We start from the raw sequence: 70,695 nt of genomic DNA, 5'->3' as shown, positions 1-70,695 counted from the left end.
GCCACTCAGGTCAGATTGAGCCACTGGGGCCACGTGCCTCCATGCAATGGAGGAGTCAGCTCCCCTACATGTATGCCTTCAAGGTAGGTTCATCCTGTGGTTTGGGGTGGGAGCCAGCTGTCTTGCTATAGTGGGCATCATGTAGGCCAGCTTTCTCAAGGCAATGAAAGGCGGGACGTGCTCAGTATAGTTTTGATTTCATGATCCCCAAGGCCTCCTGAGGTGCCACCACCACAGACAACATAGACTCCAGCTGCAGCTAGACTATGGAACCATACATGTCCTTTGGCAGCAGCTTAGGCCTAGAGGACATTCTGGCTCTGGGTAGAAGGAATGATCTTCTCAGGTGGGAAGGTCACCAGACACCAAGTCCTCAAGGTTGAGGCCCCAACCCTGGGCCACTATCTGATTAGTGGCAGTGCAGGACCCAGACTTCAGGTCTGACCTCAGCCGCAGTAGGATCATGGACTCCAACATGGTCCTTAGCAGCAGCTGGGATATCACCACTGCTCCCAGGGGCAGTATGGCCCTGAAATAAGACCTTCTATGGAAGCATTGGACATCAGCACAGACCTTGGTTGTAGTGAGGACATGGACCCTGCAGCTCAGGCCCAGACTTCGCCATGTCATTGAGTAGCAGAGCAGGCCACTCAGATATGGATGCATCCTGTTCCTTGGACACCAACCAGACTCAGGTTGCTGGTTTGACACCAAGCTTCATGGCACTTTTTTTTTTTGAGACAGGGTTTCCCTGTGGCTTTGGAGTCTGTCCTAGAACTAGCTCTTATAGACCAGGCTGGTCTCAAACTCACAGATCCACCTGCCTCTGCATCCCAAGTGCTGGGATTAAAGGCGTGTGCCACCAATGCCCAGCGCTTCATGGCACTTGATAGCAACCTGAGCCATGTATGTCAATCCAGACCCTGGCCATTAAAGAATCATGGACCCAGACATGGCCCTTGGCAGCAGCCTGAGCCTAGATATGGGTAGCACAGGCCACCCATATTTGTATGACCCCTGCTATGGCGTGGCTCCTGACTCCACCCAAGCCACAGGTTTCCACCCAGATTCTGGGCTTCTGTATGCTCCCCTAGTGGTAATCTGTGCTATAGAGTTCAATGAAAGCCCTAGCTGCAGCTGGGCCATGGACCCCAACATGGCCTTAGGCAATAGCTCAGCCTGATCAACATCCTTGTTCCGAGTGGTGGCTCCAGACACTCAGATCGGGATGGCTCTGACATCAGCATGGCCCCTGAACACCAACAAGGCTACAGACCCCAGGCTTCATGTGGCCTTTGATGGCAGTGGGGCCATGGACATCAAATGCAGACCTTAGATGTGGTAGGATCACAGGCACAGACATGCTTCTCTGCAGCAACCTAGGCCTGGCTGTCACCGTGGCTTCAGGTGACTGCAAAGGCCACTCAAATCAGTACAGCCCCAGTGGTAACAGGGCTCCTGAACCCAATCTTGGCCCCAGGTGGCAGTCAGGCAATCGAAGGCAACAGGAGCCATGTATATAAACACAGACCTTGGCTACTATAGGACCAGAGATTCACATATGGTCATTGGTAGCCGCCTAGATCAGGGCAGTGCCATGGTCCTTGGGGGGGGGGGAGCAGAACCCCACCCCCACCCCAATCTACACCTTCACCATGAACCCAGGTGGCAAGCTGGCCTCCACCATCTACTTTTCTTCATGTGTCTTTCCACAGTGTAGAAACCATTCGGCTTCTCCAATTCTCTGCCCCTTATTTACTTAAAATGAGGCCCACATTAAGAAGATGACTCCCGACTTCTGTCACTACTCAGAATCAGGTGCTCGTGAGCTAGCTGCTCATAGAAAGCTGACCCAGTTGGCCTCGGCAGACATTTTTTTTTGCAGATTCTTGGTTTTTCTCAAGAACTCTTGACACCAGTCACCTATACATACTCTATTGGTAGAAAAGTAAATTCTTTGGAATTAGGGTTATCAATAGCACTGAAGGACTTAAAAATTAACAAAGAAATAAAATAAGAAGACTTAGAAAAACCTCCCACACTAAGATCAGGGGGACCTGACTTAGAGATCTAACCAAGGTCACAATGACCTGAGTCCCTGGAATTTCCTAGCTGGCAGCAATAACTCCCTTACCAGGCCACAAGACAACCTAACTAAATACCAAGAATTCCCAGAGGGCCACCCTGCCCTGGGGTCATGAAGATAAGAACAGACTATCCCACTGAGTCAGGAGACCATCCAGCTGCAAAGATAAGAGACCTCCAAAGAACCTGTGACTCTGTTCACCATCCTAACCCCTAAAAGCCTATGGTTTTCTCCTATAAAAGAAGCCTGCTTTTGAGGAACAGGGCTTCCTTTGTCTGTTGGACTGGGAGGCCCGTTTGCACAAACGTCCCACAATAAACTTACCTCTTGTTTTTACATCAGCTGGACTGGACATTGAGTTTTTTTTTTGGGGGGGGGGAACCATCCGATTTGTGGAGACTCCTCGATCCGAGGGTCTTTCAGCACCAGGATGGGCAAGTCACACCAAGATTACACCATTTTCCATTGTTTGGATCTTAAATCACCATTTGGACTTTGCTTGGGCTGTTTGTGGTACAATTTGATAGAATTCTTAGAATCTTGGTATTCTCAGCTCTATCTCAAAGGAATAACAGACATTTAAGACATTACCGGGGTCTTTTGTCCATTTATAGAACTACATAATCGGTAGGTCAGTCCTCTAAACCTAACTCACCCTCTGGGCAGCATAGAACTATGCACCTAATCACCCCTTATTGAAAGAATTGTGTTCTAGTGCAATACTGTATGGCCTAGAATGCATTAGATTCTAACAACAGACAGCTATCCAGTGCTTAAGTTTCTATATAATCTCATTGGAATTGTTTCATTGAAGTTTGTAAATGGAATGAAATTTCTTTTTGACAAGCAGGTATGCATTTACATAAGAATTCCAGATAGAAGAGACCAATGGGAAAGAGAGCAGAGATACTATCCCCACATAGAAAAATTAGGAAAGGGCCTGGTGGTACAGAAAAATTAGGAAAGGGCTTGTGATGTAGGTGCCAGCCTCCTACTTGAGAGGCTAAGGCAGGAAAGATCACAGGTTCGAGGACCATCTTGGCTGCAAGAGAAAACTCACATTCAGCCTGGGAAAAACCCTGAGTGACCTTGTCTCAGAAGAAAAATGTAAAACATGTCCTGGACTATTCTTCAGTGGTAGAACAGCTAGCTAGCATGCACAAGGCTTTAGATAAAATCCTCTGTATTGAAAAACATTTACAAATATAAGGGACCACGGCACAGCCAGGTCCTATGGACAATAAACAAGCTGCCAGATCTGCCTGTCAATGTCAAAGCAAGGCAGACGACAGCTGCTTTTACAAACTTAGTTTGACTCAGGTGTGTCACTCCTCAGGGTGAGGTCATATCCTCTAGGATGGTATTAAAACCAGAGGACTCAACTAGGAAGTTCAGCCAGCAGAGTATGGCTGGACATAGATTTTTGTTGTTGTTAAAAGACTCTAAACCCACCACCTTAAGACCTACAGAAAGCCACCAATTTGTCTATTTTCTTACAACTCAGTGCGCCACCTGGCGGGTGCTCTAGGTTCAGAGTTTTAGCAAACATAAGTGGAGGCGTATGTCTTCACTAGGCAAACTCTATAGGTATTGTTACTAGACTGAGGGCCACAGACTGTGCCCCCAATGAGTCAGTTTTAGCCACCCATGCTCAGCAAGCCATTTAAAAGAGCTACATTAATAGTGAGAAGTAGAAAACAAGTTTTATTCAGTGTGGCCTCAATTAGAGGGACAAAGACTCAGTGACCCCCATGAGAACATTTTGTGAGGTCACACACCCTGAAGGAAGGTTACAGCAGAGGCCAGGGTTACACACATCTAAGCAGTCCTGGTCAAGGTGTGCTCCCACCCATATACATTCACTGTCCCTTCTTGGAAGGTGGTCTGACATGTAAATCTTTCTGAGAAAAGTTTTCCCATTGGTTGGCCCAGGCTTTAGGCTTTTCCTTCTCCCAGAATTAGATTTGGAGGGAATTCTAATTTCTTGAAATCCATTATTTCAGTAGTCTGTCACCATGAGGGACAAAAGTATCTTTTTTTATAGTACCTTTATCCCTTCCAGGCCAGTTACAGAATTACCATTCCTCCTGAGGGACTCTATTAGGACCTAAATGAAAACCAAGTGATAAAAGGAAGGAATGATTTAATTGAGTTACAAATATTACATCATAGAAAATTAAGGAAATCCATATCTAAGAAAAGGCACAGAAATAAAACTAAAAGCAAACTAGAAATCCTCAGAATTCCTAGACTATCAGCTACATTACGAAGTATGTAAGTGTTAATTCAGATACTATGAATACAGAGGCTTTTTATAGAACAATGCCCTGACATTTGTAGATACTTCAAAAGCTTGAGAGGAAATAATGGGAATGAATCCATCCTGGACACTTGCCAAATGACACCAGAAAAAAAAATGAGAACGATGAGACAATTTTCATGACTACATAAAGACAGAACATGAGAAAAAGGAAAAATGAGTCCAGAATATGAGAAAAGGGCATCCCCAGGTAGGCACCAATGTGTACATTTCATGGATAATGATTATCAGAAGCATGAATGCTCAGAACTGGAAAGAGATGGGGGTAAGAATGGGAGTTAGGTGGGGAATGAGGGGACCAAAGGATGGCTAAAGATCTTTTAGATCCAATTTAAGTTCCCCAAGTATATTGGTCAAGATTCTCTGGAGTCATAGTCATACATATACTCACATATGTACACACACATATGTACACAAACAATATATATTATATATATATATATATATATATATATATATATATATATATATATATGAATGATTTATTGGGATGACTTACAGGCTGTAATTCAACCAATCCAACAATGGATAACTGAACAGAAAGTCCTAGAACCTGGTTGTTGCTCAGTTCCACAGGCTAGGTATCTCAGCTGGCCTTCTCTATATCCTGGAATTGTAAAGAAGTAGGCTCCAATGTATGTGAAGGAATGAATGAGCTAGACAGGCAAGGGCAAACAGGCAAGGTAAAAGCTTCCTCCTTCTGTGCCCTTACATATACTTCCAGAAGGTATGGCCCATATTAAAGGTATGTCTTTCCTGTCTCAACATTTTGACTAAAGGTATGAGTCTTTCTGCATCAAGATCTGAATTAAAGGCCTGTGTCTTCGAGCCTTAAGAACTAAGACAAAGATGTGTGTGTGTCCTCTTACCTCCAAAGGTCTGGGTTAGAAATGGATTTATCCACTTCAAACCAAGCAGAAAATATCAAAGGTGTGTGCTCTATTTCTGGATCGTAGTTCATTCCAGATATAGTCAAGGTGACAACCACGAATAGCCATCATCAGAGGAGCCCCAGGAATGGGTGGCAATGGGAAACTAACTTCCTGATGGAGTCTAGGATACATCCTCAATACAAAAGTGGTTCAGATGAATGAATCAAAAAGCTCTGTCCATTGCAGGAGTAACAGGGAAATCAAACTTCTTGGATATGGACCAATCTGATCCCATAGAATCACCTTATACTCAAGCTTTGCATATATACATACATACATACACATATAATATATATATATATATATATATATATATATATCACAAGTATAGCTTTGTTCAGGGCTTGTGAACTCCAATGTGAGGTGATCTTCCTATGGCACCAAGCCTTAGGCCTTTCTGGCATTTACTTGGAGGTTATGGTGGATTGTGACTTAAATTTTAAAGACTCTTTTTCAGGCCACTAACAAAGCTCAGTTACTCTTGATTGATGGAAGTGAGAAACTCCATTTTCCAATATTGTTGGACTGTATTACTGCAGTATTAAAAAAATCTCTGGTGAGATATTAGCCAGAGGCTAGAGGAGTCCATAATTTGAGAGTGTCACCATAGTATGTTGATAATGTTTATTATAGCAGACCTCAATTAACAGGAAATGTGTATTTAACACCATTTTGGTGCTAACACCATTAGTTACCTAAAGTGCTACTTCATAAGGCCCAAATCTGTAAATGATTTGTCTAATGTTTTGATTAAAGCAAGGAAAATAGAGGTTAACATTTCCATCAGTTGCTTTTCTATTACTGTGATTCCACACACACAATCAAGGCAACTCACACGAAGGGTTTATTTTGGGCTGAAGATTCTGAAGGTTGGGAGTCCATGATGGCAGGGCAGAAGCACACAATAAGAATAGTTGTGAATTCAAAATGGTGCCAAATTCTTTTGCAAATTCAAAGCCCATCCCCAGCAAGGCCAGACCTTCCTAATCTTTCCCAAATGGGCTACTAACTTGGGATCAAATGTTGAAATGCCTCCTGCAAGAGAGTCAGAGGGACAAACAGGGTGCTGTCCACCTGAAGGGTAAGGCTCAAATCAGCCCTGAATGGTCCAGGCAGCAGATATGAGATGCACAACTGAAGGGAGAATGGGAAATAGGGAGAGAAGTCAAGGAGAGAGTGGGCAGGAGGAGCAGCCATTCAGAGAAGCCAAGGGTGGGGATGGGGTGAGTGAGGGTAGGAATAGGTTTCAGCTCTGAAGGTAAAAAGCCACCATAAACCAACCCAGGAATGCAAGAGGCTGCTGAAAGCTGAACAAGCCCGGGGAACAATGCTCTCTGGGCAAAAACAAGCCACGCCACTGTGTGGTTCCTATGGAAACCATGGCGGCTTCCACACATCATGCCATAAAGTAAATTGCAAACATTTGTTTTCTCTCTGCATCAGAGAAGGGACAAAACACAGGGCCTGTCCACATTTCTTTTCCAGGTTCTATTCCAGGTGACACAGAGCATGTCAGGCCATTGCTCTTTCAGTTCATGAGCACAGGAGAGTGCTCATAATTTTCTTTGCTGGGGACTCTGATCAGGAATAGAGGCAAGGAAACCAAAATAGTATAGTATCTTCGTGACACCATTGTAGAGTGCTGACGATCACTTATTTAATATAACTTTGCAACATCTTTTTGTATGTTAAATATTTTATAAACCCAAATACCTTCCTCACTTGATTCTCTTCCCAGTGAAGATATGACTCCAATTATGTCCTAATTATTTGAGGCAACAGGAAGGAAAACGTTTGACAATGTCACCCTTCCTTGTTAAACTCAAGCCATGACAAAAGTAACAAGGAGCATTCTCTCAAAGCTGTCCCTGGATAAAACTACTGGGGGTTCACAACCCTATACCTAGTCTTGATGAGAGCAGCCCAAGGAGCAGACTGTTTCTGCATCCCACAGTAGGTTTGACCAATAGCAGCTACTTCCACACTACTAAGCAGTGTTGGCTAAAGCTCTGAACTTGAGCATGGCAGGCCCACCATGTCCACACCATGGTGACAGAAGTGACTTCACAATCCTGTTTGGACAGACAATGAACCTTTCTTGATTAAAGGTGAGGAAGCCAACACAAGCATGGTCAACACTCACCACACATTCAAAGATAAGACTGAGTGAACATCGATGACATTAAACAAGAGAAGTTTCTAGAACTACGGGTTCTATTTCTAGCTCTCTACCTCATGAGTGAACTTCAAAATCTGTTCTACTCATCACACCCAGATGTCTCTGTTCCCATGAGGACAACCTGCTCCTGACAAGTACCATGACTCAAGACATTTCAATGTGTTCAATAGGCCAGGGAAGGAAAGAGACTCAAAGCCAAAGGGCCTATGCAGATACAGACTGCATAGTCATCACCCAGGGCCTCCAGGAGTTTCATAACAAGAACACAAAACCCACCAACACCTGCTGGCAGAGGATCCCAAGGCTGTTCTGTCAGCAATGCCTCAGACAACACAAGTGATGGTGAGACCATGTGGGGAGCAGCAGCACTGTTTTTAAACATTAAATTCTCCCTCAGTTCAGTACTCAGTATTTCTAAAGAGTAGAAATCCCACTTTCTGTGCCAGGCCCTCAAAGGTGGTGGTCAAGGCCACACCAGGGGATATCTCCAGTTTTCAGCTATGAAAATCAAACACTGCTATTGCAGTGAGACATGTCCTTTCCCTGTGTTGCTAGAAGGAAATCTCTAGAAAGGTAGGGCAATGTGGAGGCTGACGGATTCAATGACATCTCCTGGACTCCTCTGTTATAGGCACAGCTGTGGAAGACAGCATACATAACCACTGTCCATCCCATTCAGATACCTCCCTCTGAAACAAAGTCACTGTCTTAGAGATTCTCTAAAGTCAGGCACAGGGCAGGTCCCAGCCTGTAGAAATGTAGAAAGCAGATTATCTTCAGTAGGGGAGGGGATGAAATAGTAGGAAAGTCCTGGACCCTGTTTCCTATGGGACACATCCTGAGACATCTTTCTATACTGTTCTGAGGTTCCAATGAGACCACTCTGTATACAGGCTTAACTGGCCACCTCAAGGCCTGGACTATCCTTCTCATCCTATCCTTCCACAACCAGTTCCCTACTCTGGGGTTCCTGAGTTTGATTCTCAGAAAACCATCCGCACAAACACAGATCTGATTTTTTTTTTGAGTTTAAGAAAGAACACTCATGTTTTACTTAATATGTCAAATGTTAATATTTAAATACTTTATTCATTAGGATAAAAAGGCAGAGGCTGGCAGATATGAGTTCAAGGCCAGCCTTGTCTACAGAGTTTAAGGCCAGCAAGGACTACAAAGAAAACTTGTCTCAAATAATATATATGTATACATACACATGCATACATGGGTATGTATGTATGGGTATATGAGCATACATATATACATACATATACATACCCATGTATAAGTCCCTAACATGAGTATTTTTTTCTTTAGAGTTCCTAACAAGTTGTGTGTATAATTAAATTCCCCAAATTCCAGGCCTATGTTTTGATAAACTTAGCCACTTTAAACAACGTGTATAGGATATGCAGATTAATAATGACTGCAGAATCTTATTACAGGCCAGTTACCATTTCCAACCTTTGTAATAAGGCCACATTCAGACTCATACCAGAATAAAAATAGGTAAAATTTTCTATTTTTTTTTACTGATGAGAAATGTTGACAAAGCAGTTAGACCAGCACATCACGTCTATTTCAGGAACAGTGGTAGCTAGAATGATGGCTCGGTGAAGAAAGACATTTGCCACCAAGCTTGATCAAAATTTGATCCCTTGGACCCCCATGGTAGAAAATAAGAGCTTCTGGCAGTGGAATCAGTATTTATCCCTAGTGCACAAATGAGCTTTGGAAGCCCATTCCCAATGGAGGGATACTCTCAGCCTAGCTACATGGGGGAGGGTCTAGGCCCTGCCCCCAAATGATATGACAACTTTGATGATCCCCCATGGGAGGCCTCACCCTCCCTGGGGACTGGATGGGGGAGGGGTGGGATGGGGATTGGTGGCGGGCATGGGAGGACAGAAGGGAGAGGGAACTGGAATTGGTATGTAAAATAAGTTTTTAATTTAAAAAAATTTCATTTTATAAAAGACAATAGAAGACTCCTGCAAGCTTCCCTCAAGCTCCACATTTGCACTGTGGTTACCCTTCTCCTCCCCCCCCCCACATAAAAGGAGAAAGTAATAGCTTCCCACTAGAGCCTATGACCTCAGTCACAAGCTTTTGGCTGGGCTTAGAGTCCCAGATGCAAACTCCCTCCCCTGGAGCAGCCTGAAATCCAATAGAAAGAAGTTGCTTGTACTCCTATTATTTATGCCACCATTGCAAGTGGTTGGCACACATTGGCTTGGCACTATAACTTGTGGGGTCCACACTGAGACTGTTAACAATTCTTCCCCTGAAGCCTATAGTACACCTTTCTAGAACTATGAAAGCTATCCAGTAGGAAGAAGCTTCCAATTTAGTCCCAGATTGATTTCCCATGTCTTCTAGCAAAAGTTACGTGTCTTCAGCATTAATGTCTTACCATCTAGTTCTGCTTGGCAGCCAAAAGCCATGGCAATAGGCCTTGTGGTTTACTGGGTCTTCAGGCATCCCCTACACACACTGATTTCCACTTAATAACTTATGAATCTGGGATCATTTTCTTCCTGTTTAGGCTTTGTTACCCTTGTTTTACAATTAGCACAGGCTGCTGAACGATTTTCTCACTACGTCTTACAGCTGTGCCTGGTCCTTGTCCCCTGTGTTAGTGATATCTCATCCTCACTTAGGTGTACTTGTATGTCATCTAGATGCTTTCCTATGTCTGTTAAAACACTCAAGCTAGCATTAGATCAATGAAACAGTCTTTTTGCAGATGGGCAGGATTCTAGGCCTTCCATCATGCTAAGGAAGTGCCAGGTATTTTGAGGAATATCCCTAATGGGATACTGAAAGAAAATCAAAGTCCAAGACAGAATGAAAGATAGTCCCACTGTGTCAAATTTTACCTTGAAAAACTGTTGTATACAGTGGAAGGTCCTGCATTAATTAACTCTACACAATCCAGTCAATTGCCAGGAGCCCTCTCATCTCATCATGCAAGCACTGCCACAGGAGTGTCAACTTCTCCCTAACCTCCAGGGCTGGCTCACATTGCTCTGAATTGACTAGTCTAAGGCTAACAGAGCGTGTAGGGTGGCTGTACTCTTCACATCAGATATGTTCTATGTGAAAGTGCAGTTAGATCCTACAGGTGATGTAAAAGTGTCTCACCATGGAAAGAATCCTGAGCTGTCCAGAGCTTGTACAGCAGTTAAGATATGGCCAGAGTCTTGTTTTCCTAAATCCCATCAAATTAACATTTACGATAGAGCATTCCAGAATCCTACCATTGAAAATCCGAAAGCACTTGAGAATCATGAATATTTCTATACCATGAAAACAACTTTTTCACTTCACTTTTGAGAAAGCTGTATTATAATCTTTCATAATAAAATAAACTTGACAGTCTTTAAAAAAAAAAAAAGAAGAAAGAAAATGCCTATCTCCAAACAGTCAAGTCCTGCTGTATCAGTGGCCTTGGCATATGAAAATACACTCTGCAGTGAGTGGGAAGTTTCTGTCCTTGGGCCAGAGCAAAGAAAGTAGGTAGCCTTGTGCTCACTCTTTATTCCAGCAGTAACAAATTCATACATACTTGGGTGCTCAGACCCATTTACTATGTAATCCATAAACTGTAAGTTAAAATGGAATCAAGAACAAGCCAGAGTGGGCTTAGTAGCCAGTCTAAGCTCCCTACCACTTGGCCTTATGCAACAGAAAAGCTGGGGCTGGCAGGCAAAGAAGATAAATATGAACAGAAATCTGGGAGAAAAAATAAAGGATCTGGAAGAAGGAGGACTTCAGGGACCATACATCCAGCTACACACCCAGACATGGAGTAAGAAGGAAAAGGGTATACAGAAACAGAGAAGGCTGAAGCCCCAATGCCAAAGATAGATAAGATAATTTAAGTTATCGAGAGAGCCCTAGACACAGCTTCTAGAGCAATCCAGGAGGCAAGACCAGGTCCTCTTCCAGATCATCTCTGCCGCTGTTAAGAAACCTCACTAGAATGATTGCAGAAAAACAAACCTGGAAACAAGATAGAGGAGTACAACCTGTTTGGAGGTCCAGACAAATTAGAGACCCTCAGAGTCACCACTGAGAGGTGGCCTGTATGAAGGAGCACTTGCAGACTCCCAATTCAGAGAGAAGATTCTCAACAGAAATTGAAGGCATGTCCCAGTAGCCAGAGGAGCACAGTGACACCTGCACTGCAAGGCAGTTCTGGGAGGAAGGCACCAAGCCTTCAGCTGCACCGGACCCCTGGGTCTCTGGATTGTGCCTATGGCTTTAGCATTAGCCAGTCTTCAACCAACAAGACCTTGTGGCCCACCAGGAAGGCTCTCCGTGTCTCCCAGTCCAACATGGATAGCTTGCCAGAAACCTTCCTATGCCTCAAGATTTCCACATGGGAAGCCCTCGATTTGGACATGGGATACTATCAATTCTTGTTGCCAGGTCCAGAGAAAGTACCCAGTTGCCAAGGCAGCTGGTGCATTTCCTTGTTTCATGGGATTCCAGGCCCCTGATTCCTCAGGGTCTCCAGCTGTGGCCATGGACACTTTCAGCCACTGTCCAAGAGGGAGGACAAGCTGCTGCCAACTCAACTAGGGCCGAGGTGAGGAACGAACAGGCAGGCTCTCCATAAGGACTGGCCTCTGGCTTTAATCAAAGGGGCAGCCCACCACTTACTCTGTATGGGTTCACAGCAGTAACCAATGTATTAGCTTGCACAGAGACAAGAAATAAGGCTGGGGATGCCATTCAACCTCTCAGTCTGAACCACATTTACTTTTAAATGTAGCATTATGGTGGGGGTGAAGGCTAGCACAGGGCAGGTTTCATAAGAAAAAGGAATGGCCAAAGGCCAATTTCACCTGTCAGCCACAGATTCAAGGCTGCTACTTGCCCATGGCTAGCCTTGTTAGCACTTCAGATGATTTAACTCTGGTATAGTCAGTGGCAAGCTCAAAGAACAGTTCTTCATTCTCCAGCATGGCCATTTGTAGATAAAGTTGGCTGACACAATCTTGCTGAATGAGATTCTTGCAAGCCAAGAAGGACCAGGGCTTGGTTTTAATAGGACACACATACCCTAGTAAAGATCCTAGGCTCAGAAGCTTCACCTGCTCCTCTGAAGACTTTGAACATTTAAATACAATACACAGCATCCCAGGAAAGATCAGACCAGATATCCACTTCAGTGGAAAGAGCACAGGAATGACTAATAACCATGGAATCTACCTGTTACCTGCTTCCTCAACTAGCAAGCCAGAAGTTTCTATCAACTCTGCCTTCATGCAGCACAATTTTAGATCCCCGTTCTAATCTACTACTACTCCAGAATTCAGCACAGGGTTGATTCAAGCATTAAACTACACTGTGTTATGATGAAGAATACTTGTGGGAGTGACCCACTCACGTGACAGATGCTTTCTGCCCTCAGAAATTTCAGGATCAGGGGGCTGGAGAGATGGCTCAGTGGTTAAGAGCACTGACTGCTCTTCCAGAGGTCCTGAGTTCAATTCAGGACCCAGCAACCACATGGTGGCTCACAACCACCCTGAATGAGATCAGGTGCCCTCTGCTGGCATGCAGGCAGAAGACTGTATACATAATAAATAAATAAAATCTGAAAGAAAGAAAGAAAGATTTCAGGATCAGCACCTCTAACCCTGAAGAGTACCAGAGCTCAAACTATTTCTGCTCAGGGACACTTCTAGTCCCTTATGTCCCAGAACCAACAGACACAAAATAGATTCTCTTCTCCTCAATCACAAATCTGGCACCGCTGAACCACAGTTGGGGCAGGGAAGCGGGCTTGGTATACAAGTGACCACTTTGGACACTTTCCGGATTCTAGTGGTAATGGGCAGGAGAATCACACAAGTCCAACCTCAGGAGCATGGTTACCAGGGGAAGAGACTTTTTAGGGTGAGTGTCTAATGTGTACTACCTGTAAATTCACCCACATTAAAAACTCCAAGTGTAGGATGGAGACGGAGGGAGGTCATCCTCATAAGACAGTGGATATTGCAGACAAAGGAGAGACTGGGAGCCCACAGATTTGACTCCATTCCATCTTGACTTATGGTCAGAGAGTTCAAACTTATTCTTGATCCTCAAGGCCAGATAACAGGATGTTTGTTCTAAGGCATGGCTAACTAGATGTTTTACTCCTCAAAACCAAATGGCAGGATGTTTAACAAAGCGGGTGCTTACTGGATGCTTTGAGAATTAACAAAGTAATTACACTTGTTTGTTCCTCATAAGGAAGTCTTTTGCCCTTTCATTTTGCTTTGGAAATAAAAAGTGCTGTGTAAAATAAAATTTGAGGCATCTGCATATTTACTGAGCCCTCCCGACACTATCTTCTGTCACTTGTCTTATGTGGCTAGAGAATGAATGCCTCCTATCCTCAAATTATATTTTATGAAAATTTATTCTCAGGCACATTTGAACATGTTGGCTGGTTTTCAACCAGAGACCAACCAGTTAAAATGCCTATCTCTTTAAGGACCCTAACTCATAGCTCTCTCAGAAGAAAGTCTGAACTACAAAGAACTATTTTTCAAACATGTGAAGAAATAGATCTCATGTAGGTGAATGAATTGTAATTGACTAAACTATGGTTTTCTTTATCCTTGCAGCAGCAGAAGAGAAAACAGGCATTAAATACATCTAAGTATTTAAGAGCTAAATAGGACAAATGAATCTTTCATCATATGTAAACAATGAAACTCTTCAAAATACAAAGATGTATACTTCAACATGAACTTTAAAATTGAAATTGTTTCTCAATTTCATAAGCATACCTACAAACCAAAGGGAATCCTTCTTTCCAATGACTTCTGATGTGATAGGAGTTCACAAGTGTAAAAGTTCAATATTTAAACAAGCAACCCCATGGCCAAGTAAGACACCACAGCTGTTATGGGTATGGCCCTATAATTTCCCTACATGCTAGATATGAAATTAAACTAGCAATAAATATGCTTCCACAATTATTCTGTGAGTGATAGAAGTGAGGATGTTAGCGAAAAGTCACTATCGTTAGTTCAAGAAGATTAAGAGGAGGGCAAGCAGACAGGTATTTCTAATAAGAAAGGTAATTTTTGACAAACATAGGAAGCATTTTTTCCTCTATATGGGAATGACATGGAACATTTACTTCAAACAGTGGACAATGGCAGAACTCAATATTGTAAGTCCACCGTAACGCTTAAAAATAATAAAAACAAAAATCGTCCCTGCAGCTCGGTGTAGGATTTGAATGCAGCTTACACAAGGTCAACCAAAACCTCGGAGTTGCTGCTGCTCTGTCCAACACTTCAGTCCTACTCAGGTCAAATCCAAATACTGGTGGTCCCAAGAGATTCACTGAAATAGATCATTTTGAAATTAAACACTAAAGAAAGACAAATCAAGATGTTTCAGTAACCATATGTCCAACTCAATCAATTTAAATGGGTTTTATTTGCTTCCCACTAACAAATCTTTATTTCCATTCATGAGAGCAGTAAGCTGACCGTATTCAGCTTCCTTGCCCAGTAATTCAAAGGAAAAACCCAAAAAGATTAGTAAAGAAAAATGTAGGAATTAAAATTTTTAAAATTTTTAAAAATGTTTAAGGTTGAAAAATGTTTTAAGTTTGTAATTCCTAATAGGAAAACATTATCTGAATGAAGACCCTAATGGCAAACCACTGCAAAATGCTTCAGCCGCATTTGATGCAGAAAGGAAGGGATTGGATTATCTTCGAAGCACCCCAGCTCTCCGGATGAGGTCAGAGGTACACTGGTTTGTATTATTGCAACATCCAGTAAGTGAGCTAAACTGCTCTTCATTCAGCATTGTTATGACATTATGCTTGACCTCCAAACTTGGCTGACAATTTACTGATGAGATTCATAACCTTTGGGTTGCTCTGATATTTTGACATATTTGCTGGGTTCTGGGCCACATCCTGGAAAGCCACCATGACTTCTGGATCCTGCATGGCCGCAAGAACCTCAAGGTCACTGAAGATTTCATTGAGTCCAGGCATTCCTGCCATTCCAGGCATGCCTCCTCTCATGCCAGGCATTCCCCCAGGAAAACCACCTGGAAAAGAGCCATACTGAGCTCCAGACTGTCTTCTGGCTTCTTCCCTTTGGGCTCTCTCATGCTCCTCTCGAGCCTTCTTCACCCTTTCTATTCTTCTTTTATCTCTCGCTCTTCACGTTTGCACTCATACTTTCTCCAATGTTCAGCAATTTTTTTTGTGCCCGAGGTTGAACTTCTTTCAGCATTGCACTGGCATCCTCATCATAATCCAGTTTACAGGCAAGGGCAAGATCATGAGCTGCTTCTTCCCAGTGACCCAGGAGTCTGTGTGCTTTCCCTCGACACTTGTATGGCTGAGCTGAATCAGGGTTTATTTCAATGGCTCTGTCACAGCCTTGAATGGCAGCATTTGGCTTCTGTAATTTGACGAAGACACTGGCTCTCTTGGCATACAGAATAGCCAATCGAGGGTTTAGCTTGATGGCGTCAGTGAACAAGTCAATGGCTTTCTGCAGGTCACCATCATTTAGGGCTTCAATGGCAGCCCCCTTTTCATTTGCTTGATCCATCATCTCCTCAATTTTCTCTGCATTTTCATCTCCCGTTTCTTGAGGTGCACCAGTGTCTGGCTCAATTACACCGTCATTGTCAATTTCTACATCACTCTCCTCACTTGATGGTTCATCCAGAAGATGGTTTATGTTTTCCTCTGTCTTATTATCTCTTTTCTTCCTTGACCTTGTCTTCTGATGTAACTTTATGAGTAGCAGGTGATGTAACTTTATCCCCCATGCTCTCCACCCACTCCCTCAGGAAATGCATTTCCTCGGTGTACAGGATGTTCGGGTCCTGCTTACACATCTTCACGAAAGCCCGAAGCTCGCTCACTTTGCGGGGATCCATGGGGGGGGGGGCGGTGAAAGCCTGAGGCCAGGCCCGGCGCGGCTCAACGTGATGGAGAAGGGGGCGGCTGTTCTGACGCAAGGCAGAACAGACTAGAACCTCCCGCCGCTGGCTCGCCCCCAACGGCCTTGTGACCCCAGTCCTTCGCTCGCTCATTCCTACTCCCTCTGTCTCTGGACTTGGAGCATCGCCTAGAACCTTCTAGAAGTGTAGCTGTCCGTGATAGTGCCTGCTCCTAGACCCAAACATTCTTATTCGTATTCTTTCCTCTGACCTAGTTCCTCGGATAGATGAAGGACCTTGCGTGTGTGCTTTCAAGCGGGAGGCAGGGAGGCATTCGGAATAGGATAATCTTCGAAGGTGGAAGTTAAACAGAACCAGAAGATGCTTTTTTCTTCATTGTATAATCTTAGCTTCTTTGTCAAAAAATCAGGTGTTCCTAGGTGTGTGGATTAATAACAGGATCTTCAGTTTGATTCCATTGGTCTACCTCTGTTTTTATGCTAATACCAAGCTGTTTTCATTATTATAGCTGTATAGTAGAACTTGATGTCAGGAATGGTTATTCTCCCAGAAGTTCCTTTATTGAACAGGGTTTTTTTTTTTTTTTTTTTTTTTTTTTGGCTATCCTGTGTTTTGTTTTTCCATATAAAATTGAGTATTGTTCTTTCAAGGTCTAAAGAATTGTGCAGATATTTTGATGGAGAATGCATTGAACCTGTCTATTGCTTTTGGTAAGATTGCCACTTTTACTATGCTGATCCTACCTTTCCAAGAGCATAGTGTATCTTTTCATTTTCTGATATTTTTTCAATTTTACATATCAATTCCAGTTCCCTCTCCTTCCCATCCTCCCATGTTCCCCCTCTGACCTCCCCCCCATTCCATCTCCCATCCACTCCCCAGGGAGAGTAAGGCCTTCCATTAGGGATCAAAATCTGTCAAGTCATTTGGGGCAGGGCCTAGGCCCTCCCCTGTGTATCTAGGCTAAGAGTATCCCTCCATGGGAAATGGGCTCCTGAAGTCCATTCGTGCACTAGGGATACATCCTGGTTCCACTGCCAGAGGACCCATAGACTGCCCAGTGCTTCTGGATGACACTCACATTCAGGGGGGCCTGGTTTGCTCCTATGTTGGTTCCCCAGCTGTCAGACTGGAGTCCCTGAGTTTCCACTTGCTCAGGTCAACTGTTCTGTGGGTTTTCCCAATGTATCTTGACCCCTTTTTGTCACTCCTCCCTCTCTACAACTGGATTCCAGAGAGTTTGGCTCAGTGCTTGGCTGTGGATCTCTGCTACTTCCATTAGCTACTGGATGAAGGCTCTAGGATAGCATTTAAGGTAGTCATCAATCTCATAGGGGAAGAGTAAGGCTACTTAAGGTAGCCTTCTCCATTATTGCTTAGGTTCCTAGTTGGGGTCATCCTTGTGGATCTCCGTACAATTCCCTAGTGCCAAATTTCTCTTTAAACCTATAGTGGTTCCCTCTATTAATGTGGGTTTTTTGTCTTGCTTTCCTCTATTCCTCTCCCCACTCAATCTTCCTGATACCTCATGTTCTCCCCCTCCTCCCCGGCAAGCACAAGCTCCACCTATACTAATTAGAGGAAGAGACATGTAGACAAGGTTAGACAAAACTAAATGAACAGATAAACTTAAAAAGACCTATAAACCCTAAGGAAAGAAACAGTTATCAATAGTTTCCCAACCAAAAGCCCAGGCCCATTTTGTTTCAGTGTAGAATTCTATCAGATGTTCATATGGAAAAACAAACCCAGGATAGACAGACAAACCTGTACAATAAGATTATCTGGGGGCATCACCATCCCTGACTTCAAGCTCTACTATATAGAGCTATAGTAATGAAAAAACAGCTTGGTATTTGGCATAAAAACAGGTGGACCAATGGAGTAGAATAGAAGACCCTGATATCAAATCTACACAACCTATGAACACAATTTTTGACAAAGCTAAAAATATAGAATGGTAAAAAGCATATTCAACAAATGGTGCCAGTATAAATGGCTATCGACATGTAGAAGAATGCAAACAGATATATATCACCATGCATAAAACTCAAGTACCAAAACTCAATGGGCCAAAGACCTCAGTATACATTTATCTACACTGAACCTCATAGAAGACAAAGTGGAAATACCCTTGAATGCATAGGCACACACAGAGGCAGAGACCAGATAGCAAGATCATGTCAGACACATCTCCTCTGGTGATGACCTCACCACCTTCTCATCTCTGAGACCTTGAAGCAATGAGCACCAGGAGGGTGGTTTTTTTTGTTTTGTTTTGTTTTGTTTTTTTTCCAGAATGGCTGTTCTAACTGCCTAGAAGTTCACTGAGGTTTATAGACTTTGGGTCTTGTTAACTTTAAGGCTTATTTTATTTGCAAGCTTTTCACAATAAAGTTTTAACAAAACAAATGTCACCTCAGTTCCTCCAAGATGCCATTTGTCATCTTATTCTGCATACATATCAGGATCACAAGGCAGACTTGCAAATTGTGGGAAGTTTGTCTGCCTGGTTCCATAGACATTAGTCCCAAATAAACACTCAGAGGCTTATAAACTGTTGTTTGGTGATGGCTAAGGCTTCTTTATTGGCTAGCTCTCAATTATTAGCCCATTTCTATTAATCTGTGTATGTACACATGGTCTTGGCTTACTGGAGAATGCCCGGGGCATCCTATCTTCCCGGTAGCTACATGGCATCTCCCTCACGACTCACTCTGTCTTCCTCTTCCCAGAATTGTCTTAGTCTGGCAGCCCCACCTATACTTCCGGCCTGTCCATTATCTGAAACAGCTTTATTCAACCAATAAGAAAAAGATTCATACCAAACAGAAGGACATCCCCATCAGCAAATGGGAAGCTTATCTCAAGGACACATTTAAATTCAATTCACAAGGAGATTGTTTCTCTAGCTATAAAGGTGCTCCCAGATCTAACATCTTATGAAGCATCTCATATCCTATGAAAAACACAGACCTCTGGCACAACTGGAACTTGTTGAACTACAAAAGAAATAATCTCACATTCCAACCCAGTCCATGATAGGGCACAAATGCACACCATCCACAGAACACTCCTAGAAACTGACCAGCAGCAGTGTCATCCTCAAATGTCAAATTTCCAGCATGATAACTAAATGGTTAACTATCATGAGGAATTATGTTAAAAACAAGATCTAGCAGCTGACTCAAGCACATAGATAGTAAGGGTGAGACCCTATATGCTGCAACCTACACTGTGGCTGTGAGGGTGCCTTACATACTCAGAAAGCTCATACTGCCCAAAGCCAGACACTTGCCTGACAGAGCAGAGAAATATCTACACAATGCTGTCCCTGAAAGGCCAGAATAAAGAAGACCCCCTCAGACAAAATAAGGCCTAGGATATAGGGTGGCTAGCTGGTTCAGCAATTCTGTTCCAGGAAAAGGCTAACCATAAAAAGATTAGAATCTTACAAACAATCTTAAGGAATAGGGAGTTTCCCCTTGTGATTTCCCTCGGGACCCTTCACTGGTATTCTTGGTATTTTGGGTTGGGGTTTCTTTCCTCACTGGTATTCTTGGTATTTTGTGTTGTGGTTTCTTCCTTTAAAAACCCCTATTCCCAGCCTTTCGGGGTCGAAACTCCTCTTCCTCTTCATGGGATACGAGTCTCGGCCCCAGCACGCTGGCTCCTGTCAATAAACCTCGAGCAATTGCAACAAGGACAGTCTCTCCTGAGTTCTTGGGGGGTCGCATCATCCCGAGACTTGAGTGAGGATCTTCCCTTTCGGGGAGGCCTTACATCCCAATATTAGTAAGAGCACTCCACTCTAATGACCGATAGAAGCCTACTAAAGAGCCCTCACTATGAAAAACACTACTAACCACTCAAGCATCTCACTCTTTTGGTTCCCCAGTGTAGGCTGATCTGACCAACTACCTTGAAGAGAAAATATTCTTCACTATGTTTGGTCTTTCCCCCATCCAATCAGGATTCAGTTCCCTCTGAATATCGAGCCACCAGCTTGGGGTGCATACATAACTTGAAAGATCTAAAGATCCATTGTCCTGTCAGCTGGCAGAACTGACTGTTAGTGATTCAGAAAAATAGCAATTTCTGAGAAGGCTGTCCTTTGGGGACTATGCAAATAAAGTCCCTGAGAAAACCACTGAGGGAGCAGGAGAACCTGCAAAATCTTTCTGACAGTGCTCACCTGCAGTCAGAAAAGGAGTAGATTGCTCAACCCTCACTACCATCTACAATCTCACAAGGCCATTTGAGCAGATATCTAGGACTCTGAAGCAAATGAAGGTAGAAGTCAGAGGTTACAGTTTGTCACCTTGGATGAGAGATTAGCACTAAGGTGGCTGAAGGTTTTGTTTTCAGTCAATTCTAGCAACACTTCTCCAGGAGTGTCACACAAAGTTTTCAAAATTGGGATTTGTTTACATAATTTTCATAATTAAAGTGATCCCTTTAGACAGTCAAATTCCCAGGCAGGCTCATCCACTATAGACACCATGGGGTTTGTATACTCACACATATCACTCAGTTACTACTACAACAAGGATGTTTCAGTGAAGCAAGCACTGAAAGGCAACTTACATCAACTTGGTTACATGCAAATTTTGTTCCTTTGATGTCTAGTCCATAAGTAAGTTCCAAAAATGTAAAATAGTAACAGAACCAAGAAGTTGTCAGATTTCAATGGAGGTGATGTCAAGAATGAGACTGTGACAATGGAACCTTTCTAACTGTCATTTTGCCAGTTTCTATATGCAGTCCTGTCAAAATACTCTCAAAATACTATCAAAGGATGGGTGGGAGATACTTGCACAGTATCATGGCAGCCTCTAGAAGAACCAGTCAGACGAGGTTTCCAGGTAGAGCCATGCATTACCAAACTTTCTAACAGCAGTCCAATTCTGAAATGGTGTTTGGAAATACACATGGAACATCTAAAAAGATCCACTGCAGACAACTTTAATACATTTCTAAAGTGACAAGGAACCTGACATAGGGAGAACTTCCCACTAAATGCCTGTGGAGAGAGTGGAATGCTAGACTGATTTCCAGGACTTCAAGCTCCATAGTCCCAACCAAGTGCTCCCCCATTGCAAAGCTCAGTAGTGACTCTACCTTCGTCAATTCCTGGCCAGCACTGGGCAAAGACCCTCCTAGGAGTCAGTTGAAAGCTGGGCTTTAGGAGAGGCCAGGGTATGGCATTTAATAAGACTGGCAAGCTAATTCTTTCACAGGACCTACGAAGAGCAGCAATGATTCTAACCTCTGAGAGGGGGGACACTCTCTGCTACTTCCAACATAGCTTGTGTCCTGAAATTCTAAATTCAGGCTACCATTTCACAGATGGACATACTGCAAGCAGAACTTTACTTGTCAATGCCTATTAAGGTTATAAAAACCCTTACTGGTGGCAAACAGACAGCCTACACACTCAGGGTACAAAAGTAACCCCCACATCTAGTAAGTCTAGAAAGCACTTCCAGGACAGCATCTTCTCCTGCTGAAGCAGTCTATGTTCCTGTCCTGACAGTCACAAATGGATTCAAAGAGGTCCTTCAGCAGAAGAGTTTCCTGAAGCCTCTAGAGAACCCAGGCTCAGATAGGTTGCTCTGAGATTCTAGTTCTGAAACTCAACCTGCAATCACCACCACCCCAGTTGTGAAAGTACTTGATATTCCAAATGACCCAGGTCCAGAGATCCCAGAAATCAACAGATGTGTCTATGTCGTGGCCTTCAAAATGAAGGCTAAATTCTACCCGGAAAATTAAGACCCTGGCTGAAATCCTAAGACAACCAAAGCAGACATGTGTGCCAGTCCAAGGAGATTCCTACCCATATTCAGCATCCAAACACTGGACTGAAGGGAAGGAATTTTCCCACGGTTCCTTCTTTTTGCCTCAAAAAGTGAGATTTATTCGAAGAGAGAGAAAATAAAACAAAAACAAAAACAAGATGTCCATCCCTTGGCTCCCTTCCCTCCCCCCTCCAGCTGTTCCTCAGCCCCCAAGGACTGAACCCTGGCTAGGGCCAGGTAGCAGGACAGCCCCTCAAATGAGGTCAGCAACATTGAGGGGCATCTCTTCAATGGAGGTGTTGTAGAATGTCTCGAAGAGTCCTCTTTTCTTCTGTCACCATATTGATAGCCACACCTTTACAGCCAAAGTGACCACCATGACCAATTCTGTGGATGTAGTTTTCCCTGTTGGTGGGAAGGTTGTAATTGATGACTAAGGAGACTTGCTGCACATCAATGCCTCTGGCCAACAGGTCAGTGGTAATTAATACTCTACTAGAACCATGATCTAGTAGAACTCCCTCATGATCACATCTGGTTCCTTTTGGTCCGTATCTCCATGCATAGCAGAAACAATGAGATCCCAAAAGGCATGCATCTTCTCAGTGAGCCAATCCACCTTCCTTCTGGTATTGATAAAGATTACTGCTTGGGTGATAGTCAGGGTTTCATACAAGTCACACAATGTGTCAAGCTTCCACTCCTCTCTTTCCACATTGATGTAGAATTGACGGATACCCTCCAGGGTCAACTCTTCTTTCTTGACAAGAATCCAAATGGGGTCTCTCATGAACTTCGTGGTCACCTCAAGGACATCTGAGGGCATTGTAGCAGACAACAAAACTACCTATGTGTTACTATTGAGCTTTTGGAATATATCATATATCTGGTCCTTGAACCCACGGCTTAACATTTCATCTGCTTCATCCAGTACAAACATCTTGATGTATTTGGGAGACAGGTATCTCTGGTTAAGCATATCAAACACCCAGCCAGGGGTGCCCAGAATGATATGGGGAGCTTCCATCTGCAATTTCTGTACCTCAGCACGCACATTGGTGCCTCCAATAAAGGCATGACAAGAGGCACCCATGTAGTCTCCTAATGCCATGACCACCTTTTGAATCTGCTGAGCCAACTCATGAGTGGGTGCCAGAACCAAAGCCTGAGTGGGCTTAAGATATAACTCAATCTGCTGCAGAATTGATATGGCAAATGTAGCTGTTTTCCCAGTCCCAGACTGGGCTTGAACAATCACATCATAACCCTTGATACAAGGAAGAATGGCTCGCTGCTGGATGGCAGAGGACTTCCAAAAACCATAGGCATAAATACCACAGAGGAGGGATTCTGAGAGATTCATGTCAAAGCTATCCACAATCTCATTTCAGTTACTCTCGATGACGCCTTCAGGCTCCATCCTGTCGGGGCCATTGTCTCTGGATATTTAGGGTGTCACTTCTGTTAATAAAGATCAAGGGGCTGTGCCCTCACACATGAGGCTGAGATGCAATCTTTGCCGCCAGACCCACATGTTCTGGTCCTGACCAATCAAAGCATGTGCACCTCCTCCCAGGCTCCAAGGCCATGCAGGGAGGGAATCTATATGTGGGAGAGTGACCCTGAAGAACAGGAAGCATTTCCAAAGCAGCATGATCTAATGGAGAAAAGGCTTTGCTTACCCTCTTTGGGAGAGCCAAGAAACAAAGTAGAAGGTCACAGTGATGGTAATACACCGTGATAGAATATACAGACCATCTTTGGGTTCTTGGAACCACATAGACTCCTATAACAGAGCCTGGTACATGATGTCTGAGTGCTACCTTAACAATGGGAGAAAATGGGAAGGCAAAGAACCCATCAAATGCATGCTAACCTGGGCTATGTTCATATTGATAAAATGCTTCCATAAGATGGGTCTATAGGAAAACCTGTGGAACATTTAGTTACTGACTAATGGGAAAGGACTCAAGCCATTGGGGATGGTGCCATCCCTGGTCTAGTGGGTCCTAGGCTCTAAGAAACCAGGCTGATCAAACCATGGGGAACAAGGCAGTAAAAGGAACACCTCTGCCTGGCAGCTCCTGCCTCCAGGTGCTCGTCCTATTTGAACGCCTGTCCCAACTTCCTTCAGTGACAGACTATGAATATGGATGCATGAGGTTAAAAAATCCTTTCCTCTCCAACTTGCTTTTTATCATGGTCTATCATAGCATTAGTAACCCAAATTAAAAGGGGGGCATGAAATGAGTTGAAGGAGGAGTGATAGAACATTAAAAAAATCATTTCTACCTAACAAAAACATGAATAATAGGCAATAGAATTAAACCTTGGGATGTAAGAAGGCTCAGTCCTTGAGTAATGTCTAGCTGAGAAGTGGGAAGACACCTGGTGAACTAAATCCACTTGCCACAACACTGACCCTTTTCAGTGGAACTCTACCTATTCTTAGGACAACTTCCTCAGATGGATGCTAGTCTTGACCCTTGAAAACCCTTGGATCTGAAGTGCAAAGGTAGAAGTCCTTAGGAAGACCTTCATACCAAGGGACAAGGCTTCTATCAAAGTTAAATCAGCCCCTGGGGAAACATGCTGTGACCAATCAAATATTGACTCATTGTGATGCTAATAGAGTAGAAGCCCCCAATGGATCATTAGATAGTATAGAGCTTGCAGACTCTAGTGTAGTACTTTCTGATTAATTACATACAGATAGGTACTGTCACACAATAAAGCTACTGCGAGGCTGTTAGTATAAGCAACACGACCATGGGGGAGAAGGTATCCCTCTAAAATAATTCTAGATGCTTCTGGAAGGGATGCCTCATCCTAATTAAGTACAGAAGAGATTCTATCCTCTGCCCTATATCTGCCCCACGCTCAAGTTAGTCATGAGCCATATAAGCACAGAATTTGCTGAATTTGTCAGCTGGAGTTTGAAAATGAAGGAAATTTCCAGAGCCCTGTTTCATAAAATCATAACTGCCAGTGGTCTCCGCTTCCCTGAATTCAAGGACAAGATTTGGTCATCTCATCTCTTCACCAAGGTGTATATGCTTAGTGATGGGAATCCCATCCTGAACATGCCCCATCCTACAGCCCAATGCAGTGGCTTATGAGAAGAATGTATTCTGGAGTTCAGGTAAGATGAAGCAGACCACTAGCTAGAAAATAGCCCTAAGCTGTTCCATCAAAATTCTATGGTTAAAGGCCCCACCTGAACAGTTTATTTTCACCTAAAGCCTTGTGTTAGATTCCTCCAGCCCAAGATTGCCTTTAAACATCAAAACAGCTAGGAAGACTAAATTAAGGCTTAACATCTTTGAGATGGATAATGGTGTGGACTATCCAAGGTCATGGTGCTCTAGAGATTTGAGGACATTGTCCTCAAATGAATTCATCTAGGCCTTCAATGGAGTGAAGAAACATTCCAAGGGTAAGTCAGGTACTGAGACACCACATACCACAGGAAGCACCCTGAAGTCTAAAGTCTCTAGATACCCCCACATCCATTGTCATTAAAAGCTGAGGACTTTGGGTACCAGCTCCCTGAAGGTAGGATGCCATGTGTATTAATTATTCTGTAAACCTGCCGGTTTTGTACAAACTAAATTATCCCCTGGGATATGACACCTCCAAACCTCAAGGCTTATGGTCCCACTGTGAAAAGTATTTTGCAACTACCATGCCTATCTGGGCACCATCTGACAAATGAGAGGCCCCAGCTTTTGTCCAGAAAAAGGCCCTGGTTATAGGATTTAAGGTTTAAACTATGGCCAATGATAGCCAAAAGTACAGAGAGCTAAACCTAAGGATCAAGAGGACAGAAGTAGTGACTTAAACTTTCTCAAAAACTATTTGACAAAAAATTGCGCCCCCCCACTCAGTTTTGCTTAGTACTTAAAAACCAAGGGAACAATTTTTCATGGTGTCACCAACATCTAATTCAGCCATAAGACTTTATCCAATAATTTACCCTTTTAAAACAGGGTAAGGGTCTTCCCAATTCCTTTTCCTTCTCTAATCTTGCAACAAAACTCATTGAATTTCCTGATCCCAAAAGTTGACCTCTCATTATACACTCTCAAACTTTGATTACCACACCAAGTGCTAAACTTCATGGACACATGTGCTCCATTTAAAATGTCCTCAGATTCATTCCAGCAAAGTAAAAGCAGTGATTCCTAACTTTGGAAGACATTCTTCCCTAGCTAGGTCAATCCAGAACCATAGGGAAACAAGCAGAACAGACTGCTTCTTCCCTTAGTTCTTAATTTGGTTCCTATTAACATGATATAATGATCAAAAAGCAACACAGGGAGGAGAGTCTTACATTGTTGTCTTACATTTCTGGGTCACCATCCATTGAGGGGAGCAAAGGCAGGAACCTAGAAACAGAAACTGAAGCAGAAGCCATGAAGGAATGCCACTTCCTGGCTTGCTCAGCCTGCTATCTTATTTAACCCTATCTGCCTAGGGATGCCCGCCACACACAGGAAGATACCACATCATTTATCAAGAAAATGTTGCCAAGGGTTCTTCCAAGACACCAGGCTACATGCTTGTTTTTTTTTTCTTCTTCTTCTTTTTTTTTTTTTTTTAGCCTAGCAGACACCAGTGGTTGTGTGTGCTGTATTGTGAGAGACACTGCAGTGACCTGTGTGGTGCATGGGTGAGCTGGGAAGCCAGAACATGGAAAAGAATTGCTTTGGACATGACTCCCATACTTTCCTAATCCTTGCCTCCTCCTGCGGGACATAATGATGTAGAATGATGTGCATGTTGACTTCACTCAGGACGAGTGGGATTTGCTGGATCCTTCCCAGGAGAGGCTTTACAAAGATATGATGAAGACCAACCGGAAGCTCACTGCTATAGGCTACAAATGGGGAAATGACAATATTAACTTTGTCAAAGTTATAACATATCAAAGCAGACTAACCGGTCAGACAAGACTTTGGTCTTAGCAAATCCAGGTAAGTGCATCCACTACAAGGAACAAATGCTGCTTTAAGGACTAAATGCCATCCAAGTAGTTTACAATGCCACAGATGAATGCTACAAATAGAAACTATTAAACCAAGCACAAGGACAGTGTTTTAGTGTCTATGAATCAAGGAAAATTCTTTATGGCCCGAGTCAAAAAGAGTAAAGAACAAATGCCATCTACTCGTGGTGATCTAGACAAGCTCCCAAATGGTTTTCTTAAAAATCTAGTGAAATTTATGTCTATTTTTTTCCATAAATATGGACAATGATCTATGGTTCTGGGTAATCTCATCACCATGGATGCCTATCTGTACATAGCTGACATTTAGGTCCTTCCCACTGAAGTCATGATAGTCAGGCCAGCCCACCTTACTAATAACCTTCCAGATGCCCAGTGTTTCCAAATCAGCATCTATGGAAACTCCTTAGATACTATTTTTCCATATGTCTCCATAAATATCTACATTTCCCAACTTACTTTTTAAAACAATGAATCCCTGAATTTCCTTTGGCTGAGATGATATGCATTCTCCTTTAAAAAGTGTTTACTGAAGGTCCATGAACAATCAGCCTTGCAAAAGGAAGACAGTCTTAGCTGCAGGCAGCATCATTTCCCTAGGAATAGGCCTCCAGCTTGGGGTCCTAGGCTTGTCAAAATTGAAAATGGCTAAGCACTAAGCAAGCACAAGTGCATTACTATGCTTGAGAATATATATATATATATATATATATATATATATATATATATATATATATATATATGACTAGCTCCATCAACCAAGCTCCTGCTTCTGTTATTTCCATGCTGATGGACTGTACCCCTCAAATGTGACAGACATCTCCCCCATTAAGTTGCTTTGGCTGGATAATTTTATCATAGCAATAGGAAATTAAAGAGGTTGCTTCCTCTCATTATCTTCAGTGACTTAAGGTTAGTTAATTCAAACCTGTCCTTGCCTTTCAAGGTTAAAGGCCTAAGACCGAAGTTATAAGGTATGGCTACAGCAGGATGTCGGTTCTAAGGAGTAGATTCTTACCTAGATAACTAAATACTTGATCTAAGGTTACTAAACGCCTTAAGGCCAGATAAGAAGCTTGATCCAAGGTATAGTTATGTTTTAATCCTCAAGGCCAGATAGCAAGAGCTTTGACCTAAGGTGTGGTTACTAGATATTTGGCAAATTAAGTAATTACCAAGTAATATCATGTAATTCAATCTTGTTTGTAATTCAAATATAAGGAACAAAAAGATGTAATTTTTTTATATATCATGAAAAAGTCTTTTGCCTCCCCCCCCCCTTTTGGTTGGAGTATATAATTGAAATATTTTAGTTTGCTGAGAGAAAAAGTTTTAAAAGATTTTAGTTCACAGAGAGAAAAAGTTTCCCACAGGCCTGGCCCATTACAAGGAAGTTGGCCCCAACCCCGGGCACATCCTATGGTTTAGACGGGGGCAGTTGCCAAGACAATCCTCTTTGGGTCACACCTGGCTGGCCAACAGATAATCAAGGACTTTCCAGAGTACGTTCTATGGTTTTTCATTTGTAGAAAAGCAGGTCACACCTGGGTAACCACTCTAACATGAGATTATACTTTGTAATCAATCACTTTATGCCCCTTGCCTGATCTCTGCGGTTTTTTCCTATATAAGGAGCCTGTAACCCTTGCTGGTGTGTGTGCAGCTTCCCCAATATTGCTGATACCCGAATGCGCATTCGTTCAATAAACCCTCTTGCTTTTGCAGCTCTTGGTCCGATTTCTGAGTCTTGGGGGCTCCTCGGGATCCTGAGGCCCTTAGGGGTCTGGGGGTCTTTCATAATAACCTTGAGCAATAAACACAGTGAATACTGACAGCCTCCCTATATGTCCCCCTTTTGACTATCTTCTGTCTCTAGCATATTTCTTTCCTCAATACACACTCCTTTTCTCAGGTATATCCAGGCAAGTTGGCTAAACCCAACAAAATACCCAAAGCTTCCATCCAGGCTCTGTGGCTTCTGTCAGAGTCCTGTCTACCCCAGTTTTCTGCCTTGTGTCTTTTCTTCTTTCTCTTGCTCCCCCACTCAGGACCATCCATGCAGTTGTACTGGGTGTGGCAAAAATGCCCATCTCAAAGCAAGAAGTACTCATCTTGTGATGAAGAAATCAGGCAAGGGGCTATATTAACAACAACAGTTCCCTTTCAGACACTACAGTTTAAAGAAAGTTATTTTTTGGTGAGTTTGATAACTTCAGACTTATTCATGATGTTCTTTTGCTCTGTAGCACATTCCAACTTACTCAGATTTCCTTAAGATTGAGAGATGCAGGGGAAATTTGCAATTGAAGATGTTCTTAAACCCCCACTCACTCAGATATTTCTGCATCCTTCTAGTTAGATTCTCAATGTAGATTGTGAGTATTGAAAAATCTCTACTCTGTATTCAATCCTCCCATTCCAGATACCACCCCTCAGAAAGCTTCCCAAGGGACATCTCCTCCCCAGAGCTGACTAAAACCATGCCAACTGGGTATTTAAGATCTGATCATTTAGACCGGCCACATACTCTCCCTTCCTGCATTCTTGAGTCACCCAGGAATGCTCTCCTCATTGCTTTGCTCTATTAACTATGGATTTGTTAATTCAGTTTGATTTGGCTTATCAGCAGATGAACCTAATATTTATCAATTGAGGTATTCTTCCCACAAGAGCAGTAACAATTCATTCTTTTCCAATAATGGCTTAAACATGGTTTTAAATCATCAAATCATGTAACAAGCCAGAGACGAGGATTCCAACAGAACCATCACAGTCTGGTTAGGAATAAATTTTAAGTCTACAGTCAAGGCTTCAATACTTGAAGTACTCAACATAATTCCAAGTCTCATACACTTAATCCTTCAGCCTCACTCTTGTCAGGTCTGCTTTTCTAAGGGTCGTTGTCAGAGATGCCCTGATCAAACTCAGGAAAAACCTGGTAGACTCAATAGTGATAGTTCTGTTCCACCTATACATACCTTCCAAAGTATAAGAGGTCACTGCAGTAACCTGGGGGACCAGCAGGTAGAGGTACTAGGGCCAAGTTATCCATGGGCTGGGCTAGCCTTCCTCATCTGTCTTGTGGAAGCATTTGAGTCTTCAGCCTCTCTTCAGTGTCATCATTCTACATCTGTACTGGGACCCTCAATCCAAGGATGGCTTCTTCTATGGTAAGGAAGGTCATTCTTTAGAAATCAGGAATTGTACAGTGCATGTATCAATTTGGGAGGGATTTGGAGGGCACACCATCAATGTGTCCTATTCTAGACAGTAACTAGAAAGGCTCTAGGCTTCAGAAATATACACACAGTGATAATGGAACCACCACTATTGAGTCCTGAAATAGGTGGGGTTACACATTCTCATGCCACAGGGACCATCCTTATGCTGGAGTCCAGTCCTGCACACCTAGCTGGCAACAACAAAGGGACCTTGACTAGGTGTGTCCTGCCTTACAGACAAACAAAAGAACATGGCTTCCCTTCCAGGTGGGTCAGTTGGACTAACCAAGGACACTAAGGAGACCAGTACAAACTTAAGTTCTATTTTGTTGTAGAGACATTCTGGCACTCCCATGCCTGGAGATTGTGAAGCATTCTTAGGTTCCAGATACTACAAAGAAAGGAAATATTTGACTTCAGCCTAGTAATGCTGGCTCTACCCAGACCCTGGTCTAACAGAGCTATACCTCAGGCATGACTTTGACCAGACAAGGGCACAAGCCATCAAGTATTGATAGAGGAGTGCTTGAAGCCACCTCTTTCAGGATTCATGTCTCCATGCAGGGAGAGGAAGGCCTCTTTCCTGAGCACATGCCTTTAAAAGAAGTCATCAGGCTTCTGAAAGAACTGCAATCAGCAACACCACAAGAGAATACAAGAACACGCTTGCAGATCCCACTTGACATGCATTTGACAACAGACCAGAAGGATGGCTACACCAACCCCTTGAACCTTAGCAGAGTAAATGGTGGCATTAGGAATCCTGGAAATGAAAGAACCTCCCATTTTGTTATCCAAAACGCCTACTCCCTTCCATAAAGGACTGAACCTTTGGACTATCTTCAAACCTCAAGACACATACTTGACTGCCATAGTGTAATTTTTTTAGGATTCTTAGAATGGCTTCCAGCTCAGTATCATATAAGACCCAGTCACCAATAATGACACTGTAATACACAACATGGAGTTTATTCCATGGATTCCTCCTGTACAATGGGAAGACATTTCTGACTTCCAATTGCTGAGCTCAACATTCCAGTTGACAATGGCTCTGATGCCAGGCAGGTGCTGCAAACCCTCTGAGAGATGTTCATCCAAATGGTTGCAGCCAGAAAAGCAGAGCAAGGATTTCTCAGCTGGTCTTGGAGCATTCTCTCAAAACTAGGCCAAGTTAAAACTAGGCAAACTATGTCAAGTTTGCCTTGACATAGAAGTGGGATAGCAAGTGACAACCAAGGAGAGATTCATGGAGGATTTGATAGAAGAGTGCTTGAAGCCTCCTATCATGGTCCATGTCTCCAGGCAGAGAGAAGATGAGCCCTTTCCTGAGCACATATCCTTAAAAGAAGTCATTAGGCTTCTGAAACAACTGCAATCAGCAACACTACCAAGAGAATGCAAGGACACACTGGCAGGTCCCACACACATGTATTTGGCAACAGACAGTGAGGATGGCAACAGCAATCCTTTGAACCTTAGCAAAGTAAGTGGTGGTTATTAGAAGTCCTGGAAATGAGACAGCCTCCCTTTTCATTATCCCAAAAGGATAAGTGTCCTGAGTCTGAGGGAGGTGATTCTCATGGAATCCACTCAGCATGAGAGGCGAGCTTATTAAGTCACCTCCAGGTACCACTAAGTGTCCCAGAGGGCATCTTCTTCTGAAGTCGTCCCCAAGGAGAAGGGACAACCAGAGATTATCTTCAGGCTAGAGCAGACTGAAGACTGCCAGAATCTGAGGCCAACTCCACGTATGTGAGGGTCACCATAAGAGATTCTACAGAGAGCATACAAATGTGAGGAAAGTCACAGATCTCCTCTAGTCTTTTAGCCCACCAGAGAAGACACAAGGAGAGGTCTTTTTTCTGTAACCAGTGTTCTAAGAGCTTTATAATCAGGCCTGAAAGTACATTTGGTCATACACCAGGGAAAGAAGCCTTTCCCATGTAGTACATGTGGAAGGTTTTCTGCCATGAAACAATGCAGGCTCATGCTAGGTTTCACGCAGGGGAGAAGCCCTACACCTGCTCCCTGTGTTACCCTTCCCAGTCCTCCACATCACACTGGAACTGGAGTAATTGCAGAACGAGACTGAGCTGTGTGTCCTTCCTAAATACAATACAGCTTAGGCTTCAGTGTGCCATCTCCACATGAAGAAACATGTACTTTCTAAAGAGCAAGCAGCCAGTGAATATGTGATATAGGACTTCTTTATTCTTCCCTCAATCTCTTGTCACCTTCCATTGCCATGTTGGGGTAAAGAAGAGGAGTTATTTTTCTGTGTGTTCACTAACATTTTTCCAAGGACTAAAAGTAGCTTATTTGCTCTTTTGGGTTTTTTTCCTACCTTTGGTAGGTTAAACAAAAGAACACATGTTAGTGGAATACTGGTGTTGGAATGGGACGGAATTAGAAATGAGATAAGGGGCAACACTCTCACAGAACTTAGGTGTACACAGAATTCTCAATCAAGTAATCTAATTTTAAAATTTTTTTGAAAAAGGGAACTTCAATTGAGAAAAATTCCCCTACCAGTTTAGCCTGTGAGCAAGCCTGTGGTCATTTTCTCAACTGAAACTGGATGGCCCAGCTCACTGTGGGTGGTGCCACCTCAGGCTGGTGGTCCTGGGTTGTACAAGAAAGCAGACTGAGCAAGCTGTGGGGTGCAGAAGGCTTTAAAGAACTTTCCCAATGGTTTCTGCTTCAGTTCTTGCATCCATGTTCCTGCCCTCAGACATTTCAGTTACTCCTCCCATGCCTCATTAAGATCGGTAGATATGGATCCCAGCTGCATGCCATTTCATGGTCCTAGAATTCTTGAAGTGAAGACAAGAGTGAAAGGCTAAAGTGGTGGAGAAGCAGCATATGACTAGGCCAGCTGAGCCAACAACTCTATGACAAGCCATCAATAGACCTCATCTGGATGGTCTCCAGATTAGAATACTCTTGACTAAAACAAGAAAATTGACAAGCTTCTTGCAGCACAGCCGAGTCCAACAGCTCTGATAGGCTTAGGGATACTGTTCCCCTACAGAAAAAAAAAAAATTTTTTTTTCAATTTATACGGGGAGACTTGTCAAGTGCCAAGAGGATGGTGCTCCAAGCCAAGCAGATCCTGCGGGAGAGATGCTCCAAGCCATGCAGAGCCTGTGGGAGAGATGACTGAACAGATTTTTTTTTTGTTTCAGAAACATATTGTAGCATGTCTCTTGATTTGGGCTTCTGATCAAGAAGAATTTTTTCAGGCCACTCATGTTTCGAATTCTTTGGTTATGGTTACCCTTGATGACCAGTATTACTGCTATTCACCTGCAGACCTACAATTCATTTCCCCTTGGGTGGAGAATAGTCCACTCATGGGGAAGCAGATCAGAGAATACCTGCTAGCAGCAGACAGAGCTCAGATGAAAGGTAACTATACTTACACTGTCTTCCCCAAGACAATCTATGGGGCCAGGCATCTATGGGACAGAGTTCATGCCTCATTTTAGGAAAAAGGAGTAAGGAGCCTGATGGAGTATCCAAGTTTATCAGAATCCCTTCTCCATGGAAGTTAAGGTAGCCCTATAGAGATGTGCTTTTGGAAGGAATAGGCCCTCTGGTTCCTGTTCATTTAGATGCGAACTAAGGAGAAAGCCAACAGTGGAGGCTTTAGGAACAGCCACCCAGGGGACAAGGTCAGAAAGCTATCAGGCTTGAACTAGGACGGTGTTCTGGAAGCTTCAGGGCCTTAACTATTATCCTCAACAGCCCCTGGGAAGAGGGCTGGGCCAGTTCCATAGGAAAGATTTAAAGGTGTACCCACCCCCACCCCACCCCACCAAACATGCTAATGCCCTATGCATAGTTTTCCCAATCAGGATCAGGATGAAAGCACAGTGCTAATTAGACATTCAAGGTATGCTAAGGTCCATACAAGCACACTTCTATAGAAGCAGTCTTCATGCAACCAGTAATGGGTTTTGCTAGGACCTGAAATTCAATAACATAACCCATACAGAGTAACAAAGGCCAAGTCTTCCTACCTTGATCTCAGCCAGACCATACAAACCAGTCCCCAAAACCAAGTATTACACAAGCAGATATGTGATCACACATCTAGAAGTCAGGAGGGCTGGCTTACACAGTCTAAATTGGAAGAAATTAGTAGCACTCGAGCTAAAATGTTCTGCTAATCTAGCACCAAAGCTGGCTGAATACATAAATCTGAATTTTACAAGATCAGTTCCTATAACTGGGCTTCTCTAGATCTGCTGTTGCTTTGTACATAAAGACAACACTAATTGAATACTAGATGCAGACCACTAATGGCTTCTTAACTTGGACAGCTAAAACCTGAACTGCTGCTGCCTCTAATGTATAAAGACAGTGTAAAGTCAGGTGTTGAGGCACACTCCTTTAATCCAAGGAAAACTCAGGTAGAGGCCCGAAGGTCTCAGAATTTGAAGCCAGCATATCTACAAAGCAAGTTCCAGGACAGTCAGGGTTGTTATACAGAGAAACCCTGTTCCAGGAAGAAAAAAGCATACTCAGTGTCCAGAGTATGGTCTTAAAATCGTGGCCTGAATAAGGCCTGAAAATAAACAAACAAACAAAAAAAACCATTGTTCTGGAAAATACTCTGGGTAGGCAAACAGAACAGGCTTGTACCATGGCCTCAGGGTACTTCACCTGGTGTAGCAGCAGGCAGATGAAAGTTGAATCTCCTAGCAACATTACTCCATCAAAAGCGGTGGGGGTTGCAAAACATAGGGCAGTAACAGAGCCCATAGGTACTGAAAGACCCTCAGATCGAGGGGTCTCCACAAATTGGACAGTCCCCCCCAAAAAACTCAATGTCCAGTCCAGCTGATGTAAAAAACAAGAGGTAAATTTATTATGGTACATTTTCGCAAATGGGCCTCCCAGTCCGACAGACAAAGGAAGCCCTGTTCCTCAAAAGCAGGCTTCTTTTATAAGAGAAAACCATAGGCTTTTAGGGGTTAGGGTGGTAAACAGAGTCACAGGTTCTTTGGAGATCTCTTATCTTTGGGGCCAGAGGGTCTCCTACTCAGTGGCATAGTCTGTTCTTATCTTCATGACCCCAGGGCAGGGTGGCCCTCTGGGAATTCTTGGTATTTAGTTAGGTTGTCTTGTGACCTTATAAGGGAGTTATTGCTGCCTGCTAGTGTGACCTTGGTTAGATTTCTAAGTCAGATCGCCCTGTTTTTAGTGTGAGAGGTTTTTTCTTTCTAAGTCTCCTTATTTTATTTCTTTGTTAATTCTTAAGTCCTTCAGTACTACAGGAGAATTTCCCTCAATGGCTGTAGGATACATGATTAGGTTCCTCTAAGTCATTCAAAAGAAGGTTTGCCAACTGCAGTCCTTAGCTGTCAGCCAAACCCCACTAAGGATCATGCCACTTCCCACTCCCAACCCTGACTAACAGGCTTAGCTGCCTTGGAAGTTAGTTTCAGAAAGGTAGGTAAGGAACTACCCACAAGACACATCTTACATTACATTACTGTAATGTTGGCAGTAATGCAAAGTTCTCAGAAGCTACCACTGTAGATCATCTCAAAATGTCAAATGTCTGGGGGTCTGTGATAGAATTGAAAAGCCTGTGTGCTGGCTTATATTGTCAACCTGACACCAAACTTGAGTCACCTGGGAATATGGGAACCTCAACTGGAGTTGGCCCTTGAAGTTTCACTAGTTGCTTCATCTGGGATGAACCGTTTTGATTGCTGTGGGAGAGCAGAGTCCACTGGTGGCAATGCCATCACTGGGCAAGTAGGTAGCCTGGGTTGTCAACATAAGATTGTGGCTTGAGGATTATGAACTAGAGAGCAGCCGGCCAGCAATCAGAGTTACTCCCATTTCCACTCCACATTCCTGCCTGAACTTCCCTCAGTCATAAGCTGGTGAACCTGGACAGCAATTGGAAGAAGAAAAAAAAGGCTGTCCCAGCTTACTCTTGGATCATTTACAGAAACAAAGGCCAACTACAAGCAGACAACAGGACACTAAGCTTGTTGGAGGGTGGGGATTGGGGATGGGGCCGGTGAGGTCTTTAACAATTGAACACAAATTTATAGTCTCAAGGAGGCATCCAGTAAACCAAGCTCCCTTAGGGATGGGATGAGTTAAGAATCCACTTGCTATCCCTTCATCAAGAAATACAATTTCTGGGTAGGTTGCTGGTCAGGCCAGAATTCTTCTAACCTGTCCTCAAACAATAGCTTGAGGACCAAAGCAGCAGTCCCTTTAGAGTAACAGCACAGCTCTCCCCAGGCAACCACACCCCCCCCAACCAAACCAGGCCTCAGCTCCAGAATCAAAGTAGTTGAAGCTCATCTTTCCCACATGCGACTTGAAAACACTTCTAGTCTCACCTAAGTGCACCTCAGAGGTCTTTAACCTGGAATGGATTTTATGATTTGCAAGATCCAAAACTAGGCTATGCAGCCTAAGACATTGCAGTCAGATCCAGCAATGGACAACTACTGTTCTATAGTCAGGCCTGTTCAAGAGCACAATGACAACCCTCTGCAGCATCCGTCTTGATGCAGAGTGAAGGTGAAAGTGAGGATGCACTGGAGAGACATGACCCAAGCCTGGCTATTCAGAGTTTCTTGATGACCCCAGAGTATGGTTTATTTTAGCTCATTTAGCAGACCCAAGACTGGGAGAGTTACCTAAATTCCTTCAGAGGGTAGGCTATGAGAAGGTAGACTCAGTGACAGGGAAGACTCCCACACAGGTCTAGAGGGTAGGGGCACGAGCCTAGTTCCCACTTAGTGGCACCAGGTCCTTTTTCAGGCTGGATGTAGATGAGAACAAGTGTGGAGGTCCTTTAGAATTTGGCCCCAGGTTTTTGTTACAATGTACGTAAGAAACTGCTTTGGTGGGGAAGAGCTCCTTAAACTTGGCAAGTTTATTTGGTTATCTTGCAGGAATTGATCATGCTTGGCGTTCTGGAGCTGTTGACAAGACAACCCAGGAAGCTGGAGATAGCCAGTCACCCCTGTTGACATCGGGATGAGTGAATACTGCTCTTTTGGGAAGACTGCTCTTTTGGGAAGACCACATCAAGAATCTAAAACTAGAATCCTACCAACATTCTTTTGGGGAACCATACAAGAATATCTATAATTGCAACCATTTCCCATGAATATCTCTATCTTGAGGAAAAGTACATTGGAATGTGTTTGGGTGCATTTCTCAGGAACTTCAAGGCTTACCCATCACAAACTACTAAGGCTAATTCAAGTAACTAAAACTAGCTTACCTAAGACTGTTCCAGGCCTTTCCCTAAATATTTTTCCGGTCCCTTGTTTTATAGTAGCATGCTTTGGAATTCGATGCAGATTTGTGACTTAAGCCGCCCATTTCCTCACAGCAATGACAACCAGCAGCTTCATTTGAAATGTCTGCAAAGTTCTTGTGGGGAAGGGAGAAATGCTGTACCCAGGTGCTGAACACTATAGTATGTAGCTTGTAAAGGAGGCTGACCTCAAATGGAGGCATCTGGAATGGCCTAGAAAGAGCAGGTACAGAAGGCTGAGGTAGGTGCTAGACAGGGCGGAACCACACCCATTAAGCTGTATGAAAGCCAGGCAGGAAAGGTTAACTCCAAGGCTTTCGAGGCCAAAAACTGAGTAGAGGGGTAAGGCGACTAACACCACACTGGCTGTAGTAGATTGATTCTAATTAGGGCAGAACCAGCTGGCTAACACAGGCCCAGGTGGCGTGAGGCAATTGGAGAAAGTAGCATTAGTAAGGTAGAGATCCACAGACTCAAGCTAAGTGCTTCCACAAATACTGCATTTGACGAAGGACTGAATGTGGGAGATGAGGATCATGGCTCAGCTGTTCAAGAGCAGGGGCTGCTCCTTCCGGATGACTCCAGTTCAACTCCCAACACCCACATGGCTGTTCCCAAATGTCTAACTTCAGTTCTAGAGGATCTAACATCTTCACACACAGAGGCAGTAACAGATTTGCATGAACTAGAAGTTAAAATATATGAAGCTTTACCGCTTCACTTATCAGTGGGGAAAAAACATGCCAAAGCCTGCAGTTAGGGAGGGGAAAGCAGAGCATGGATCTCAGTTGGCCGTGTTTCTGCTTTTACAGCTACCTTTAATAGAAGCCACCCTTGAACAGCAGTGGAGGCTTCGGGTACAGAGAGAAGTAGGCACAAGAATCAGGCTAATTTCTAGATGAAAGTCATTGCATGGATACAAAGTCAACTGGCTCAGGTTCACACACTGAGTAGAACTGCAAGGAACAAATTAGCTATACCTGGATGCGTGGTTTGAGCTAATCCAGCTGACTTTGCCCAGAAACAATCACAGTGAAGCAACACCTCAGTGACCCTTATTTAAAACCCAGAAAACTTATTTTGACACATGGTACTGGATTTTTATAGTGATTAAGCTGCCCCTAGTATCCAAGTTCTCTGAAGCTTTCATGTAATTTAAGCTGAAAAATATACCAAAGCCTGGTATATTTTGGAGGGTCTCTCTTTTCATTGCCGGTGCTGAGCCTTTATGCACACAGGACAGCTTGCATCCATCTGCTTAAGTTATCCCTACAGTCCTCCTCACACAAGTGATCCAGCAGTCTTTGTACAATACTCACTGAGTGGCAACTTTAGTATGGTTTAGAAAGGTTTTCCTTTAAGATTTCATGTGCATTGATGTCTTTGCCTGCACGTATGTCTGAAGGTGCCAGATTCCTTGCTGGGAAACGAACCTGGATCCTCTGGAAGATCAGTCACTGCTCTTAACTGTCTAGCCATCTCCCCAGCTCTACTAGAAAGATTATCTGTAACAACTGTCATCTAGAACAATTCTAGTAGGTCAGAAAACTCACAGCCTACGCTATCTTTTCCCAGAATCCTAGGATAGACACCTTGCTGTTAATGAAAATATCTTTAGCAAAGCTGTAGACCAGAGCACTATCTATTCTGTGCATTAAGGTAGACAGAGTAACACAAGGACTGTTTCAAGTCGTAATTGTAGTTAAGTAGCCACATGTGGCTTCCGGGCAGTTTGGAGATTTTTTTCAAGCCTTGAGACATCGTATGAAATATCAACATCACAGAGTCAAGTGGAGAGAGCAGGCTAGGACTCTAGGTTTCAAGGTTGGGGCAGGAGAGACTCATTGGTTACAGGTTCAAGGTTGGGACAGGTGAAACTTGGGAAAAGTTGTGACTGAAGTGAATACTTTCGAGTCAACTTAATCGCGTAGGACGCCCTAGAAACCTAGCAATCCTGGAAGACAACAGATCACAGTAGGCAGGGGTTTGCATTCCTAGAACCTTAAGAATGTTGGTGTGTCAGTGCACAAAAGACTAGGTACTAAGGAAAACAGGATATAGTTTCAAGTTAACACTGAGGCGCCACAGAAGCCCTAGGAGGACACACTTTAAAAGCTCTCTGAAATTTGCAACTCCTGTAGAGGCATCTAACCACTAGATAGCAACTGAAAAGTTAAACTATATCAGGCCAGATAGCAAACAGGTGGGTAGCCAGCCAGGGAACTGCCAGAAGAGGTCGGTCTGACCTACAGAGTAATTAAGACAAACTTGGCTCCAACTTCTGAAGCAGAAGACAAATTCATCTAAGGCAAATTTCTAGGAGTTTCCCTCCGAAAAACCACTTCTCTGGTTTCCCAACTAGGTTTTCAGAGCTTTTCAAGCAATTAGCTGTTAGTCTTCTTCGTTTTGCTCTAATGAATCATCTTGAGGCTCAGAGCAAATTCCAGGCTTTGCTCCCCCCCTCTAAGAACAGAGTTCCAACCCTCATGCCCTCTCCACACCCCCACCGCCCCGTGCCCGGCGTATTTAGTAAATTGGCCCTGTGGCCTTAGCAATTACATCCTTTGCTTTTGGCTTCCTTGCCACTAGACGTTTAAAGAGTAGGATTAGCAGGAGGAAGAGACAGGGAGAGTTCAGATATAAAAGGCGCTTTATAAAGTTTCTGCCTCAAGGAAGGAGAGTTCCTACGTATACCCGAGATTTTTTAAAGCCATACGAGCTACAGCTTCAAGTCTTTTGCAAGCCCGGGCGCCAAGGTGGCAGAAAACCGCCCGAGGGGACACCGCTACACCAACGAGAAGCTCATATTGGGTACCCCCAGACTTCTACTGTGGCATATGCTGCCTTTTCTTGGGTCGTGTTTTTGCGTCACTTCCGGGGCGGGACCCATAAGGGGCGGGGTGGGGGCGGGGTTTCAGCCTAGGCTCCACGGGCTGGGGGGCGGGGGTTTCAGCGCAGGCTCCTCGGGCTGCAGCCTAAGAGCTGAGCGCTTGACTATATATGGTCAAAGCTGGGGGGCGAGCCGCGCCGGGTTGAGTCGAATGAAGGGACCAGCTCCCCATTTCGGCAGCCATAACAGCCGAAAACGTGCTTCTCTGACCTTGCCTTGGTCACCAGAGGTTAGGTGCCTGCCTCGTGGCAAGAAACCAATCAGAAGTTAGCTGGTGGAGCTATGATTTATGGACAAGTGCACAGCAAAGATGCAAAGAGCATAGCTACCACCCTGGGAGGGCCTATGGGCCATAACAACCAGTTGACCAATCAACACACGGCAAACCCTCCAAGCCTGGAGACGCACCAATTCTGAGCCTGTGCATGCCCCTAGACACTCCCCTTACGCTACTCTACAAGATCTCTATGCAGATACTTCAAGCTGTCTTTCCAGCCATCCACCATGGCGGGTTGATGAAAGACCCGAGCTAACATGGGGTTAGCTCGTTAAACAACTACAACAAAGCCTCCTGCAGTTTGCATCAAGCTTTCTAGTCAGCCTGGTGATTGGGGTGACCGGGGTCCTGGACGGAGATCCTGGGGTGCCTGAGCTTCCAGGGGTCATACAGTCCGTAGCAGCAGCCCGCAGGGGCACGCCAGAGCCTGTCTCGCGGGGCCGCCTTCCTCACACATCCATAAGAGATTAGTGAGTGTGTGGGCCTCGTTGCTGGCTTCTGGGGTCGGTGTAGACAGGAGGGCGCTGGGGTTGTGCACGGTCGCGGGGTGCCGGCCGGGAACCCCGGAGTAGGTACTGTGGGCTGGACGGGGGAACTGCGTGACCCCGGGGCCTGGCCGCACCGCCGACCAGAAAGTCTGCCCGCCGTGCCCGCAGGCGGCAACAGGTGACCGGCCTGGAATCCCCGGTGTTGACCGCCTGTGGCTCCCCGGGTCCCAAGTGCGCCGGAGCACCCCTCATGCACGGTTCCGCGTTTGTGTCTTCCAGAGAAAGTGTTCGATAGCCTTCCCCAGTGGAGCGTAGCGTCTCCAAGATCCTCGGCTGAGACCCCAAGGGCGATCATATTCTCTACAACACTGGCAAGTGCGGCATCCTGAGGAATATCGATGTGAGTACCCCATGTGACCCCGCGTGCCCTCTTTTAGTCTCTGCCTTTCGAGGTACCTACCGAGTCCGGAATTCATGCCCTTCCGCCCCCTTATCTCCCTGACGGTTGTCCTGAGGTGAGGGGGTAGCCAAGACCCTTCTGCCTAGGAGCCACACCTTGGAAGGCTCAGATGACTGGACTAGACATTTTCATTCACCACAAAACACCCTAAGGCTCAAGTGACCCTGGGGTTTGTGCTTTAAGTGACCTGAAGGAGATGATGTATCTCCATCCTTTCCTCTAGCACACACCAGGCACTCTGCTGGCCTTGCAGAGGGATCTTAAGACATTGCTTATGGTAGGAATGCTTGATCTCCATATGTAGGAGCTACATGAGGAAAAGCTTTTGACACCTCTCTTCCCCACCCTGCTCCTATGCCTAAGCCCACAACCACCAAGTTAGCTCAGTCCCACCATGGTGACGGCAGCAGAAGGATAATGGGAACCATGCTTTTCCAAGTAGCCATAATTTCAAAGGAGACATTTTTAAAGCATTATTTTGATTATCCATCATCTTACCACACTGATCCTGCTGGTAGCTCCATGCTAGGGTCCAGAGTCACATATGGCTGGTGGTCCTGACTGAAACGGCTATATTCCATTTTTATACTGTCCCCTTCACCTACCCTGTTACAGAGGTGGCAACCTTCTGTGTTTATGGGAACAGGGATCCTAGCCTATCTTAAAGCTGTCCTCGGACCACCTCCCCTACAGTTGTTGTACCTGCATCCCAGGCAGCAAGAAAGGGGTAGGGGATTGAGAGAGAAATGTGTTACTTTACAGGGGAATCCCCTCAGTGGTTACACATAACCCCTCTGAGCCAGTTTTTTTCTTCTAGATGGGCCCATCACTTGAGCTTTCTCTGTGCATGCCAAAGACGTGAAAAGATCTGTTGGGGAGGTGGTTGCCCTATCAGGACTAGTGTCCAGTGGGGTGAGAGCTGCAGCCCAGGTTTTTCTCCTAAGTAGCTATAACAATTGGTTGTCATGGGTACCAGCACTGAGTCGGCTAGCTCCTTTCTACTAAGAGATACCAACTTGCCTATTCCTGGCCTTCCCAAAGAAACTTAGGAAGTGATGAAGCCAGAAAGAAACTGCTCCCTGTAGCTCCATCCTTGGTGGAGGTGCTAATACTGGGCCATGCTGCCATGGACAGCTGGCCCCTTTCCTACATAGCCTCCATCTCTTCTGAGACACCTTTGGACATGAGCTTTAAAGCCCCAAAGCAGTCCTTAGTGCATATCAATCCCTATAGCATCCTCAGGTATGCAATATCCACCATAGGCCTATGCTCTAGCAGCTTGACCATTGGGGTTCCCATTGTCTTTCTGGGATTGATTTTTTTTTTTTTCTCCTCTCTCTCCTCGACACTGACCGGGAAAGGATTGGAGCCATCTTCTTATGGGAGGGTGGCTCTTCTGTGGGTGAGATCACAGCACACAACAAAGTCATCAACTGTGTGGACATCAAGCAGAGCAGGCCCTACCGACCAGCAACTGGGAGTGATGATAACTGCAGCATTCTTCGAGGGGGCCCTCCTTTCAAATTCAAGTTAATTGGTGTAAGTGGGCTTTCTTAGGGTGGTTTTGTGGGTGAGTTTTGTGGTTTGTATTGAGACCGTGGGACCTAGATAGATGTGTTTAGATATGGATGCAGGAAGGTAGTAACAGTGTATGCTCTAAGTGCTGTAACGTATAGGAAGCAGATTTAGTGGGGAAAATAGACACAAATGGGGAATTCTTAACCCTGGTCCTCATAATTCTAGGCCCCAGGCTGAGTACGGAGGCTCCAGTAGGGAAGGACATGCTCCGGATAATGCGAGTGTACATAGTATTAGGGTAGGTAGCAAAATGCCAGTTATTTGGCTCTGTTGAGCTAGGCTTGCTAAGCCATCAAATTAGCAAAAGATCTCCCTCCAGGACATCTATCTGGATTGGCCTCTAGGGTACCTCCCTGCAGAGCAGAGATGCCTGGAGTGGAATCTGAGGAGTCAAGTGCTCAACCTTTTTCCTAGGAGCATTGTGCATTTTAGTCTGGAGGTCTTTCCTCAATTCTGGCCTGCGACTAACAGTACCATGGTCCTTTTGTTGAGGAAGGAAAAGTCTCCATCAAAAGATGGCAGGTGTGCCTTAGAGTCCAGAGCCCTTAAGCAGAATCCACCTTTCCTGCTGATGAGCAGTGTTGTCTTAAGGGGCCACTGATCTGACTATATCTTCCCTGTCACAGGTTGTCCTCCTGAAGGACCAGAAAAAGTGCTTCAGTATCGACAACCCTGGCTATGAGCCCGAAGTCGTGGCCGTGCACCCTGGTGGGGACACAGTGGCTGTTGGAAGCTCGGTAAGACCCTTTTCTTTATTTTGTGACCTTGGAGCCTGGAGAAGGCCAGGGTCTTGAGTGTATGCTGGAATCCCAAAGATAGGCTCCAATGGTAGTGAAAGGATGAACTTGCCAGTGAGATCAAGAACAAGCAGATAGAGAGCAAGCTTGCTTCTTCCATGGCCTTTATATAGGCGAGCAGCAGATGTAGCCCAGATTAAGGTGCATCATTTAATCCTGACTCAAAAGATCTGGATTAAAAGTGCTTCTTCCCACTTTTTGGATCCTTTAAATAAGGAAAAATAATCCTCACAGATGTACCTAGCCACTTAGGTTTCCGTTAATTCCGGATGTAGTCAACCAGCAAGAATGGCTATTACTCAAGGTGTACCTGGCACATGGTGACAGGAAGCATGCTGGAGCAGATATATGTACCTTGCCAGACACAACTGGCGCCCCAGAGGTTGGGAAGCTATTTGTGCCGTTTTCTTCAGGTTGACCTTTCAGGGAGCCATGAGCACTATTTTAGGGGGTCTCCTTGGCAGCCAGCCAATACAGAATGAGACTGGGGAGGCTTGGGGTCCAGACATTTCTGCCCAGGTAAGGAGGAAGCTGAGATTAAATAAGTAAGGAGTATGTGAGGAGGAAGCAGCTGTTTCTTGGCAGCCAGAGCCCCAGGCATGGACTGGTGCCTACAGAACCATGGCAGAGCAAACCCTGACCTTCCCCTATGACAGGGCACATGGTGTGTATGTTAAGGAGTGACTGCTTTGTGTCCCTGCCTACAGGATGGCAAAGTGCGTGTTTACTCCATCCTGGGCTCCACGCTAAAGAATGAAGGCAAGCTCCTAGAAGCCAAGGGGCCAGTGACAGACTTGGCCTACTCCCATGATGGTGCCTTCCTGGCTGTGTGTGATGCCAGCAAGGTGGTCACAGTGTTCAGTGTGGCTGATGACTACTCGGTGAGTAGGGTGCAGACCCCTATATACTATACTTGAAGGCACATGGGAGGACTCTAGCCAGGTGCTCTTAGGCTTTGACTTCCTCAGCTATGTCTTCATCTCCATGAGTGTCAGACACCTGGTGGAGCTATTGGGAGGATGCTGGTAGTGATCAAGGACATTAGGGCTTCTCTCTGTTACTGGGAGGAAGGACACATAGTACCCTGGCCAACACTACAATCTAACACCTCTGTTTTCTTTCTATATTAGGAGAACAATGTTTTTTATGGACACCATGCAAAAATCGTGTGCCTGGCTTGGTCACCAGACAATGAACACTTTGCCTCAGGTGGCATGGACATGATGGTGTACGTGTGGACACTTAGTGACCCAGAGACCAAAGTTAAGATCCAAGGTAACTCATCCCTGGGCCTCAGGGGTCAGTTCTCTGACCATGCTCCCTAAGCTCAAGTGACCCTGGGGTTTGTGCTTTAAGTGACCTGAAGGAGATGATGTATCTCCATCCTTTCCTCTAGCACACACCAGGCACTCTGCTGGCCTTGCAGAGGGATCTTAAGACATTGCTTATGGCAGGAATGCTTGATCTCCATATGTAGGAGCTACATGAGGAAAAGCTTTCGACACCTCTCTTCCCCACCCTGCTCCTATGCCTAAGCCCACAACCACCAAGTTAGCTCAGTCCCACCATGGTGACGGCAGCAGAAGGATAATGGGAACCATGCTTTTCCAAGTAGCCATAATTTCAAAGGAGACATTTTTAAAGCATTATTTTGATTATCCATCATCTTACCACACTGATCCTGCTGGTAGCTCCATGCTAGGGTCCAGAGTCACATATGGCTGGTGGTCCTGACTGAAACGGCTATATTCCATTTTTATACTGTCCCCTTCACCTACCCTGTTACAGAGGTGGCAACCTTCTGTGTTTATGGGAACAGGGATCCTAGCCTATCTTAAAGCTGTCCTCGGACCACCTCCCCTACAGTTGTTGTACCTGCATCCCAGGCAGCAAGAAAGGGGTAGGGGATTGAGAGAGAAATGTGTTACTTTACAGGGGAATCCCCTCAGTGGTTACACATAACCCCTCTGAGCCAGTTTTTTTCTTCTAGATGGGCCCATCACTTGAGCTTTCTCTGTGCATGCCAAAGACGTGAAAAGATCTGTTGGGGAGGTGGTTGCCCTATCAGGACTAGTGTCCAGTGGGGTGAGAGCTGCAGCCCAGGTTTTTCTCCTAAGTAGCTATAACAATTGGTTGTCATGGGTACCAGCACTGAGTCGGCTAGCTCCTTTCTACTAAGAGATACCAACTTGCCTATTCCTGGCCTTCCCAAAGAAACTTAGGAAGTGATGAAGCCAGAAAGAAACTGCTCCCTGTAGCTCCATCCTTGGTGGAGGTGCTAATACTGGGCCATGCTGCCATGGACAGCTGGCCCCTTTCCTACATAGCCTCCATCTCTTCTGAGACACCTTTGGACATGAGCTTTAAAGCCCCAAAGCAGTCCTTAGTGCATATCAATCCCTATAGCATCCTCAGGTATGCAATATCCACCATAGGCCTATGCTCTAGCAGCTTGACCATTGGGGTTCCCATTGTCTTTCTGGGATTGATTTTTTTTTTTTTTTCTCCTCTCTCTCCTCGACACTGACCGGGAAAGGATTGGAGCCATCTTCTTATGGGAGGGTGGCTCTTCTGTGGGTGAGATCACAGCACACAACAAAGTCATCAACTGTGTGGACATCAAGCAGAGCAGGCCCTACCGACCAGCCACTGGGAGTGATGATAACTGCAGCATTCTTCGAGGGGGCCCTCCTTTCAAATTCAAGTTAACAATTGGTGTAAGTGGGCTTTCTTAGGGTGGTTTTGTGGGTGAGTTTTGTGGTTTGTATTGAGACCGTGGGACCTAGATAGATGTGTTTAGATATGGATGCAGGAAGGTAGTAACAGTGTATGCTCTAAGTGCTGTAACGTATAGGAAGCAGATTTAGTGGGGAAAATAGACACAAATGGGGAATTCTTAACCCTGGTCCTCATAATTCTAGGCCCCAGGCTGAGTACGGAGGCTCCAGTAGGGAAGGACATGCTCCGGATAATGCGAGTGTACATAGTATTAGGGTAGGTAGCAAAATGCCAGTTATTTGGCTCTGTTGAGCTAGGCTTGCTAAGCCATCAAATTAGCAAAAGATCTCCCTCCAGGACATCTATCTGGATTGGCCTCTAGGGTACCTCCCTGCAGAGCAGAGATGCCTGGAGTGGAATCTGAGGAGTCAAGTGCTCAACCTTTTTCCTAGGAGCATTGTGCATTTTAGTCTGGAGGTCTTTTCTCAATTCTGGCCTGCGACTTAACAGTACCATGGTCCTTTTGTTGAGGAAGGAAAAGTCTCCATCAAAAGATGGCAGGTGTGCCTTAGAGTCCAGAGCCCTTAAGCAGAATCCACCTTTCCTGCTGATGAGCAGTGTTGTCTTAAGGGGCCACTGATCTGACTATATCTTCCCTGTCACAGGTTGTCCTCCTGAAGGACCAGAAAAAGTGCTTCAGTATCGACAACCCTGGCTATGAGCCCGAAGTCGTGGCCGTGCACCCTGGTGGGGACACAGTGGCTGTTGGAAGCTCGGTAAGACCCTTTTCTTTATTTTGTGACCTTGGAGCCTGGAGAAGGCCAGGGTCTTGAGTGTATGCTGGAATCCCAAAGATAGGCTCCAATGGTAGTGAAAGGATGAACTTGCCAGTGAGATCAAGAACAAGCAGATAGAGAGCAAGCTTGCTTCTTCCATGGCCTTTATATAGGCGAGCAGCAGATGTAGCCCAGATTAAGGTGCATCATTTAATCCTGACTCAAAAGATCTGGATTAAAAGTGCTTCTTCCCACTTTTTGGATCCTTTAAATAAGGAAAAATAATCCTCACAGATGTACCTAGCCACTTAGGTTTCCGTTAATTCCGGATGTAGTCAACCAGCAAGAATGGCTATTACTCAAGGTGTACCTGGCACATGGTGACAGGAAGCATGCTGGAGCAGATATATGTACCTTGCCAGACACAACTGGCGCCCCAGAGGTTGGGAAGCTATTTGTGCCGTTTTCTTCAGGTTGACCTTTCAGGGAGCCATGAGCACTATTTTAGGGGGTCTCCTTGGCAGCCAGCCAATACAGAATGAGACTGGGGAGGCTTGGGGTCCAGACATTTCTGCCCAGGTAAGGAGGAAGCTGAGATTAAATAAGTAAGGAGTATGTGAGGAGGAAGCAGCTGTTTCTTGGCAGCCAGAGCCCCAGGCATGGACTGGTGCCTACAGAACCATGGCAGAGCAAACCCTGACCTTCCCCTATGACAGGGCACATGGTGTGTATGTTAAGGAGTGACTGCTTTGTGTCCCTGCCTACAGGATGGCAAAGTGCGTGTTTACTCCATCCTGGGCTCCACGCTAAAGAATGAAGGCAAGCTCCTAGAAGCCAAGGGGCCAGTGACAGACTTGGCCTACTCCCATGATGGTGCCTTCCTGGCTGTGTGTGATGCCAGCAAGGTGGTCACAGTGTTCAGTGTGGCTGATGACTACTCGGTGAGTAGGGTGCAGACCCCTATATACTATACTTGAAGGCACATGGGAGGACTCTAGCCAGGTGCTCTTAGGCTTTGACTTCCTCAGCTATGTCTTCATCTCCATGAGTGTCAGACACCTGGTGGAGCTATTGGGAGGATGCTGGTAGTGATCAAGGACATTAGGGCTTCTCTCTGTTACTGGGAGGAAGGACACATAGTACCCTGGCCAACACTACAATCTAACACCTCTGTTTTCTTTCTATATTAGGAGAACAATGTTTTTTATGGACACCATGCAAAAATCGTGTGCCTGGCTTGGTCACCAGACAATGAACACTTTGCCTCAGGTGGCATGGACATGATGGTGTACGTGTGGACACTTAGTGACCCAGAGACCAAAGTTAAGATCCAAGGTAACTCATCCCTGGGCCTCAGGGGTCAGTTCTCTGACCATGCTCCCTAAGCTCAAGTGACCCTGGGGTTTGTGCTTTAAGTGACCTGAAGGAGATGATGTATCTCCATCCTTTCCTCTAGCACACACCAGGCACTCTGCTGGCCTTGCAGAGGGATCTTAAGACATTGCTTATGGCAGGAATGCTTGATCTCCATATGTAGGAGCTACATGAGGAAAAGCTTTTGACACCTCTCTTCCCCACCCTGCTCCTATGCCTAAGCCCACAACCACCAAGTTAGCTCAGTCCCACCATGGTGACGGCAGCAGAAGGATAATGGGAACCATGCTTTTCCAAGTAGCCATAATTTCAAAGGAGACATTTTTAAAGCATTATTTTGATTATCCATCATCTTACCACACTGATCCTGCTGGTAGCTCCATGCTAGGGTCCAGAGTCACATATGGCTGGTGGTCCTGACTGAAACGGCTATATTCCATTTTTATACTGTCCCCTTCACCTACCCTGTTACAGAGGTGGCAACCTTCTGTGTTTATGGGAACAGGGATCCTAGCCTATCTTAAAGCTGTCCTCGGACCACCTCCCCTACAGTTGTTGTACCTGCATCCCAGGCAGCAAGAAAGGGGTAGGGGATTGAGAGAGAAATGTGTTACTTTACAGGGGAATCCCCTCAGTGGTTACACATAACCCCTCTGAGCCAGTTTTTTTCTTCTAGATGGGCCCATCACTTGAGCTTTCTCTGTGCATGCCAAAGACGTGAAAAGATCTGTTGGGGAGGTGGTTGCCCTATCAGGACTAGTGTCCAGTGGGGTGAGAGCTGCAGCCCAGGTTTTTCTCCTAAGTAGCTATAACAATTGGTTGTCATGGGTACCAGCACTGAGTCGGCTAGCTCCTTTCTACTAAGAGATACCAACTTGCCTATTCCTGGCCTTCCCAAAGAAACTTAGGAAGTGATGAAGCCAGAAAGAAACTGCTCCCTGTAGCTCCATCCTTGGTGGAGGTGCTAATACTGGGCCATGCTGCCATGGACAGCTGGCCCCTTTCCTACATAGCCTCCATCTCTTCTGAGACACCTTTGGACATGAGCTTTAAAGCCCCAAAGCAGTCCTTAGTGCATATCAATCCCTATAGCATCCTCAGGTATGCAATATCCACCATAGGCCTATGCTCTAGCAGCTTGACCATTGGGGTTCCCATTGTCTTTCTGGGATTGATTTTTTTTTTTTTCTCCTCTCTCTCCTCGACACTGACCGGGAAAGGATTGGAGCCATCTTCTTATGGGAGGGTGGCTCTTCTGTGGGTGAGATCACAGCACACAACAAAGTCATCAACTGTGTGGACATCAAGCAGAGCAGGCCCTACCGACCAGCCACTGGGAGTGATGATAACTGCAGCATTCTTCGAGGGGGCCCTCCTTTCAAATTCAAGTTAACAATTGGTGTAAGTGGGCTTTCTTAGGGTGGTTTTGTGGGTGAGTTTTGTGGTTTGTATTGAGACCGTGGGACCTAGATAGATGTGTTTAGATATGGATGCAGGAAGGTAGTAACAGTGTATGCTCTAAGTGCTGTAACGTATAGGAAGCAGATTTAGTGGGGAAAATAGACACAAATGGGGAATTCTTAACCCTGGTCCTCATAATTCTAGGCCCCAGGCTGAGTACGGAGGCTCCAGTAGGGAAGGACATGCTCCGGATAATGCGAGTGTACATAGTATTAGGGTAGGTAGCAAAATGCCAGTTATTTGGCTCTGTTGAGCTAGGCTTGCTAAGCCATCAAATTAGCAAAAGATCTCCCTCCAGGACATCTATCTGGATTGGCCTCTAGGGTACCTCCCTGCAGAGCAGAGATGCCTGGAGTGGAATCTGAGGAGTCAAGTGCTCAACCTTTTTCCTAGGAGCATTGTGCATTTTAGTCTGGAGGTCTTTTCTCAATTCTGGCCTGCGACTTAACAGTACCATGGTCCTTTTGTTGAGGAAGGAAAAGTCTCCATCAAAAGATGGCAGGTGTGCCTTAGAGTCCAGAGCCCTTAAGCAGAATCCACCTTTCCTGCTGATGAGCAGTGTTGTCTTAAGGGGCCACTGATCTGACTATATCTTCCCTGTCACAGGTTGTCCTCCTGAAGGACCAGAAAAAGTGCTTCAGTATCGACAACCCTGGCTATGAGCCCGAAGTCGTGGCCGTGCACCCTGGTGGGGACACAGTGGCTGTTGGAAGCTCGGTAAGACCCTTTTCTTTATTTTGTGACCTTGGAGCCTGGAGAAGGCCAGGGTCTTGAGTGTATGCTGGAATCCCAAAGATAGGCTCCAATGGTAGTGAAAGGATGAACTTGCCAGTGAGATCAAGAACAAGCAGATAGAGAGCAAGCTTGCTTCTTCCATGGCCTTTATATAGGCGAGCAGCAGATGTAGCCCAGATTAAGGTGCATCATTTAATCCTGACTCAAAAGATCTGGATTAAAAGTGCTTCTTCCCACTTTTTGGATCCTTTAAATAAGGAAAAATAATCCTCACAGATGTACCTAGCCACTTAGGTTTCCGTTAATTCCGGATGTAGTCAACCAGCAAGAATGGCTATTACTCAAGGTGTACCTGGCACATGGTGACAGGAAGCATGCTGGAGCAGATATATGTACCTTGCCAGACACAACTGGCGCCCCAGAGGTTGGGAAGCTATTTGTGCCGTTTTCTTCAGGTTGACCTTTCAGGGAGCCATGAGCACTATTTTAGGGGGTCTCCTTGGCAGCCAGCCAATACAGAATGAGACTGGGGAGGCTTGGGGTCCAGACATTTCTGCCCAGGTAAGGAGGAAGCTGAGATTAAATAAGTAAGGAGTATGTGAGGAGGAAGCAGCTGTTTCTTGGCAGCCAGAGCCCCAGGCATGGACTGGTGCCTACAGAACCATGGCAGAGCAAACCCTGACCTTCCCCTATGACAGGGCACATGGTGTGTATGTTAAGGAGTGACTGCTTTGTGTCCCTGCCTACAGGATGGCAAAGTGCGTGTTTACTCCATCCTGGGCTCCACGCTAAAGAATGAAGGCAAGCTCCTAGAAGCCAAGGGGCCAGTGACAGACTTGGCCTACTCCCATGATGGTGCCTTCCTGGCTGTGTGTGATGCCAGCAAGGTGGTCACAGTGTTCAGTGTGGCTGATGACTACTCGGTGAGTAGGGTGCAGACCCCTATATACTATACTTGAAGGCACATGGGAGGACTCTAGCCAGGTGCTCTTAGGCTTTGACTTCCTCAGCTATGTCTTCATCTCCATGAGTGTCAGACACCTGGTGGAGCTATTGGGAGGATGCTGGTAGTGATCAAGGACATTAGGGCTTCTCTCTGTTACTGGGAGGAAGGACACATAGTACCCTGGCCAACACTACAATCTAACACCTCTGTTTTCTTTCTATATTAGGAGAACAATGTTTTTTATGGACACCATGCAAAAATCGTGTGCCTGGCTTGGTCACCAGACAATGAACACTTTGCCTCAGGTGGCATGGACATGATGGTGTACGTGTGGACACTTAGTGACCCAGAGACCAAAGTTAAGATCCAAGGTAACTCATCCCTGGGCCTCAGGGGTCAGTTCTCTGACCATGCTCCCTAAGCTCAAGTGACCCTGGGGTTTGTGCTTTAAGTGACCTGAAGGAGATGATGTATCTCCATCCTTTCCTCTAGCACACACCAGGCACTCTGCTGGCCTTGCAGAGGGATCTTAAGACATTGCTTATGGCAGGAATGCTTGATCTCCATATGTAGGAGCTACATGAGGAAAAGCTTTTGACACCTCTCTTCCCCACCCTGCTCCTATGCCTAAGCCCACAACCACCAAGTTAGCTCAGTCCCACCATGGTGACGGCAGCAGAAGGATAATGGGAACCATGCTTTTCCAAGTAGCCATAATTTCAAAGGAGACATTTTTAAAGCATTATTTTGATTATCCATCATCTTACCACACTGATCCTGCTGGTAGCTCCATGCTAGGGTCCAGAGTCACATATGGCTGGTGGTCCTGACTGAAACGGCTATATTCCATTTTTATACTGTCCCCTTCACCTACCCTGTTACAGAGGTGGCAACCTTCTGTGTTTATGGGAACAGGGATCCTAGCCTATCTTAAAGCTGTCCTCGGACCACCTCCCCTACAGTTGTTGTACCTGCATCCCAGGCAGCAAGAAAGGGGTAGGGGATTGAGAGAGAAATGTGTTACTTTACAGGGGAATCCCCTCAGTGGTTACACATAACCCCTCTGAGCCAGTTTTTTTCTTCTAGATGGGCCCATCACTTGAGCTTTCTCTGTGCATGCCAAAGACGTGAAAAGATCTGTTGGGGAGGTGGTTGCCCTATCAGGACTAGTGTCCAGTGGGGTGAGAGCTGCAGCCCAGGTTTTTCTCCTAAGTAGCTATAACAATTGGTTGTCATGGGTACCAGCACTGAGTCGGCTAGCTCCTTTCTACTAAGAGATACCAACTTGCCTATTCCTGGCCTTCCCAAAGAAACTTAGGAAGTGATGAAGCCAGAAAGAAACTGCTCCCTGTAGCTCCATCCTTGGTGGAGGTGCTAATACTGGGCCATGCTGCCATGGACAGCTGGCCCCTTTCCTACATAGCCTCCATCTCTTCTGAGACACCTTTGGACATGAGCTTTAAAGCCCCAAAGCAGTCCTTAGTGCATATCAATCCCTATAGCATCCTCAGGTATGCAATATCCACCATAGGCCTATGCTCTAGCAGCTTGACCATTGGGGTTCCCATTGTCTTTCTGGGATTGATTTTTTTTTTTTTTCTCCTCTCTCTCCTCGACACTGACCGGGAAAGGATTGGAGCCATCTTCTTATGGGAGGGTGGCTCTTCTGTGGGTGAGATCACAGCACACAACAAAGTCATCAACTGTGTGGACATCAAGCAGAGCAGGCCCTACCGACCAGCCACTGGGAGTGATGATAACTGCAGCATTCTTCGAGGGGGCCCTCCTTTCAAATTCAAGTTAACAATTGGTGTAAGTGGGCTTTCTTAGGGTGGTTTTGTGGGTGAGTTTTGTGGTTTGTATTGAGACCGTGGGACCTAGATAGATGTGTTTAGATATGGATGCAGGAAGGTAGTAACAGTGTATGCTCTAAGTGCTGTAACGTATAGGAAGCAGATTTAGTGGGGAAAATAGACACAAATGGGGAATTCTTAACCCTGGTCCTCATAATTCTAGGCCCCAGGCTGAGTACGGAGGCTCCAGTAGGGAAGGACATGCTCCGGATAATGCGAGTGTACATAGTATTAGGGTAGGTAGCAAAATGCCAGTTATTTGGCTCTGTTGAGCTAGGCTTGCTAAGCCATCAAATTAGCAAAAGATCTCCCTCCAGGACATCTATCTGGATTGGCCTCTAGGGTACCTCCCTGCAGAGCAGAGATGCCTGGAGTGGAATCTGAGGAGTCAAGTGCTCAACCTTTTTCCTAGGAGCATTGTGCATTTTAGTCTGGAGGTCTTTCCTCAATTCTGGCCTGCGACTTAACAGTACCATGGTCCTTTTGTTGAGGAAGGAAAAGTCTCCATCAAAAGATGGCAGGTGTGCCTTAGAGTCCAGAGCCCTTAAGCAGAATCCACCTTTCCTGCTGATGAGCAGTGTTGTCTTAAGGGGCCACTGATCTGACTATATCTTCCCTGTCACAGGTTGTCCTCCTGAAGGACCAGAAAAAGTGCTTCAGTATCGACAACCCTGGCTATGAGCCCGAAGTCGTGGCCGTGCACCCTGGTGGGGACACAGTGGCTGTTGGAAGCTCGGTAAGACCCTTTTCTTTATTTTGTGACCTTGGAGCCTGGAGAAGGCCAAGGTCTTGAGTGTATGCTGGAATCCCAAAGATAGGCTCCAATGGTAGTGAAAGGATGAACTTGCCAGTGAGATCAAGAACAAGCAGATAGAGAGCAAGCTTGCTTCTTCCATGGCCTTTATATAGGCGAGCAGCAGATGTAGCCCAGATTAAGGTGCATCATTTAATCCTGACTCAAAAGATCTGGATTAAAAGTGCTTCTTCCCACTTTTTGGATCCTTTAAATAAGGAAAAATAATCCTCACAGATGTACCTAGCCACTTAGGTTTCCGTTAATTCCGGATGTAGTCAACCAGCAAGAATGGCTATTACTCAAGGTGTACCTGGCACATGGTGACAGGAAGCATGCTGGAGCAGATATATGTACCTTGCCAGACACAACTGGCGCCCCAGAGGTTGGGAAGCTATTTGTGCCGTTTTCTTCAGGTTGACCTTTCAGGGAGCCATGAGCACTATTTTAGGGGGTCTCCTTGGCAGCCAGCCAATACAGAATGAGACTGGGGAGGCTTGGGGTCCAGACATTTCTGCCCAGGTAAGGAGGAAGCTGAGATTAAATAAGTAAGGAGTATGTGAGGAGGAAGCAGCTGTTTCTTGGCAGCCAGAGCCCCAGGCATGGACTGGTGCCTACAGAACCATGGCAGAGCAAACCCTGACCTTCCCCTATGACAGGGCACATGGTGTGTATGTTAAGGAGTGACTGCTTTGTGTCCCTGCCTACAGGATGGCAAAGTGCGTGTTTACTCCATCCTGGGCTCCACGCTAAAGAATGAAGGCAAGCTCCTAGAAGCCAAGGGGCCAGTGACAGACTTGGCCTACTCCCATGATGGTGCCTTCCTGGCTGTGTGTGATGCCAGCAAGGTGGTCACAGTGTTCAGTGTGGCTGATGACTACTCGGTGAGTAGGGTGCAGACCCCTATATACTATACTTGAAGGCACATGGGAGGACTCTAGCCAGGTGCTCTTAGGCTTTGACTTCCTCAGCTATGTCTTCATCTCCATGAGTGTCAGACACCTGGTGGAGCTATTGGGAGGATGCTGGTAGTGATCAAGGACATTAGGGCTTCTCTCTGTTACTGGGAGGAAGGACACATAGTACCCTGGCCAACACTACAATCTAACACCTCTGTTTTCTTTCTATATTAGGAGAACAATGTTTTTTATGGACACCATGCAAAAATCGTGTGCCTGGCTTGGTCACCAGACAATGAACACTTTGCCTCAGGTGGCATGGACATGATGGTGTACGTGTGGACACTTAGTGACCCAGAGACCAAAGTTAAGATCCAAGGTAACTCATCCCTGGGCCTCAGGGGTCAGTTCTCTGACCATGCTCCCTAAGCTCAAGTGACCCTGGGGTTTGTGCTTTAAGTGACCTGAAGGAGATGATGTATCTCCATCCTTTCCTCTAGCACACACCAGGCACTCTGCTGGCCTTGCAGAGGGATCTTAAGACATTGCTTATGGCAGGAATGCTTGATCTCCATATGTAGGAGCTACATGAGGAAAAGCTTTCGACACCTCTCTTCCCCACCCTGCTCCTATGCCTAAGCCCACAACCACCAAGTTAGCTCAGTCCCACCATGGTGACGGCAGCAGAAGGATAATGGGAACCATGCTTTTCCAAGTAGCCATAATTTCAAAGGAGACATTTTTAAAGCATTATTTTGATTATCCATCATCTTACCACACTGATCCTGCTGGTAGCTCCATGCTAGGGTCCAGAGTCACATATGGCTGGTGGTCCTGACTGAAACGGCTATATTCCATTTTTATACTGTCCCCTTCACCTACCCTGTTACAGAGGTGGCAACCTTCTGTGTTTATGGGAACAGGGATCCTAGCCTATCTTAAAGCTGTCCTCGGACCACCTCCCCTACAGTTGTTGTACCTGCATCCCAGGCAGCAAGAAAGGGGTAGGGGATTGAGAGAGAAATGTGTTACTTTACAGGGGAATCCCCTCAGTGGTTACACATAACCCCTCTGAGCCAGTTTTTTTCTTCTAGATGGGCCCATCACTTGAGCTTTCTCTGTGCATGCCAAAGACGTGAAAAGATCTGTTGGGGAGGTGGTTGCCCTATCAGGACTAGTGTCCAGTGGGGTGAGAGCTGCAGCCCAGGTTTTTCTCCTAAGTAGCTATAACAATTGGTTGTCATGGGTACCAGCACTGAGTCGGCTAGCTCCTTTCTACTAAGAGATACCAACTTGCCTATTCCTGGCCTTCCCAAAGAAACTTAGGAAGTGATGAAGCCAGAAAGAAACTGCTCCCTGTAGCTCCATCCTTGGTGGAGGTGCTAATACTGGGCCATGCTGCCATGGACAGCTGGCCCCTTTCCTACATAGCCTCCATCTCTTCTGAGACACCTTTGGACATGAGCTTTAAAGCCCCAAAGCAGTCCTTAGTGCATATCAATCCCTATAGCATCCTCAGGTATGCAATATCCACCATAGGCCTATGCTCTAGCAGCTTGACCATTGGGGTTCCCATTGTCTTTCTGGGATTGATTTTTTTTTTTTTTCTCCTCTCTCTCCTCGACACTGACCGGGAAAGGATTGGAGCCATCTTCTTATGGGAGGGTGGCTCTTCTGTGGGTGAGATCACAGCACACAACAAAGTCATCAACTGTGTGGACATCAAGCAGAGCAGGCCCTACCGACCAGCCACTGGGAGTGATGATAACTGCAGCATTCTTCGAGGGGGCCCTCCTTTCAAATTCAAGTTAACAATTGGTGTAAGTGGGCTTTCTTAGGGTGGTTTTGTGGGTGAGTTTTGTGGTTTGTATTGAGACCGTGGGACCTAGATAGATGTGTTTAGATATGGATGCAGGAAGGTAGTAACAGTGTATGCTCTAAGTGCTGTAACGTATAGGAAGCAGATTTAGTGGGGAAAATAGACACAAATGGGGAATTCTTAACCCTGGTCCTCATAATTCTAGGCCCCAGGCTGAGTACGGAGGCTCCAGTAGGGAAGGACATGCTCCGGATAATGCGAGTGTACATAGTATTAGGGTAGGTAGCAAAATGCCAGTTATTTGGCTCTGTTGAGCTAGGCTTGCTAAGCCATCAAATTAGCAAAAGATCTCCCTCCAGGACATCTATCTGGATTGGCCTCTAGGGTACCTCCCTGCAGAGCAGAGATGCCTGGAGTGGAATCTGAGGAGTCAAGTGCTCAACCTTTTTCCTAGGAGCATTGTGCATTTTAGTCTGGAGGTCTTTCCTCAATTCTGGCCTGCGACTTAACAGTACCATGGTCCTTTTGTTGAGGAAGGAAAAGTCTCCATCAAAAGATGGCAGGTGTGCCTTAGAGTCCAGAGCCCTTAAGCAGAATCCACCTTTCCTGCTGATGAGCAGTGTTGTCTTAAGGGGCCACTGATCTGACTATATCTTCCCTGTCACAGGTTGTCCTCCTGAAGGACCAGAAAAAGTGCTTCAGTATCGACAACCCTGGCTATGAGCCCGAAGTCGTGGCCGTGCACCCTGGTGGGGACACAGTGGCTGTTGGAAGCTCGGTAAGACCCTTTTCTTTATTTTGTGACCTTGGAGCCTGGAGAAGGCCAGGGTCTTGAGTGTATGCTGGAATCCCAAAGATAGGCTCCAATGGTAGTGAAAGGATGAACTTGCCAGTGAGATCAAGAACAAGCAGATAGAGAGCAAGCTTGCTTCTTCCATGGCCTTTATATAGGCGAGCAGCAGATGTAGCCCAGATTAAGGTGCATCATTTAATCCTGACTCAAAAGATCTGGATTAAAAGTGCTTCTTCCCACTTTTTGGATCCTTTAAATAAGGAAAAATAATCCTCACAGATGTACCTAGCCACTTAGGTTTCCGTTAATTCCGGATGTAGTCAACCAGCAAGAATGGCTATTACTCAAGGTGTACCTGGCACATGGTGACAGGAAGCATGCTGGAGCAGATATATGTACCTTGCCAGACACAACTGGCGCCCCAGAGGTTGGGAAGCTATTTGTGCCGTTTGCTTCAGGTTGACCTTTCAGGGAGCCATGAGCACTATTTAGGGGGTCTCCTTGGCAGCCAGCCAATACAGAATGAGACTGGGGAGGCTTGGGGTCCAGACATTTCTGCCCAGGTGAGGAGGAAGCTGAGATTAAATAAGTAAGGAGTATGTGAGGAGGAAGCAGATGTTTCTTGGCAGCCAGAGCCCCAGGCATGGACTGGTGCCTACAGAACCATGGCAGAGCAAACCCTGACCTTCCCCTATGACAGGGCACATGGTGTGTATGTTAAGGAGCGACTGCTTTGTGTCCCTGCCTACAGGATGGCAAAGTGCGTGTTTACTCCATCCTGGGCTCCACGCTAAAGAATGAAGGCAAGCTCCTAGAAGCCAAGGGGCCAGTGACAGACTTGGCCTACTCCCATGATGGTGCCTTCCTGGCTGTGTGTGATGCCAGCAAGGTGGTCACAGTGTTCAGTGTGGCTGATGACTACTCGGTGAGTAGGGTGCAGACCCCTATATACTATACTTGAAGGCACATGGGAGGACTCTAGCCAGGTGCTCTTAGGCTTTGACTTCCTCAGCTATGTCTTCATCTCCATGAGTGTCAGACACCTGGTGGAGCTATTGGGAGGATGCTGGTAGTGATCAAGGACATTAGGGCTTCTCTCTGTTACTGGGAGGAAGGACACATAGTACCCTGGCCAACACTACAATCTAACACCTCTGTTTTCTTTCTATATTAGGAGAACAATGTTTTTTATGGACACCATGCAAAAATCGTGTGCCTGGCTTGGTCACCAGACAATGAACACTTTGCCTCAGGTGGCATGGACATGATGGTGTACGTGTGGACACTTAGTGACCCAGAGACCAAAGTTAAGATCCAAGGTAACTCATCCCTGGGCCTCAGGGGTCAGTTCTCTGACCATGCTCCCTAAGCTCAAGTGACCCTGGGGTTTGTGCTTTAAGTGACCTGAAGGAGATGATGTATCTCCATCCTTTCCTCTAGCACACACCAGGCACTCTGCTGGCCTTGCAGAGGGATCTTAAGACATTGCTTATGGCAGGAATGCTTGATCTCCATATGTAGGAGCTACATGAGGAAAAGCTTTTGACACCTCTCTTCCCCACCCTGCTCCTATGCCTAAGCCCACAACCACCAAGTTAGCTCAGTCCCACCATGGTGACGGCAGCAGAAGGATAATGGGAACCATGCTTTTCCAAGTAGCCATAATTTCAAAGGAGACATTTTTAAAGCATTATTTTGATTATCCATCATCTTACCACACTGATCCTGCTGGTAGCTCCATGCTAGGGTCCAGAGTCACATATGGCTGGTGGTCCTGACTGAAACGGCTATATTCCATTTTTATACTGTCCCCTTCACCTACCCTGTTACAGAGGTGGCAACCTTCTGTGTTTATGGGAACAGGGATCCTAGCCTATCTTAAAGCTGTCCTCGGACCACCTCCCCTACAGTTGTTGTACCTGCATCCCAGGCAGCAAGAAAGGGGTAGGGGATTGAGAGAGAAATGTGTTACTTTACAGGGGAATCCCCTCAGTGGTTACACATAACCCCTCTGAGCCAGTTTTTTTCTTCTAGATGGGCCCATCACTTGAGCTTTCTCTGTGCATGCCAAAGACGTGAAAAGATCTGTTGGGGAGGTGGTTGCCCTATCAGGACTAGTGTCCAGTGGGGTGAGAGCTGCAGCCCAGGTTTTTCTCCTAAGTAGCTATAACAATTGGTTGTCATGGGTACCAGCACTGAGTCGGCTAGCTCCTTTCTACTAAGAGATACCAACTTGCCTATTCCTGGCCTTCCCAAAGAAACTTAGGAAGTGATGAAGCCAGAAAGAAACTGCTCCCTGTAGCTCCATCCTTGGTGGAGGTGCTAATACTGGGCCATGCTGCCATGGACAGCTGGCCCCTTTCCTACATAGCCTCCATCTCTTCTGAGACACCTTTGGACATGAGCTTTAAAGCCCCAAAGCAGTCCTTAGTGCATATCAATCCCTATAGCATCCTCAGGTATGCAATATCCACCATAGGCCTATGCTCTAGCAGCTTGACCATTGGGGTTCCCATTGTCTTTCTGGGATTGATTTTTTTTTTTTTTTCTCCTCTCTCTCCTCGACACTGACCGGGAAAGGATTGGAGCCATCTTCTTATGGGAGGGTGGCTCTTCTGTGGGTGAGATCACAGCACACAACAAAGTCATCAACTGTGTGGACATCAAGCAGAGCAGGCCCTACCGACCAGCCACTGGGAGTGATGATAACTGCAGCATTCTTCGAGGGGGCCCTCCTTTCAAATTCAAGTTAACAATTGGTGTAAGTGGGCTTTCTTAGGGTGGTTTTGTGGGTGAGTTTTGTGGTTTGTATTGAGACCGTGGGACCTAGATAGATGTGTTTAGATATGGATGCAGGAAGGTAGTAACAGTGTATGCTCTAAGTGCTGTAACGTATAGGAAGCAGATTTAGTGGGGAAAATAGACACAAATGGGGAATTCTTAACCCTGGTCCTCATAATTCTAGGCCCCAGGCTGAGTACGGAGGCTCCAGTAGGGAAGGACATGCTCCGGATAATGCGAGTGTACATAGTATTAGGGTAGGTAGCAAAATGCCAGTTATTTGGCTCTGTTGAGCTAGGCTTGCTAAGCCATCAAATTAGCAAAAGATCTCCCTCCAGGACATCTATCTGGATTGGCCTCTAGGGTACCTCCCTGCAGAGCAGAGATGCCTGGAGTGGAATCTGAGGAGTCAAGTGCTCAACCTTTTTCCTAGGAGCATTGTGCATTTTAGTCTGGAGGTCTTTCCTCAATTCTGGCCTGCGACTTAACAGTACCATGGTCCTTTTGTTGAGGAAGGAAAAGTCTCCATCAAAAGATGGCAGGTGTGCCTTAGAGTCCAGAGCCCTTAAGCAGAATCCACCTTTCCTGCTGATGAGCAGTGTTGTCTTAAGGGGCCACTGATCTGACTATATCTTCCCTGTCACAGGTTGTCCTCCTGAAGGACCAGAAAAAGTGCTTCAGTATCGACAACCCTGGCTATGAGCCCGAAGTCGTGGCCGTGCACCCTGGTGGGGACACAGTGGCTGTTGGAAGCTCGGTAAGACCCTTTTCTTTATTTTGTGACCTTGGAGCCTGGAGAAGGCCAAGGTCTTGAGTGTATGCTGGAATCCCAAAGATAGGCTCCAATGGTAGTGAAAGGATGAACTTGCCAGTGAGATCAAGAACAAGCAGATAGAGAGCAAGCTTGCTTCTTCCATGGCCTTTATATAGGCGAGCAGCAGATGTAGCCCAGATTAAGGTGCATCATTTAATCCTGACTCAAAAGATCTGGATTAAAAGTGCTTCTTCCCACTTTTTGGATCCTTTAAATAAGGAAAAATAATCCTCACAGATGTACCTAGCCACTTAGGTTTCCGTTAATTCCGGATGTAGTCAACCAGCAAGAATGGCTATTACTCAAGGTGTACCTGGCACGTGGTGACAGGAAGCATGCTGGAGCAGATATATGTACCTTGCCAGACACAACTGGCGCCCCAGAGGTTGGGAAGCTATTTGTGCCGTTTGCTTCAGGTTGACCTTTCAGGGAGCCATGAGCACTATTTAGGGGGTCTCCTTGGCAGCCAGCCAATACAGAATGAGACTGGGGAGGCTTGGGGTCCAGACATTTCTGCCCAGGTGAGGAGGAAGCTGAGATTAAATAAGTAAGGAGTATGTGAGGAGGAAGCAGATGTTTCTTGGCAGCCAGAGCCCCAGGCATGGACTGGTGCCTACAGAACCATGGCAGAGCAAACCCTGACCTTCCCCTATGACAGGGCACATGGTGTGTATGTTAAGGAGCGACTGCTTTGTGTCCCTGCCTACAGGATGGCAAAGTGCGTGTTTACTCCATCCTGGGCTCCACGCTAAAGAATGAAGGCAAGCTCCTAGAAGCCAAGGGGCCAGTGACAGACTTGGCCTACTCCCATGATGGTGCCTTCCTGGCTGTGTGTGATGCCAGCAAGGTGGTCACAGTGTTCAGTGTGGCCGATGACTACTCGGTGAGTAGGGTGCAGACCCCTATATACTATACTTGAAGGCACATGGGAGGACTCTAGCCAGGTGCTCTTAGGCTTTGACTTCCTCAGCTATGTCTTCATCTCCATGAGTGTCAGACACCTGGTGGAGCTATTGGGAGGATGCTGGTAGTGATCAAGGACATTAGGGCTTCTCTCTGTTACTGGGAGGAAGGACACATAGTACCCTGGCCAACACTACAATCTAACACCTCTGTTTTCTTTCTATATTAGGAGAACAATGTTTTTTATGGACACCATGCAAAAATCGTGTGCCTGGCTTGGTCACCAGACAATGAACACTTTGCCTCAGGTGGCATGGACATGATGGTGTACGTGTGGACACTTAGTGACCCAGAGACCAAAGTTAAGATCCAAGGTAACTCATCCCTGGGCCTCAGGGGTCAGTTCTCTGACCATGCTCCCTAAGCTCAAGTGACCCTGGGGTTTGTGCTTTAAGTGACCTGAAGGAGATGATGTATCTCCATCCTTTCCTCTAGCACACACCAGGCACTCTGCTGGCCTTGCAGAGGGATCTTAAGACATTGCTTATGGCAGGAATGCTTGATCTCCATATGTAGGAGCTACATGAGGAAAAGCTTTTGACACCTCTCTTCCCCACCCTGCTCCTATGCCTAAGCCCACAACCACCAAGTTAGCTCAGTCCCACCATGGTGACGGCAGCAGAAGGATAATGGGAACCATGCTTTTCCAAGTAGCCATAATTTCAAAGGAGACATTTTTAAAGCATTATTTTGATTATCCATCATCTTACCACACTGATCCTGCTGGTAGCTCCATGCTAGGGTCCAGAGTCACATATGGCTGGTGGTCCTGACTGAAACGGCTATATTCCATTTTTATACTGTCCCCTTCACCTACCCTGTTACAGAGGTGGCAACCTTCTGTGTTTATGGGAACAGGGATCCTAGCCTATCTTAAAGCTGTCCTCGGACCACCTCCCCTACAGTTGTTGTACCTGCATCCCAGGCAGCAAGAAAGGGGTAGGGGATTGAGAGAGAAATGTGTTACTTTACAGGGGAATCCCCTCAGTGGTTACACATAACCCCTCTGAGCCAGTTTTTTTCTTCTAGATGGGCCCATCACTTGAGCTTTCTCTGTGCATGCCAAAGACGTGAAAAGATCTGTTGGGGAGGTGGTTGCCCTATCAGGACTAGTGTCCAGTGGGGTGAGAGCTGCAGCCCAGGTTTTTCTCCTAAGTAGCTATAACAATTGGTTGTCATGGGTACCAGCACTGAGTCGGCTAGCTCCTTTCTACTAAGAGATACCAACTTGCCTATTCCTGGCCTTCCCAAAGAAACTTAGGAAGTGATGAAGCCAGAAAGAAACTGCTCCCTGTAGCTCCATCCTTGGTGGAGGTGCTAATACTGGGCCATGCTGCCATGGACAGCTGGCCCCTTTCCTACATAGCCTCCATCTCTTCTGAGACACCTTTGGACATGAGCTTTAAAGCCCCAAAGCAGTCCTTAGTGCATATCAATCCCTATAGCATCCTCAGGTATGCAATATCCACCATAGGCCTATGCTCTAGCAGCTTGACCATTGGGGTTCCCATTGTCTTTCTGGGATTGATTTTTTTTTTTTTTTCTCCTCTCTCTCCTCGACACTGACCGGGAAAGGATTGGAGCCATCTTCTTATGGGAGGGTGGCTCTTCTGTGGGTGAGATCACAGCACACAACAAAGTCATCAACTGTGTGGACATCAAGCAGAGCAGGCCCTACCGACCAGCCACTGGGAGTGATGATAACTGCAGCATTCTTCGAGGGGGCCCTCCTTTCAAATTCAAGTTAACAATTGGTGTAAGTGGGCTTTCTTAGGGTGGTTTTGTGGGTGAGTTTTGTGGTTTGTATTGAGACCGTGGGACCTAGATAGATGTGTTTAGATATGGATGCAGGAAGGTAGTAACAGTGTATGCTCTAAGTGCTGTAACGTATAGGAAGCAGATTTAGTGGGGAAAATAGACACAAATGGGGAATTCTTAACCCTGGTCCTCATAATTCTAGGCCCCAGGCTGAGTACGGAGGCTCCAGTAGGGAAGGACATGCTCCGGATAATGCGAGTGTACATAGTATTAGGGTAGGTAGCAAAATGCCAGTTATTTGGCTCTGTTGAGCTAGGCTTGCTAAGCCATCAAATTAGCAAAAGATCTCCCTCCAGGACATCTATCTGGATTGGCCTCTAGGGTACCTCCCTGCAGAGCAGAGATGCCTGGAGTGGAATCTGAGGAGTCAAGTGCTCAACCTTTTTCCTAGGAGCATTGTGCATTTTAGTCTGGAGGTCTTTCCTCAATTCTGGCCTGCGACTTAACAGTACCATGGTCCTTTTGTTGAGGAAGGAAAAGTCTCCATCAAAAGATGGCAGGTGTGCCTTAGAGTCCAGAGCCCTTAAGCAGAATCCACCTTTCCTGCTGATGAGCAGTGTTGTCTTAAGGGGCCACTGATCTGACTATATCTTCCCTGTCACAGGTTGTCCTCCTGAAGGACCAGAAAAAGTGCTTCAGTATCGACAACCCTGGCTATGAGCCCGAAGTCGTGGCCGTGCACCCTGGTGGGGACACAGTGGCTGTTGGAAGCTCGGTAAGACCCTTTTCTTTATTTTGTGACCTTGGAGCCTGGAGAAGGCCAAGGTCTTGAGTGTATGCTGGAATCCCAAAGATAGGCTCCAATGGTAGTGAAAGGATGAACTTGCCAGTGAGATCAAGAACAAGCAGATAGAGAGCAAGCTTGCTTCTTCCATGGCCTTTATATAGGCGAGCAGCAGATGTAGCCCAGATTAAGGTGCATCATTTAATCCTGACTCAAAAGATCTGGATTAAAAGTGCTTCTTCCCACTTTTTGGATCCTTTAAATAAGGAAAAATAATCCTCACAGATGTACCTAGCCACTTAGGTTTCCGTTAATTCCGGATGTAGTCAACCAGCAAGAATGGCTATTACTCAAGGTGTACCTGGCACATGGTGACAGGAAGCATGCTGGAGCAGATATATGTACCTTGCCAGACACAACTGGCGCCCCAGAGGTTGGGAAGCTATTTGTGCCGTTTGCTTCAGGTTGACCTTTCAGGGAGCCATGAGCACTATATTTAGGGGGCTTCCTTGGCAGCCAGCCCACAGAGTGAGACTGGGGAGGCTTGGGGTCCAGACATTTCTGCCCAGGTGAGGAGGAAGCTGAGATTAAATAAGTAAGGAGTATGTGAGGAGGAAGCAGCTGTTTCTTGGCAGCCAGAGCCCCAGGCATGGACTGGTGCCTACAGAACCATGGCAGAGCAAACCCTGACCTTCCCCTATGACAGGGCACATGGTGTGTATGTTAAGGAGCGACTGCTTTGTGTCCCTGCCTACAGGATGGCAAAGTGCGTGTTTACTCCATCCTGGGCTCCACGCTAAAGAATGAAGGCAAGCTCCTAGAAGCCAAGGGGCCAGTGACAGACTTGGCCTACTCCCATGATGGTGCCTTCCTGGCTGTGTGTGATGCCAGCAAGGTGGTCACAGTGTTCAGTGTGGCCGATGACTACTCGGTGAGTAGGGTGCAGACCCCTATGTACTATACTTGAAGGCACAGGGGAGGACTCTAGCCAGGTGCTCTTAGGCTTTGACTTCCTCAGCTATGTCTTCATCTCCATGAGTGTCAGACACCTGGTGGAGCTATTGGGAGGATGCTGGTAGTGATCAGGGACATTAGGGCTTCTCTGTTACTGTGAGGGCTGGCTGGGAGGAAGGACACAGAGTACCCTGGCCAACACTACAATCAAACACCTCTGTTTTCTTTCTGTACTAGAACAATGTTTTTTGTGGACACCGTTCAAAAATCGTGTGCCTGGCTTGGTCACCAGACAATGAACACTTTGCCTCAGCTGGCATGGACATGATGCTGTACGTGTGGACACTGAGTGAGTGACCCAGAGACCAAAGTCAAGATCCAAGGTAACTCATCCCTGGGCCTCAGGGGTCAGTTCTCTGACCATGCTTCCTAGGCTCAAGTGACCCTGGGGTTTGTGCTTTAAGTGACCTGAAGGAGATGATATATCTCCATCCTTTCCTCTAGCACACACCAGGCACTCTGCTGGCCTTGCAGAGGGATCTTAAGACATTGCTTATGGCAGGAATCCTTGATCTCCATATGTAGGAGCTACATGAGGAAAAGCTTTTGACACCTCTCCTCCCCATCCTGCTCCTTCGCCTAAGCCCACAACCACCAAGTTAGCTCAGTCCCACCATGGTGACGGCAGCAGAAGGATAATGGGAACCATGCTTTTCCAAGTAGCCATAATTTCAAAGGAGACATTTTTAAAGCATTATTTTGATTATCCATCATCTTACCACACTGATCCTGCTGGTAGCTCCATGCTAGGGTCCAGAGTCACATATGGCTGGTGGTCTGACTGGAACGGCTATATTCCATTTTTATACTGTCCCCTTCACCTACCCTGTTACAGAGGTGGCAACCTTCTGTGTTTATGGGAACAGGGATCCTAGCCTATCTTAAAGCTGTACTCAGACCACTCCAATAGCTGCAAGTTAGGGAGGCCCACTATATCCTGCTGTGTCAGTATTCATGGAAGGCAGACAAGGAAGAGGAACCCAGAAGCTGCTTCCAAGGAGCCATTTTGGTTTGTAAGGAAATCTAGAGATTTCACAAATGAAATGGATTGGCAAGTTACTGTGTCTGCCCTAGAGGTGCAGAGAATGGGTTGGCATCTGTCTGCTGTGGTCACAGACTCCTGAACACAAGGTGCTCACCATGTGTGAGCCTTGCCATGTTGAGTGCTGAAACTTTGGAGTTCTCAGGCCCAGGAGCCGCTGATCTAGACTAGAAGCTACCTGGGCCATGGGACTAGGAATCCTGTCCAGGGACCTCTTTCCTGGAACTGTGAGGTCCCTGGAGCTTTATGAGAAGTTTGAGCTGAAGGAATCACAAAGGTTCAGTCTCATGGTTGAAGTCAAGAATAATGGAGGTGCGAGGACAGCTTGAGTCCCATTGCTCCAGTATGACTTCTGGAGGGGACACCAGTCAGGTCCTCAATCTCTTTCTTGTCCATACCCCACCTCTTCCACTTTAGTGCTACATAGGACACTAGTGACAGGACCTCAGCAAAATCCAAAGACCTCAAGGTCTTTGTTCGAAATACATAGCATCATTTGCATATAAACTGACACAACGTCGGTACACTTCAAACCAGTTAGTTGGCTAGAAGTGTATATGGCATATAAACACTGGCCGTGCTGTGTTGATCTGAGAATAACTGATTTGTCTGTTGAGCACAGCCAGAGCCATTGTGGAGCTGGCTGTTTTCCCTGTTTAATTGTTTGAGTCTGTAAATGTAGATCCTGTGGAACCGCTTTGTGTCTGTTCTATCTTGTCTGTTCTGTTGCTGTGTGTGTGAAAAGGGAGAATCATCAAGTGTTGGGACTTTTAAGAGGAGCCACTTGGCATGGGCGGTAAGAAGCCTGGAGGTACTATTGGTTCGCCTGGAATTGGTGCAAGGCTGAGCTCTGTCCTCACAAATTTGTCCTTATGAAAGTGAAGCTGCCACTGTGGTAGTTTCTGGTTCTCTCTGACAACTATAGCCCTGTGGTTCTCTTCTTACTCAAATATAGGGAGAGGCAAGGTGAGCCTGTTTCCTCAAATTGCACTCTTTTTCCCAGATGCTCACCGGCTGCACCATGTCAGCAGCCTGGCCTGGCTGGATGAGCACACATTGGTCACCACTTCCCATGACGCCTCTGTGAAGGAGTGGACAATCACCTACTGAGGACGCCGCTCACCCCACGGACCGAATCAGGGACTAGATTTTTAACTGCCTCAGAGCACCCTTCTCTTAACTATTTCTGTAACGCTCCCCTTCCCGCCTGTCCCGGGAGTGAGCAGGGCCTGCGAATACCCTCCTCTCTACAGGGAGTCTATGTCTGTACGCGTCCTTCTGAAAGCTTTAGACAGTAACAGTTTGCACATGAGAAATAAAGCAAGCACCTAAACAGCATGTGGAGCGTACCTGAAAACTTACTGCCCACCAGACCGTGAGAGTGTGGAACATTCCAGAGGCAGCAGCCTCCAAAGCACAGACCCCAGCCCCTGTGGCTCTTGCAGCTTATCAGGAAGCTGGGTAGGGAGCAGGCCACGGCTCTCCTTTCCCATGCAAGATGCAGCTGCACTGGAGAGGAGGAGCTGCTCTGCAGACCCCTGTGTCAGCATTCTGGGTAGAGCAGGTGTCTACTCCATGGTGTAAGTCATGTTACATGGCTGTCTCCCTGGAGTTATCCCCAGATCCCATGGGGACATGTGAACCTTGATCTCATTGTCAGATTTTGTGCTTGATTTTAAGAATGGAATCATGGGTTTTTTTGTTTGTTTTGTTTTTGTTTTTTTTTTTTTAATGTATCTTGACTGTTGTCTGTCTTGTTCCTGAGCTGGCGTGCTGACAGTACCATGTCTAGGCGAGTAGTGCCCTTCATAGCCAGACTGAGGCTATGGTCACATGATCACCATGCTTCAATGTTTTCCTGTCTCTTTCCCTCCTTCTCCCCTGGGCCCAATGCAGAGATTAAGGACAAGATGATGTCACTGTAACTTGTCATGTTTTTACCTTTTTTTTTTTCTTTTTCAGTGCAGAAATTAAAGTAAGTATAAAGCACCGTGATTGGCAGTTTCTTTGCGTGTGTCGGAATCACTGGTAAATGTTGGCTGAGAACAATCCCTCCCCTTGCACTTGTGAAAACACTGAGCGCTTTAAGAGATTAGACTGAGAAATAATTAAATATCTTTTCTCTTGATTGTGGATCACTTGGCTCTGTGTGGTGATGCATGTGGGAGGATGGGGCACTTGGTAGGGTCCTTTCAAGCCCACACTGTGGCCATCACATGGAAGGGTAGCCCTAGAGAAACCAGGACTCCTTTTCCTGTTCCCATCTTTGCTTCCAGACCCCATATGGCCCACCTGACCCCATATGACCCACCTGACCCCATAGGACCCAGGTTTCATTTTAAGCTGAGCATTGGACCTGATGTTGTCTAGATATTTCCTCACCCTACTGTCTGTAATTAGCCTCAATACCTCAAGCCAAGAACTAGATCTGGGTGTTCAAGAAAACTTCCTGTACAACCAAAACAACTTGAAGCAAAAAGCACTGCTCTTGGGTACAAGTTTGTAGTCCCCATAAAAATATCCCTCTTATGGGGGCTGGAGAGATGGCTCAGCAGTTAAGAGCACTGCCTGCTCTTCCAAAGGTCCCGAGTTCAATTCCCAGCAACCACATGGTGGCTCACCATCTGTAACGAGATTTGGTGCCAAACATTGTACACATAATAAATATTAAAAAAAAAAAATTCCTCTCGGGTTCTTGATGTTGCTCCTGCCATTCATGTGTAAAAGAAAGAAGTCAGTAGAATTAAATGACATTATCTGAAATGCAAACCACGACACAGCAAGGTCAAAAACATATTCTGTGATAAGTCCAGATGCTTCCTTGTCAAGGAGTCAGTGGATGAACGTGGGGCACCACCTGAAGGATGGCAGTTTGTCCGATCCTTAAAGTTAGAGGGACATTAGAGCTGAGAAGTTTGACAGAAGTACTATTTGCTTCAGAGTAGATGACTCCATGGGAGAATTCAATGAAAAGTGGGTTTTGTCTTGTTTCTGTAAACCACAGGCTTTATTTATATGTGTGAATATAAGTGCATGTGTATTACAAGTACACACATAAAGACCAGAAGCTTTTGAGTCAGAGCCTC

General features: G+C 45.8%; 4 protein-coding genes and 1 pseudogene across 4 annotated transcripts; 3 read left to right on the top strand and 2 right to left on the bottom strand.

Moving 5' to 3' along the window:
* Positions 1-15,196: 15,196 nt before the first annotated feature.
* On the bottom strand, positions 15,197-16,439 carry LOC100770228 (hsc70-interacting protein-like). Its single transcript, XM_027387030.2, is given in 4 exon segments — positions 15,197-15,692; positions 15,695-15,749; positions 15,752-16,259; positions 16,261-16,439. Coding segments are annotated over 4 exon segments (1,080 nt in total). The 3' UTR covers positions 15,197-15,354.
* Positions 16,440-22,502: 6,063 nt separating this feature from the next.
* Positions 22,503-41,703, bottom strand: LOC100770514 (annotated as a pseudogene).
* LOC113832273 (WD repeat-containing protein 1-like) lies at positions 41,249-48,579 on the top strand. Its single transcript, XM_027387032.2, has 9 exons — positions 41,249-41,433; positions 41,731-41,851; positions 43,273-43,450; positions 44,116-44,226; positions 44,994-45,167; positions 45,417-45,561; positions 46,823-47,003; positions 47,670-47,780; positions 48,548-48,579. Coding segments are annotated over exons 2-7 (783 nt in total). The 5' UTR covers positions 41,249-41,433; positions 41,731-41,849; the 3' UTR covers positions 46,996-47,003; positions 47,670-47,780; positions 48,548-48,579.
* On the top strand, positions 47,258-59,236 carry LOC113832249 (WD repeat-containing protein 1-like). Its single transcript, XM_035453030.1, has 16 exons — positions 47,258-47,263; positions 47,670-47,780; positions 48,548-48,721; positions 48,971-49,115; positions 50,428-50,555; positions 51,222-51,332; positions 52,100-52,273; positions 52,523-52,667; positions 53,720-53,807; positions 53,928-54,108; positions 54,775-54,885; positions 55,653-55,826; positions 56,076-56,220; positions 57,481-57,661; positions 58,328-58,438; positions 59,205-59,236. Exons 1-14 carry the CDS (start codon positions 47,258-47,260, stop codon positions 57,651-57,653), a joined length of 1,866 nt encoding a protein of 621 aa, XP_035308921.1. The 3' UTR covers positions 57,654-57,661; positions 58,328-58,438; positions 59,205-59,236.
* LOC107980379 (WD repeat-containing protein 1-like) lies at positions 57,747-69,599 on the top strand. The gene is made up of 15 exons (XM_035453029.1): positions 57,747-57,760; positions 57,866-57,938; positions 58,328-58,438; positions 59,205-59,378; positions 59,628-59,772; positions 60,825-60,912; positions 61,034-61,214; positions 61,881-61,991; positions 62,758-62,931; positions 63,181-63,325; positions 64,587-64,767; positions 65,434-65,544; positions 66,311-66,484; positions 66,745-66,890; positions 68,613-69,599. The coding sequence occupies exons 1-11, from the start codon at positions 57,747-57,749 to the stop codon at positions 64,757-64,759; spliced, it is 1,389 nt and encodes a 462-aa protein (XP_035308920.1). The 3' UTR covers positions 64,760-64,767; positions 65,434-65,544; positions 66,311-66,484; positions 66,745-66,890; positions 68,613-69,599.
* Positions 69,600-70,695: the final 1,096 nt, after the last annotated feature.

The sequence above is a fragment of the Cricetulus griseus genome (genome assembly GCF_003668045.3).
Source record: "Cricetulus griseus strain 17A/GY chromosome 1 unlocalized genomic scaffold, alternate assembly CriGri-PICRH-1.0 chr1_1, whole genome shotgun sequence".
Lineage (NCBI taxonomy): Eukaryota > Metazoa > Chordata > Mammalia > Rodentia > Cricetidae > Cricetulus > Cricetulus griseus.
Note: the sequence above shows the minus strand (reverse complement) of the source record. Positions and strands in the feature narration are given on the sequence as shown.

What these genes read in the sequence shown, in the direction of transcription:
- LOC113832273 (XM_027387032.2), top strand. An exon ending in CAGTGGCTGTTGGAAGCTCG is followed by an intron (nt 44,227 to 44,993) that starts GTAAGACCCTTT and finishes CCCTGCCTACAG; the next exon opens with GATGGCAAAGTGCGTGTTTA. An exon ending in GACCAAAGTTAAGATCCAAG is followed by an intron (nt 45,562 to 46,822) that starts GTAACTCATCCC and finishes TGACCGGGAAAG; the next exon opens with GATTGGAGCCATCTTCTTAT.
- LOC113832249 (XM_035453030.1), top strand. An exon ending in CAGTGGCTGTTGGAAGCTCG is followed by an intron (nt 51,333 to 52,099) that starts GTAAGACCCTTT and finishes CCCTGCCTACAG; the next exon opens with GATGGCAAAGTGCGTGTTTA. An exon ending in CAGTGGCTGTTGGAAGCTCG is followed by an intron (nt 54,886 to 55,652) that starts GTAAGACCCTTT and finishes CCCTGCCTACAG; the next exon opens with GATGGCAAAGTGCGTGTTTA.
- LOC107980379 (XM_035453029.1), top strand. An exon ending in GACCAAAGTTAAGATCCAAG is followed by an intron (nt 59,773 to 60,824) that starts GTAACTCATCCC and finishes TTTCCTACATAG; the next exon opens with CCTCCATCTCTTCTGAGACA. An exon ending in GACCAAAGTTAAGATCCAAG is followed by an intron (nt 63,326 to 64,586) that starts GTAACTCATCCC and finishes TGACCGGGAAAG; the next exon opens with GATTGGAGCCATCTTCTTAT.